This window comes from Carassius carassius, chromosome 1, assembly GCF_963082965.1.
Source record: "Carassius carassius chromosome 1, fCarCar2.1, whole genome shotgun sequence".
Classification (NCBI taxonomy): Eukaryota; Metazoa; Chordata; class Actinopteri; order Cypriniformes; family Cyprinidae; genus Carassius; species Carassius carassius.
This window is the reverse complement of record NC_081755.1, coordinates 2,874,527-2,946,615: the sequence shown is the minus strand read 5'-3', so window position 1 is coordinate 2,946,615 and position 72,089 is coordinate 2,874,527. Positions and strand designations below refer to the sequence as shown.

Genomic DNA, 72,089 nt, shown 5'->3' with positions numbered 1-72,089 from the left:
GAACTATAACAGGAGTGCTCTCTATGTCCAGTGCAATATGATAATACTACTGCATACTATATAAATACATTTGACAATTATTCTGCTTCTGCTATATTTAAATAAAGCCAAATTTCATTAGATGTTGTGAATTACTGAACGGCAATGTTAGTAATATAATATAATTTTAGTTATAAAGACCCATCTATCGACTATGCATTATCTGAAAGTTTTCTTCTGCTCATCAAGGCTGTATTTATTTGATCAAAAATACAGAAAAAACTGTAATATTGTGAAATATTATTGCAATTTCTAATATTGGTTTCCTTTGTTAATATACTGTAAAACAGAATTTATTTCTGTGACGCAGTGGTGGAATTTTCAGCATCATTACTCCAATAATTTTTGATTATTTACAGTTTAATGAACGTTATAGATGTAATTCATGTAGAGTGTCATGGGATGAAGGAAAAAGATGGAGTTTAGCCAAATCATAATAGTGAGAGTAAAATAACTTCTGTCATGTAAAAAAATCTAAGCGACACAGAACATTCAGGTTTAACATTTATGAGTATTTGTGTTTTCGTGGGATTCAAAGCCCATGGCCTTGGTGTTCCTGTGCTGTGCGATATTAGTGTTGCAAAAAATGTGTTATTCACTGACTGATTAAAAAGTTACGTTCTGACAGTGGCATGCTGCACAAGGACATCTGTATCCAGAGGAAACAGGTGAACACTGGAAACTGAGAATGCTTGTATTAAAAACTTCAAGGTTGTGAGAAGAAGCCTAATTATGGTAGCAAATGAAAAGGGAAGCTCACTCCCCAAAATAGACTTTTGAAATCATTTACTCACCCCCAGGTTGTCCTAATAACTCTTTGTGGAAAAGCTTTTTTTCCATACAATGACAGCCTTTAGTGGCCTTGGCCAGAGGTCTATATGACTCGGTTTCAAGTCTTAAACCATACACTTCCAGATTAAAACGTATTTTTTTGTCTATTCTGCCAGAGCTCATTTGTGATTGTGATTATGTAACAAGGACTACTTTATTCATACATTTAAGGTCCCTAGAGCTTGAAAACATGGCCACCGTGTGACCTGTATGCTAGGATACAGGTTTGGACCCACATGAGATTGATTTATTAACTATTCCCATCGATACTCGATCCAGCCAATCAATCTGCAGTTCTTGAGGATGTTGGAGACTATCCCAGCCTTCTTATTAAAACTCTAATAACACTGCAAACACCACCAGCCTGAAAAATCACCTCTCGCGGGTGATTAAGGTGATTAGTCGCTCATTATAAACAGAAATCTGAATGCATACCATATATAAATACACACTTTTTTTTGCTTGTGAAAGCAAAGGCTTGTGTTATAATGATGGTGAGTTTTCCAACATGTGCTCTAATGAAGCGTTTAGGGAATGTTTGTTTTATGACTATGACTAATGAAAGTCAGATGTGTGTTTGTGTGTAAACAGTAGCCATGATGGCTAACGGACATTGGCTAAACGTCTGATGCATAAGGGACACAAAAGTGGAAACACTTCAGGAGTGTCAAAGTCGTCATCGGATTGGTTAAATTCTACAGGATTTCCGTGAGACGTGCGTGTCGCGTTCTTTAACGATTCCACCTGGAAACAAAGATACCATGGTGCCAAACCCCCCACGGAAGAAGAAAGCCAAAGAGTTTAAAAATGTGACGAGGAGCGCTTATCAGGATCAACTAAAAGCTGGATTTATAAAACTATGTGAAATATTGAAAGTTTGCGGCTTAGAGTCTTTATAAGATGTCCAAGAGTTTGACACACCGGTCTGTTATTGTGGCGACATTTCCATGATGAAGACTGAAACAAACTGTGATTCGTTGTTGGACATGTCAAACGGTCTTATGGCAGGACCTCGGCCACTGAAAGCTGCCATGAATTCCAGACCTTTAGCTGTCAGTCTGAAGGTCTGGCTACGCGAGACTACATGGTAACTGACGACGTCGATAACCTGGAAGTAATCAATCACTAAGATGCAAGATATCAGGCCTTTCTGTGCTCTGCTCTAGATCTAGAAGGGACCTTAAGCTCACTTTCCCAAGCCAACAATGACACTTTGTCTCATGTCCTGGACGTGTTAGATGTTGGAGATGATGAGGAACGAAAGCTTTTAATTTCCTGAGGTGCTCTGCATGAGAAAAGCAGTTTCCTTTTGCTACGGAGGAGGGGGAAGTCGCCGATTCTTGGACAGCTCAAGATAAGTGTCCCGTTTTCTGAATGGAGTGAAAGTAAGAGTGCGCTGGCATTGTTGGGAGAGTCATTTATCTTGAGGAGGGACAGAACCCCATTGATTGTTGTCTGGGTGGAGGCAAAGTGAAGTTTAGAGCTGAGCGCTAGCGAGGGGCCTCCGCTGTCACAGGTCAAACGGAGCGGGGTTGAGGAGGAAGTGCATGTGCTGGGGTCACACGGGGTCACACCACCAGGAGTGTCAAACAAAGCAGCGGAACTCCAGAAGCCAGCACTCCCATGAACTTTCACCTGATGCTCTGCTTCCAGCGATGCTACCGATCCCGACTCGCACAAATCTGCTGCATCCAAATGTCCTCAGAGCACCTTGACTCCCTAATGATGGGAAAGTACATGCTTTTGAGTTTTACTGCAAGACAATATTGGGACTTTTTACCACAGCATTCTATAATTGTTCATTCTATGTACACTAAGAATTATGCTTAATGCTTCTATTCAGAGAATGCGTACTGTAATCTCACACATATATTTTGTGCACCCTCTTTTTATGTCCCTTTAAATTACAGGATGTCCACTTTCTTAATGGGGATATCTTTTGGATTGGATCTTTGGATTTCATTTTCTTTCAAACATGAAAATATTTCATTTGACTCATGTCCACTTCTGTCAACTGTTCCTATCTAAAAAAAAGATGGTTTGAAACCAATGGAGTTATGATCAACTTAAGCTTACAATGCTTTTTGGAAAGCTGCCATGCTTCAAAACATATCTAACCAGTGTATACTGTTTTTTTTTTCATTGGAGTTCTTTGGTACAGAGAAGCCAAAATCATTTTGAGATGCATAATGGTTCAACATCATTTTCAAGATATAGTCAATAAACTCTTGCAACTGTTAGTGTTGGGATTTGACTTATAAGTTGGTTTGTGTAATATGTTACTACATAAACCCCCTCCACACTTTGCTCTGAAGTCAGCATCTCAATCCGTAGTCATGAGTCAATATTTGAAGCCTTGCTCTCTCACTATCATCTCCAGCCTCTCAATTAAACGTAACAGGATTTGACACAGATGCCAAACACTCATGATTTGGTTGTCTGCGCCGCTCATGTGATGTGTCAGAGACCGCCTCGACCGTCAACATCATGAAAGGAGCCTTCAGATCCTGGTGAATTTTCCACCATCTAATCGGCAGCGTGGCACAGGCTCCGATAATATAGCCCGGGTCTGGAAAACCACACTTGGGTAAACTGAGGGCTTGTGGAAGAATGCTCCATTGCACTCCAATCCGTAGAGGAAATGTAAAACACATGAGATGTGAAAAGCCAGCAATTACTGTCTGAGGGCGAGTGAGGGTTAAAGAGATGCTCTTTATGACTCCAGCAATGCTGAATATAGTTAAAATGGGGTGTAATAATATTCAATTTAAATATGAAAATTATACATACAATTCTGAATAAAACAGATGCTTATAAAATATACATTTGTACTGAATAAATGCATGTATGAATGTGTATGCTTTGTTTTTAAAGCGATAGCTCACCTAAGAATGAAAATCTGCTTTATCCAGCCTCAGGACATCTAAGATGTAGGTGACTTTTTTCTTGAGTAGAGCCGTAAAGAAGATTTTTAGCTGAAACTGTGGTCCTTGATGAGTCATTAAATGCAAGTCAGTGGCTGCATGACTTGAGAATAGAAAAAAAACCCACAAAATTAAACCCTGTGGCTCCTGATAATATATTTGAGGTCTTATGAAGCGAAACAATCAGCCTGTGCAAGAAACTGATCATTATTTACAGCATTATTACTTGTACTCCAGAGCCAACAGAGTTCACAAACAAACCATTGTTTTGAACAGGTTCTTTTTAGACTGAAGCTTCTGAAAAAGTTTACGGCTCGATCAAGTGACTCAATGAAAACTCACTTTCGGACACCTGACAGTCACACTATACTTTAGACATGAAAAACAAATCCATGTTTCACATCATTATTGGGAGCTTTAATAATATATTGGCATTAATGTAATGTCATTGTGTGATTATTCAACAAAATTGGTTAGTTGAAACATTTCTTTTAAGCAAACTGTCCGCAAGAACCAGTCTGTGGAAAATAATAATGTTCAGTTTCTAGCACAGACTGATTTTTCTCTTCATAAGACCACCGAGGAGCACGGTTTCAGCTAAAAATATTCACTGTTCTATTGGAGAAAAAAAGCCACCTACATCTTGGGCCGTGTCCACACTAATACGTTTTTTTTCTCCGTTTTGGCCTTCCATCCAAACTGAGATTACGTTTTAGTCACGGTTTGAAAACACTCTCCAAAGTGGATAAATTTGACGTCGTTTTCGAAAAACGATGATGCAAGTTTAGTCATGTGACGCATATTATACCATTATATATCCGTGTCTATACTAGGGGTTACACAGACTAATAGACTAATCAACTATTTGACTTCAGTGCTCTGCCATGAAGCTTAATGTCGACTAGTCACCGGTCCTATAGAGGGGGCAACAGGAGAAGAAATATTTTTAAGGACTTCCATATTTATGCTCCGTTTCCAAACGGAAATGACAAATAAATGTATAAAAAATCGGTGAGAAATAAAACCAACCAAAGACAAAAGAATTGGTCCAAATGAGCTGTTATAGGCGCAATAGCCATGTGTGCAGCGCTGTGTTATATGTCATAGCTCCAGACTTATTTGATCATCAATGACATCATCAGTGACTAATCGACTTCGACTCGACTTTCATCACATAAAAGTCGACTTTAAAAAGTTTATACTTGTATTGTGCACATTGTGTGCTATGCAGTTTCACAATATTGGTTTAGATGTGTTCCTCTGTACACTCATATCATAGTCCTGCAAAGATGAAAGCTAATTTACTCGGGTTAGCTATTCGTGGCCAAACATGAGGGCAGTTGCATTTTAGATCGGATAATTGTGGGTGTGCGACCTGGACGTGTCAGTGAATGGGGAGTTATTTCCGTAAATAAATTCATTCTAAAACTGCATGAAAACATCTCTGTTCGGTGTGTATCATCTGCAGTGCTTTTTTTTAGGCTTTACGCATGCACAGAAAGCTAATTTAACGTTTTCTGATGTTTCAGTGTGGATGAGACACTTTTGGAAAACGCTAGTGGGGACAGAGAGTGTTTTAAAACAAAAACGCCTCTTTCCAATGTATCCGGATTAATGTAGACGTAGCCTTGGATGGCCTGAGGGTGAGTAGAGTATGAGTAAATGTTCATTTAGGTGTGAACTATCCCTTGAAGTTTGTTTTGCAGCCAATAACTGCATGATGCACAGTGCAAAACAGACACGGTGTAACTACTTATATCACCTTAGCAACCACATAGCAGGACCCTAGCAACCACTGTTGCATCAGGGTAATGAGTTTTGCACAGCTGAAGACCCTTTGCATTTTCTTCAGAAAAGGTAGATTTAACTTTACCTTTTGCTACTTTCAGAGCGAACGAAACCGTCCAAAACTCAACACACTGCCTCCATTATTCTAGCAATGGCTGAAAAGTGCTTCTCTTAAAAGCTAGCGTTTTAGCATCCAAAAATATTTTAGAACAACAAATTAGAGAGTATTTGAGAAGTATTTGCTGGAGTGGCTCCTCTCAAGGCTGTGATTAATGGGATGGTCATCTTGCTGAAACCTTAATTATGCAGAAAGGAAAAGCACAAACCGTGTTGGCTCTGAGAGGAAGAATTCCTCCAGTGATCTGACAGGAAACACGAATTACACGGCCAACGCCTCTGTGCTCTTCGCCTGAGCTATGAGAGCTTCAGAGTCTGGCTGGAGGTGTGTGTGTGTGTGGTTTGTGAAATGTCCGGGAAGATAATGATAATAACGTTAACACTGGCTTCACAAGTGTTGCAGAGTTAGGACTATGTCTACGGCCCACATTTATCATTCTTTTATTACTAGCACACCATGAATCAACAGTTCACCCACACGTCTAACTCCAGCCAACTCAACTGGCTGTTTTCCTGCGGTTTAGGGCTTAATTAGACCATTTTGAGTAAAGTGTAAATATTGTTGGAGAGTTGTGTATTGGTCTCAGTGCTGGTGTGCAGGGCTAAAGCTGCAGACTCTCTGGACCAATCATAAAGCTTCTTCTTGCAGCGGTGCAGCTAATAACATACATGCTACAAAAAACCTGTAGCAAGCTTGTTAGCCGTGGAGGAAACAGTTACATTTAATGTTTATAATGAAGTTTTCCTATAACAAAAAAGAAGATCGAGTTCGTTTTAATGGAAGTGCATGTACTTAAAGAGTTTTGTTTTTTTTTGAAAACACATTTTAAGTAGCTTTATTCTTGTAGGTCAGATATGTTCACTACCCTGGTGGTATTTGAAAAACATTTATTTCCTGCTAATTATACTACAAATACATTTACATATTTGTGTTCTTAATAAAAATAGTACTTTTAGTATATTAAACTGGTCTACTTAAGTCTGCTAAATTAGAACAACTCTTTTTGTACTTTAATGCACTTTAATTGCGCATAAAGAAGTCCAACTAAGTATATTTGGTGGAACTATTGCAAGTATGCTTCAGGTACACTTTAAATATCTTGCATTTAAAATCTAAAATTATTCAAAGATTATATAACTCTCATCAACAGTGACATTACAACACATTTTAGGCTTAATATTAAGACGTGTGCATTGTGCAATAAAGAAATACTCCAAATATAGTTTAATTTTACACCAGTAAGTCTTGAGCATTGGTAAATATGTTAATATAGTAAGAAATTTAAATGTGTGACTTTTTCACTAGGGTAAATCTGCACAAATCCAATTATATTGTGAGTTTAAAGGCAAAATAATCCAGTGACATAAATCATGACTGAGTCGTGATGCAACGCCTCTGAAGATTGTAATCAGGAGGTGTTTTATTACTTTACAGTGTGTGTGTTCCACTGTTTACTCATGTCGCTATGTTACCAGATCATGATGTCACAGACATGCACATGCTATCAGTCTGAGATAGCAGACCTTCACAGCGCTCACTCTCAGTGATGCCAGAAATCACACTCAGATCTGCCCTTTTATTATACCAGTAGGGCGGGAAAACATTTATTATATATGTACTGAAATTACTTCATCTCATTTTATACACCATTTCTTTAAAATCCTTGAGAATTATCTAGTTATACAGTTTTTAGTGAATATAATAAAGAAATTTTGGCACATAGTGATGTGATTCTGCAACCGAGCCTGGTCCAAACGCAGGATTTAGGCGAGGAAACGGTGATTAATTATTTGTACTGGCTGCCATGCCAAATCATGCACACAAGGTGGGTGTTTCATAAATCAGTTAAGCCAGGCTTAACATTTTCCGTGTTTCCACTGTTATACACTAGGGGGAGCTACTACGCATCTCCTGAACGAGTCCAAAATCACTTGATCAAAAACACAGGCGAGGATAACAAGAAACCAAGCGATCTCATATGTATGCATATGCATATGGAAAATAATGCGATCGTCGACACTGTGTATAAAAATGTGGATCTAGGATGTGGAAAAGGCCTGTGCAAGCTTTGGAGGGAAAAAAAGTCCGTTTTTAGAAGTAGAAGCTCTCTTTATTTTGATGTATTCCTCAAGATGTAAATCTAAACAACAAAGTTACTTTCAGAAGTCTGTCTGTGATGACATTACTCGTGTGTGTCTGTGTGTGTGTGTGTGTGTGTGTGTGCAGCTGATATCAGTGCAGATGAGAGGAGTGTGTGTGACAGAAGTCTCTTTATTCTGCTGGTCAGTCTAATGCTACATGGCTGCCAATGACAGACACAAAGTCAGTAGTCACCTTTGACACACACACACACAAACACACGGCCTGTGTCTGCTCTACAGACACTCTGTTCTCTGGAACACAGGTGGCTCTGGATTCGGACGACCCACTGTGTGCCATTCAAATCAAATGCGCAAATTTAAGTATAGACTGTTTATCAAGATTTTGGATTAAGGTTTCCTGTTTTTCAGAATCTGAGACCAAACTGAACACATTGGCGCCCAGGATTGAACATGACCGTTGTCTATTATTTTACAGCCAGAAGACTAATACTTTGACTAATAATCAAAAATTACGATTTGATATATCTTCATGGAACATGATCTTTACTTAATATCCTAATGATTTTTGGTCATTCAGTATATTTAGGTAGTCAGCTGACCTCATTCTTCAGGCACATAACAGAATCATCCATGCAGTAATTGTCCTATTTGCTTAGTTGAATCCAGGTGGTGACTTGTTTTTTTGGACGGGCAGTGTATATATATATATATACACACAAGTTTGAATAAGAATAATTCAGCTTTATTGAGCATTTACAATAAGGGTAGAACCACTGTATTGTGTCAAGGTCAGCCTTTTGATTCCTGCAGTTATAACTACTTATCTTTTGTAAATCAGTTATTAGTCTGATCCTTTTCCAACTGCTTTCATGCTTCTCTTTCATGCTTTCAAGTATGTGTGTCAAGTATGTCACTTTGAATATTCAAATACTCAAATTCCAGTTTTTTGGACTGCTTTATGTATATATATATATATATGTATATATTAACACTGAGCTCTTGTGTCATATCTGTGATGTAAACTGTGATGAACTCAGAGGAGGGAAAACACCATCTCCTGCCAAAACTGGCTCCATTATCAGCTCATCAGCAGCAGACGGGATGGGACGGGACGGGACGGGATGAATGTGGGAATCATGCGGTATGACAGGTACATACAGGAACCCGGCAGCTGCTTGTTATCGCTCCTCTTCAATAGGATCGATGTGTGTGACCCTGCAAACTCACCTGTGTCTAAATAAGCATATTAGTGTGCTTTCTGTTTTCCCTGCACTACACTGTACGCTTATATACCAGCACACAATCAAACTGTGTACAAATGACTGCTTCCTGCCTCCTCCACGATATCTGACAAGAGATTACAAATGTGTTTCAATAACTGAATCTTATTAACTTGACCGCAATGTTTGTTTTCTCAAGACAGGCAAGTCAGGTTGTGTTGGCTGTGAATGGAACACTGCGCTCTCAAAAAGACCGCTTTCCTTTTTAATAATCTAAAGATTGTTCTGCTATAAGGAACCTTTTGTGCAATAGACAGATTCTGTTGATGTTAAAGGTTCTTGATGTCAGTAAAGAAGCTTTATTTTTAAGAGTGCTTATTGCATGCTGCAGGGGTTGCTTGAAAAAAAAACTATGTGAAACGGCATGTATTACGCAATGGTAAACTTTGCAGTGTTTAATTGTCAAGCAGTGTTTAATTTAGCTAGAGGCATCTCAGAAACAGTATGCCATCTGAAGAAAGAATTGAAATGGAGGAAATGACCCATCAGCTTGTGTCGTGTTGGAACATGTTCAACACCCATCCAGACCAGGTCTGCTCAGCCATCTTCACACTGAGTGAGAAGGACTGAGATCATGTGCTGTATTAAGTGTCAGCAGACACGGAGAGACACGCTTGTGACCGCAGCCGTCTGGAGGAACGCAGGCCAAATCAAACCAGGCCTTCAGGGTCCTGTTACCAGCGCGGGACATTAGACGCGGCAGCTGCTGGGGTACGGGTAACTCTTCAGGGACATTACAGTAGTACACAGGTACACTTGAACCCAATGGCAGGTCAAGATGGAAACTCAACGAGGCTGATTATACATTTAGATTGTATATATAATAAAAAAAAATCTGTGATTACAGCTGGAATCATGTATTTATTGACAATAAATGTCTGAAGTTAACTATCCTCTGTCTGATCGTGTGATCTTTAACCAAACAAACCCATCTTATTCAATGTAGCTTCATGCTATTTCTTTTAAATTTAAGGACGTTTCATGAAAAATGCAACGTTTTGAACAAAAAAATGTTCCAGAAAAGTTGAAGGAAATTGCGTTTTTGATCACTTCCATCAACACATCCAAAGCTTGTACTGTCCTAAGACATGGATCAGCATTTCAGTCTGAAACGTATGTAATGATCTGTGTTTGATAATCGCGTTATTTTACATTTGCATCTGTTTACATATATACGTTCACTTGTTTCTGCTTCTTCTTTGCCGTGCTCAGTTCAGAACTATTTCAGATGTGTAATAGCACCTCGTACCATATACCAGTGAAAACACAGAAGCCGGAAGATTCCCTCAATGGTGGGGAAATCGTTAAAAACCTAGTTTTTTTTTTATGCATGTGACTGCTCTATTTGAACAAATAATTCAGATATTACCTCATAATCAAAATATTAGTCGCTTTGTTTTAAGGTCCAATTCTCACTGTTAACAAACCATTAATTACAAATTCTGCCTCAAGAAACTCCTAGTTTGCTGCTTATTGAGAGCTAGCCAGGTAGTTGTTTAGGGATGTAGAATGTGGTCATGCAGAATATGTACTTTATAAGCACTAATAAAGCAAAATATTCCCAGCATTCAAAGGAAGTTAGGTCAGAATTGCCATTTAACGTCCCGTCACACTTGACAGTTCTGGTGACTGAGTGGACTATGAGTGCATGTGCTATATTAATGGCAGAAATAACACCTGGAGAGGCAGATTTTCAGTCCAAATCCTGGAACAACTGACCACAGAATATACAATGCTAATTGGCTATTAGTAGCTTGCAATAAAGCTGTTTTCTCATTAAAGCCTGAGAACTGGGAGCAGTGTGGATGTGTTTATGGCATATGGGTGTGTCTGGATTGAACTCTACCTCATTGTAAATTGAAATACAGTGGACGTTTGTTATACTGGCAGTCGTGGGTCGCTCCAGAAGAAGCTGTGGAGGTTGAAGGGGTCAATGAAAACAGCGAGTATCAGTCAAGCGCTGTGTTGTGGGTCAGTGCCGTGGCCTTCTTACAGCTTCTCTTCCTCTGGGTTACCCCACAGGCCGCTTTCTCTGCCTAATGTACTTGTGCTGAGGGTTTATTTTGAAGAGTGAGTGACGTATATAGGGGCTCTCAGTCATTTTTCTCTGTCAATATCACTGCCTCCATCTCGTACTTGTTGACAAGCCATGTTCTGGGAATAAAGCTCATTGAGGGACTGGCCAGGATGCATGAGATGCACCAGTACAGTTCTCTCATAATCATCTTGTTTGTTCCAGTGTTTAACGATCTGGGCTGGTAACTGAACCCTTGTAAGGTTTAAAGCTCCAGCAGGGTGGATTCACGAGGTATCACCACTGATTCCTTGGTTTTTCGGTGACCTGTGGCCTGTTACATGGAGTTGACAAAACCCAACAAACCCAACCCAGATTAGACAGGACAGACTCTGGAGCTTTATGAACGATGTCATGAATTTAAATGCATTTACAAGGAAGAAACACAAATAGCAGCTAAACATTCAAAATATTTTTATATGTTAATCAATTTTTATTATATTGAGAATATATATGTAATCATGTAAAACAAACAAGGTTTCGAAGAGCTAGATTTTAAAAACATTACTCTTCCCATCTCCGTGTCAACCAAATAAAACTCAAATAATGTGAAAACGCTAACGTCATGCGAAATGCATATTTTGTGTCTATAGGAATGTGTGCATGCACGTCGTGTTTCTTTACAAAGTGACATCGCCACCTGTAGGACTGGCATGAACGATACAGCGTTTTGGGATCGTTTTGACATCGAAACTTTTCTGTTTTTAGTGCTTTGTTGTCATGTAAATGTACCCTGAGGTTTTACTGAACACAAGACATTGCATTAGTTTGGTTTGACGGTAGCATGAGTAAATAATCAGGAGATGTTTCTTTTCTCTGGTCAAGTTTTGTATTCTTAAAGCAGAACGCGTACAGATGACTGAAATGCTCTTTATTTTCTGTTAGGACAGTTTGTCATTAGTGGCGAGACATAATCCAGAGAAGCGGTCTGCCAACAGAGGCGCTTGTGTTCAGATCAGCTGACAGACTCTGAACACGCTGTCAAATAGCACTCTTTCCAGGGCAGTGATTGTTAACACCCCACAGCGAGACCCGCTGCCCCGGGCAATTAGTCATCCTGACAGCCCTGCTTATCCGTCACCTTCCCCGAGCGTGACACGCTGGTTTCCATGCGCTCACGACCGATCCTAACACTACATGGCGTGTGGAGCAAGCTGCTGTTTAACCCAAACAACCCAATCAATTATGACTGTACAGGTGATGTTTGTGAGTGACATGAGCTCAAGAGACAAATGTTAAAAACAAATGGCATTTCTCTGAGGGTAAAACACATATATATGTGAGTGTGGTCGTCTACTGAAACACTGAAGGAAAGGATTCAACTCTGCAGTGTGATGAACAGTATTGTGACTGCCCTGTTGAAATTAACAAGACATAATCCCAGAATTTGTAATGGTTTTACTGGTTATAATGGGACTTGTATTGGTTTTAATGGACCCTGTGGGTCTCTACTGGTAATTGGTCGTCTCCTATTGGTGGCTTGTTAAAACCAATCAATGCTGATGGAATATGTCTCAAAAAACACAGCAGAAAAAAACATTTTTAAATGGTTAAAAGTTAGTTTGTAATGGTGTTTGTAGTGGATTTTTTTGTGACGGTTCTATTGCTTTTGTTTTATTTTCAGCAGGGTGGTGAAGCTGGATTACAGGGGGTACAGTATATGAATATAACGCAGGGTTTTGTGCTGAAATGGCGTGACATTTCATGAATTCGTCTCACAGCGTTGTAAACTAAAGGAATGTGGATTTCTTTGTCAGATCTGGGCTTTTGTAAAGCTGCGCTGTAGTGTCACTTTGACTGTGTGACCTTCTCAAGTTAGTGCGAGAGATCATCAAAACGGCCATTGTTTCTTCCGCGCTCTGAAGAGCCTATTAGTCTACTTTATAGGTTATCACAACTGTCATTTCACAACTTCTAACGCTCGACATAAAACACCAACTGACACCCAAAGGTATCTCTTAATTTGGTTAGTCTTTATTTTACAGTATGTGTACTTACAGTGTACTTACCAAGACAACTACATGGATTAGGGGTTTAGGTTTAGGGGTAGTACCTAGTTTTATTACCCAGTTATTGTAATTGCTATAATAAGCACATTGTATGTACACGTGGAACAAGGCTGTAAAATAAAATGTACTTACTATAGATATAACAGTAAATGATGCATAATTAGAAGTAACTAACTTTAAACCAAAACACTATTCCTAATCATAACCCTATAAAGTAAGTACAGGTAGTTGATTAATATTACCCAGTCCAGTTACACTTTATTTTAAAGTGCCCTTGTTACAGTGTAATTATACATTTAAGTACGGACTAATTTTGAGAAACAACATGTAGTCACAATATGGTTAGGACTTGGCTTAGGGTTACTTGCATGTAATTACGCTATTTTATAATAGGAAGCATATGTAACATCTGTAACAAGGACACCTTACAATAAAGTGTTACGCTCAGTTCTTATTTGTGTAACTAAACTGTAACGTTATTATTATAAAATCAAGTGTTAACCAGAAAAGCTTTACAGAAAATCCATACAAAAATCCCATGAGACAGTTTAGCTCAGACCAAATGTATGTGTCTTAGTGATGTTATAAGTGTTCATTGGGGAGTGAAGAATGATTTAAGAATTTTTTTTTAATGAGAAACCTGTTTATGATTGTGTCACCATTATTCATAACACCGCAACATTTTACGCATATATTGGATCATTTCTGTGTAAAACTAAACATCCAAGACTCGCATAGACTTACACAGAAGAGAAACGAAGCGTGGTAGATGCAGCGGTTAAAGTAAGATTGTACAGTAGCCAAAGCTGAAGCAACTGATCTTCTGAACAATCAGTGGCTGACGTACCGCTGAGAAGAATCTCCTTCCTCTCAGATCACAGAATAAGATTGACTTGTTGATTCTCCACCGCTTACATAATGATTCTTGTTTACCCAAACTCTGGGTTTTGTCCTCTTGAACTACATCTCTCCCTGATCGCAAGTGGAGACATGTTGGAGACATTTACTCACTGAATAGTCACTTTAACATTTAGCTTAGAGAATCATTTTACTACATTTGCCAGTGATACATTAACATTATTCCAAGGCTGAGGTGAGTAACCTCAAATATACAGCTGTTATTTCAACACTTACGGTGTATTCACACCAAACGTGAATTTAACTATACGCATGAGTAGATTACATACAAAGTCAATGCGAAGATGCAAATAGAAGCGAATTTGTGCCAGGCGACGCGAATGATGCGAAATGTGCTACGTATTTGCCGATAACGCAAGGTATTTGCCTCAATCATGTCTTCCAGACAAGTTCAAAAATTCACTCCTTAAAACATGTGAAAGCATCCCGAACGAGGTTACAAATGGCCACTGTATCAATTCAATTCTAATATTAACACGCCAGAGGCAAGAACAATCCTCTCCTTTACAAACTCTACAGCTCATTTTGTTTTATTAGTAGATGACCGCACTTGAATTAAAGGTAAGTGGGACATGACAAGTACTTAAACTACACAGTGAAGTAAGTCAGAGTCAGTCCACTCTGTGCTCGGGGCCATTCAGAGCTGCTCTGTTCATTCAATAAAGAAAAGCCATTACCATCCTTCCATGTCAAACATTCACTCCAGAGTTGGCCGGGACTTTGGGCTTACAGAAAGCCTCTTTTGATTCCTGCGAGAGTCTGCCTGACCCACGCAGGCCTTCCCTCTTAGAGTTAATAGTGCCTAAAAGGCAGGTGAGGGCTTCTGGGGAAGCCGTGCCAATATGAAGAAGCAAATAGCCCTGAGATGAAATGGGCCATGACACCACGATTCAGAGTATCTATTTTATAGGCCTTAAGAAAGAAAAATCAGTAATCTGCTGTCACTTTCTGGAATGACTGCACATGCCAGTGGTTTGTAGATTATTTTTCTGATTCATTGGTTTTCTGTCCTGAGCTCGGAGTCCATCACAGGCTTCCTTGTCCCAGAGCGAGCCATCACTTATGCTATCACGGGCTTATACCTTTCCGAATATGAGCTACAGAATGAAACATATGGCTCAAATGACTGTAATGTAACGACAATACACCGGTCGACATTTATACATCTTTTCAGAAGTGCCAAGCTTCTGAAAATGACCCCTCGCGAAGGTCACATTTGGTTTTGTTTCAGCCATCCAGCGGTTCTCTGTAAATCCAGGAGCACATTATGTGTATAAATTATTAGTCTGTGAATATTACAGTGTATGCTCCTTGTCCCGGTGTCCTCCCCGGGGCCGTGGCTAAAGTGGAAAAGAGTCTGGTAGCTCATATTTCTGGAGAGTGGCACACAAGCGCAGAGCGTGATGGGTCTTGCAGCTGGAGGACCGGGCCTGAGCTGGAAACTCCATCAAAGGTCCACCGCGAGGTCTCTGGCAAACCGTGGGATGACTCAAAGTATCAGAGGAGTGTAAGATCGAAGAAGCAGCATGAGCAAGTATGGGCTAAACGAATGACTTTTAACAAGATTCGCCAGTTTAGGGTGTTGAAGGAACCCATGAACAACACTTGACTCCAAAAGCAGGTCAAAGAATATTTTAGGCACTGTACATATGCTACAAGTTGTAGGCAGCATAATTATTGAAGAAAGTGTGTTTGTGCCGAGAAGGTGACCAATCCTGCTCCTGGAGCACCAGTGTCCTCAAGAGTTCAGCTCTAAGCAGCGCCAAAACACTTGTCTGGATGTTTCTAGTGATTCTGATTAGCTGGTTCAGGTGTTTTCAATTAGAGCTAAGCTCAGCAGGACAGAAGGTCCCCAGGATCATATTTGGACACCTCTGTCTAAGCCAGTGGTTCCCAACCCTGGTCCTGGAGGCATCCCAACACTGCACGTCTTGTATGTCTCCTTAACCAAACACACCTGATTAAGGTCAATGGCTCATTAGTAGAGACTCCAAGATCTGAAACTGGAGTGTCAGAGAAAGGAGATATGCAAATGTGCAGTGTTGGGGTTCCTCAAGGACCAGGGTTGGGAAACACTGGTTTAGGCCACTTGCTAACTTTAATAATAATAATAATTCTACCTTTATTTTATATAGCATCTTTAAAAGTTGCTTTTTCAAGGTGCAAGAAGCATGACTTCAGTTTTAGAGGTATACAGACACAGAAAAGATATCCACAACTTAATCTCAGAAATACAGTTACAGAAATTCCCCCGGTTGAGAATGTATATAAATCCGAGTATCATCAGCATAGGAGTGGTAGCTGAGGTTAAGGGATCTTAATAGCTGACCAAGAGTATAAATATAAATGCAGGTTTTGGTTGTATTGGTTAGTCCTCCAATATGCATAAGCTCTTTAGTTACAGTAGTGGGCTATTTCTAATGCTATAATATAATTATTACTGTTATCTATGAAAGAAAGGCAGAAAAAATTGTCAAGTGCTTTATAATGGTTTTTTTTATTTTAGATACCCAATTAGTCAAAAAGTACATAACCAATGCCAGCAAGCATGTGAGCTGTTATCAAAGGAGGCTGTTTTTGTCGTTATGTGAACAAATAATATCTAGTTGTTGTGGTTTGTTATTTGCCTAATAAATGACAATAACATTTTTAGATTTACATTTTTTGTTTGACAGATTCCTAAAATATTTCTGTTCTCTCTGTTATGACAGCTGGTCTAATAAATTGTTAAGCACTGTATGTTTCATAGCATTCAGTTGACACATTTGTTTGAAGGACATTGGGCAGAATGTGGAATAGTGTGTTTTTGACAATAGAATTAAAATAAAGATTTTGTTTTAAATCTGAGATTAATCGCAGGAAAATAAAATAATCAACCAACTAATCGATTATCAAATGAATCGTTAGTTGCAGCCCTATTACTAAAGTCATAAAATCCTGTTAACTCAAAGACTGTATTTTTCTATTTCCTCATGTGTCGTCATCTGCTGTGTACTTACATAAAACTTGTTTAGGTACAATGTAATTAATGTTCATGTTGTTGAATTACAAAATACTTAAGGATTAATTACATATGTAACTAGAAGAAGTAGGTTACACTTTATTTTAAGGTGTCCTTGTTACACTGTTGTTAACTTACATTTAAGTACGGAGTACTTGCATAGATTATTGTATGTACATGTATGTAACAAGGACACTGTAAAATAAAGTATTACCCATTTTTACAGTAAATATAAGTACAAAGTGAACATATGAATGTACACAATACAATGTATCAAATTATTAAATGTAAGTACATAGTGGTTAAATACACTTAATAACAAGTATGTCCTGGTTTTCTGTTGTTGTTTTTTTTCTAATGGCTTTGCTCTCTAAAATCAGCATCCCAAACGATTACACAATTCCTGAGCTGCAAAAAGCATCCTATTGTGGCCAGAAGCTCTTACAAATGACAAGTCCCTTTTTTCTAATTACTAAAGCTTTATGAACATAATGTGCTGCTTTTCTTTTGTTTCTCTAAAGAAGACATTAGCATTTGTGTCTGTATTTAGAGATGGTACAATCTGAGCAAATCATTGCACTCGCTAGATTGCAGCTAATATGCATACAGTCCTGCCCTACTTTATAGCAGGCGGAAAAAGTTATGTGGGACGAGCCGTATGTCCGAATTCACAGTATTCATAAAACTCTAGTACCCTAAAGGGTCATTTGTTAAAGACAATAAAACATGATGGACATGGTACTCCTTGATAACATTCATATTACACACATTCATACTATAGAGAATGTACTTTTTGGATGGTCCTAGAGTAATTACTTACTCAAACAAAGTGCCTTCTCAAGCAGTACGTGATTCAGGATGCAGATCTATTAATTGATAAAGGCTTTTTAGTCTTTCTTTTGTAAGTATGAACAGATGAAACTCTATGATTACTCTATGATCTGGATTATTCACTATGGTATTTTCTGTGAGGCTTTAAATGAGTAAAGACGGACAGATAAGAGGCTGTGGGTTGATGGACCTCTTGATATCAACACCAGTGTCCTCCAGGTGTGTGTTGCCCTCTAGTGGAGCATGTGAAATGTACGCACAACAGACTAAATTTAAACAAGAAATATATTCTGAACTTTTCAGAGGATCCACTAAATCAGGAATACCCAATCCTGCTGCTTGAGGTCCAGAGTTTAGCTTCAGCACAGCTGCCAGAAAGCTTCTAGTAATGAAGACCTCGATTAGACAGGTGTGTTTAATTAGGATTGGAGCTAAACTCCAGCAAGGTACTCTCAGCATTAAGCTAGGGCTGAGCTATAACGTTCAGTTTTACGAGTTTGAGAGCAGTGCAGTTCAAATGCACCCAATGTTAAAATCTGCCACCAACTCATCTAATCTCTAACTACATGGAGAATACCCAAAGACTTGTGTCTGCGACCGGGAATTATAGACCTCTGAAAACTTAGAGGCCATCAGATCGTTTATAGAGTGAGCGTAGCAAAGCAGGCCCCGAGAGACTAACATTAAACATAATAAGAAAATGATCTGAGAGCACTTTATTCTGTATTTCCAACTCTCACACCTGAACACCTCAAGACAACACCAAATCCAGAGTGCTTGTGCGCATACAGATTGGGTGGAAAGAAGCCACTAAAGATAAAAAAGAATCAAATATATCTCACACTAGAGGCTTATCAGGATAACAAATATGAATAATAAATTCACCTACTATTAAAAGGCTATTAGCTTTCCTGTAGCTCGATTAGTAGAGCATGGTGCCAGCAACTGCAAGGTCATGGGTTCAATTCCCAAAGGAAGCATAGTGGTAGCAAGTTAAAGTAAAAGCCTCATTTGTTTTGGAAAATAGCGGCACATGCTCTAGAGGATGATGATTATCCGTGTCAATCCCCCTCTTTTTAAAATTCGGTCGTATTACTTTGTAAACACTTCCCTGGGACCAGGAACAACCAAAACTAAGAAACTCCCTCTGTACAGTACTGTATATGTGGACGCCTTCTTGCAGTGTGACTTCAGTCATGTCATGGTGCAGATCCTGACAAATGATTATGTGGACATAGTTTATCAGTGCGTGTTCACTGGGAATCGAACTCATGACCTTGGGGTTATAAGGGCTGTGATCTACATCAACTATCCCTGTAGCACATCGCCAAAGCTTTGGCAGGAGTAATGATCCTGAACTGCAGTATAATAAGCTGGAAGTGGTATCAAACGTTCAGACACCTAATCATGATGTGATGACTACAGCAGCACTTAGAGATATTTGAACTAGCATTACTCACACTTCACAAACTTCAGACATAGTGTGTGTGTTGGCACACAAATGTACTGTAAGTGTAATTCCTCAATCCACTGATTATAATTATATTTTCATTTTTTTTTTTTCATTATGGAAAGCATACTATAATTTCACACAAAGAGTTTTTGCACCCCATGTTTCGGTTTGTTTGAAGTTGAATAGTGATAATGTTAAAAATAGTGAATAAAAAAAAAAAATCTTATATAGTTAGAAAAACAAATTCTGTATGTATTCTTGAAATCTATGCCTTTTACAAAACACCAATTCAGTAGTTTCTAGCTGAAATGAACACGTGTCAGTAAAACCAACAACTTTTATTCCTTTTCAAATAAATTATAATTAAAAGGCAGATTATTCATCGTACACAGATGAAAAATGAGCTCAAAACACTTACCATATCACGATTTGTAAACTAGTGCATTTGTGTCACATAACCAGCTCCATATGTATGGCTTTTCTGACATTGTAAACTTGCTCATTAGCTCACCTAGTACAGCATTAATACTGATGTAAAGCACTCATTTATGAGTCTAATCACCATCATGAATATGATGAATCATGAATCAAGAGCTCAAAGACTAAAAATAGCATGGTTGTTCAACGAGTGTTTTTAGAGAGATTCAGTATCTCAACAAATATACTTGAAGATAATGTCTAAAAATGAAAAATCTGTTACTTTTTTCCCTGTAAACCCAGTGTTTAGCAGAGCATTTGAGCAGTTTTACAAATCACCTTTCTGAACGCCTATAAATGAATCTACAGCGTTCCACCGTGATAAATGTGTGATTTATTGAGAGCATTTCATCGCTATCACATCGATGTGTGAGTAATCTTGGTTTAAAACTGGGTAAATCTTTCATTGTGTCCCAGTGTCTTCTGCACATTCATTCGTTCAGGCCGTGTCCTGTGCTAATGATGATGACATTAACATCTGCTTTTGAGTTCTTTGGCTCAGCTCAAGTTTATTTGAACCTGGGTTTGAGGGCAGAGAGGCATCCAAGTGTTGAAATATTACAGTGTTTTGGCACACACCTCCACCTTCAACAAAGTCGAGGATATTTCGTTTAAATACTTAATTATTCTGTGTAAAATCCCATTCGGGTAGCGAATGTGTGTTTGTGGAAATAGCCTACAATACACTGAATGGGTCAAAATGATTTTCTTTTATGCCACAAATCATTACGAAATTAAGTAAAGATCATGTTCCATGAATTATTCCTTTAAACTGTTAGATGTCTACATCTTTTTTTCTCTCTCAAATTCCATGTACAGTGATATTATGTTGCTACTGGTCTGCAGTCTGACTGAAGCAGGCTGTTCCTGCAAGACTAGGGCAGTGTAATTTGGCCACAGAGACCTGAATCATGTCAAGACACAATTCATCCTGCTCTGCTTAATTACTCCCTACAAAGAAAAAATACAGAGAATGCAGTGATCCAATAAGAAAAGCTGCTTTTTCAATGAAGCCTAGATTTAACACCATTATTGGTGTGCTATCTAAAGCCCTTATTCACATGGGATTAGTATTACCTGGTGACCACCAGTCATTTGTAATAATTGCGGAGGTTGTCTGTGATTTTAATCCCATGCGAATCGGCCATGTCTGTAATTTGTAAAGTAAAAATTCTCCCGCGAATGATCTACCATATTTCGCCGAACACCAAGGTGCTTGGATAATATTAGTCCCATGCGAATTGGCATCTCTGTGACTTTACCTGCATTTGGCGGGTAATATATAGCCTTGACATAATTTTCAGGAGATAAGTCAAATCACAGGCTTCGATTAACCCTAGTGAATGTACCACACTAAATTCAGATGTGGAGGGGTGGGGTACTTTCAAAAACAGGGCCATGGAGCTGCGTTGTTTTGGTTCAAATTGAAACAAAAATATTAGACCACGTCAAGCACTGTATTGCAGAGAGCTGTGTACTATGGCTATTTATCATGTTCAAACACACTGCAGTTATTGTTTTATCTCTACAACACCTTAATGCACTAATACTGAAGAAAACACTGTGAAATAGTAGGAAATGGATGGATTTGTAGTCGTATATTATATCTCAGTTAGCAAATCGTTCACTTTCTCTGATGATTGGTTATTGCAGACTTTGACTCAGGTTTTCTATGGAATCACTTTGGGACCAATCCACCTTCAGATACTTTCAAACACACATACACACACACACACACACACACACACACACACTAGAACACACATACAATAGAACTCACCTCCACCAGCAGGCAGATGGAAAAAAAGTGTATCAAATAGCAATGCAGTGGCAACCGTTGTGCATCTCTCATGCATCTTCAGGTATTGTCATATTTTGCTGGATCTATCTGCTGCTTTAGACATCCTCCTGTCCACCCTCTCATCACTGGGCATCACAGGGATTTTACTTTGCTGGTTTGTCTTTCAGGTCTTTCAGGGTGGCCTGGGGTGAGGAGGTATCCAATGCACATCAACTGGTCCCTGGGGATCAGTTCTTGTATCCCTCCTCTTTTTCATATACACTCACCAGCCACTTTATTAGGTACACCTGTTCAATTGCAAATACAACATTTTTTACTCCAAATGTTGCCTGGTTTAAAGGGTTAGTTCACCCAGATAGCAAATTTAAGTAATTAATAACTTACCCTGATGTTGTTTCAAACCTGTAAGACCTCCGTTTATCTTTGGAACACAGTTTAAGATATTTTAGATTTAGTCCGAGAGCTCTCAGTCCCTCCATTGAAACACAATCAAACCTCTACAAATGTTTCAGAATGCAGCGGCACGACTGGTCTTCAACAAACCCATGTTACACTTCTCTTTATCTCCTCGCACTGGCTGCCAGTTACAGCTTGCATGAGGTTCAACACATTGATGCTTGCATATAGAACAGCCACAGGCCCAGCACCGGCATACCTCCACTCACTACTACAAGTCTACATCCTCTCCAGAAGGCCGAGATCCGCTAGTGAGCAGCGCCTCTGGGCACCATCACAAAGATAACTTTCCAGAACATTTTCTTTCACCGTTCCTGGCTGGTGGAATGATCTTCCCACCCCTAGACGGAATGTTGAATCCCTGACAATTTTTCAAGCAACAGCTGAAAACTTACCTCTTTCGTCACTATCTGACTTCATCCTAAAAAATTAATCAATCATCTTTCTCTGTCTAAATAGAACTTATGTGAACAATGCTTGAAACTGTGTCTGTTTGCCTCTTTAAGATTAATCGCTTGATTTATTCCCTAATTATAAGTTGCTTTGGATAAAAGCACCTGCTAAATGAATAAATGTAAATGTTAATGTATTCTAGCCTTAAGACTCGGCTGCGTTAACCTGTTTCAGAAATTGTATTTGAGAAGCAAAATTGAGTTTCATTCCTGATTTTGATTTCCAAGTGTGCTTCTTTAAATCACAAGCACAAATTCTCAACCCCAAGTGAACAAAGCTCCTCTGCCAGAAATAATGTCTAAATAACTGTCTTGAAACATTCAGTCTAGTGCTCTTTTTTATTCTGTCTGGAGTCAGATCACTTCCTACTTTTTCTGTTCAAACTTGCCAAAGCAACAGTTCTTAAACAGCCCAATAGGCTCACGTATTAAGGGTAATTTATTTTCCTTGGATCCGCTGAGAGTCGGTGTTGGCCGGGTCTTTTGGACATAATTGGACACAGCACTGATTTGCAGAAACTCAATATCTGTCACTGCTCAGCTTGTCAGCGGATGAAGCTATCCATGGTGACAGGTGTGTTTGAGTATGTTCATCAGGACGGTAGCTCACGTACACCTATCACAGCAGACCGCAGGGCGCATTGTGAGGACGAGAGCGAGATCCTGCACCGCTGCCACTGTAATAACAGTCACTCTGTGTCAGTGAGGCCGTGCGAAAACAAATTAGCCGGATGATTAATGAATGAGACGAACAGTTCACAGACTGTCTGCAGAGATGGGACTCCCAGTCAGAAACTGCGGCTGCCCGTGTAAACACTGCTCTCTCAGGGCCTCCATCAATCTGACATGGTGGCCCGTACGACTCCTGCTATCTGTGTGTCCTCATGCCACTCATATTACCAGCACAAGATATAGTAGTGTCCATTCACGTTTAACACACTCCCCCGCTGCATGACTGCTTCTAATGTGAGATTCCTGCTCCTCAACCAGCACCAGCTCAGAACAGAAACACTGCATTTCAAATACTTCATGTTGCCCCTCACCTTCTCTTTTCTTTAAAAACTGGAATCACGTGATGAAGTTGAATTTAGCTCTGGTTACACTGCAAAAAAAAAAAATGGTTTTCTTAGTTTTTATTACATGTATTTTTGAATCAAGATACATTTCTTTAGAACGAACAATTACTTCTGTTTTCTAAAAAGAGTTTTTGCTTAAATTGTGGAAAAAATATCTGCCAATGGGGCAGGAAAATGGCCTCTACACATGGAAGTGGCCCAAAATGGAATTTCGTGAACGCTGTGTCTTGAGGAGTGCTCACCTGCTTTTGCAACAAATTCAAACACTTTGATTACTGTGAATGACGAATGAAGGAAACTACTCAGTCAAGGGCACACAGAAAACATACAGTGTTGCCATCAAAACTGACCTGGAGTTAAACCTGTATTGTTTGGTTGTTGGGAACATATTCTGAATACTTCAGACTTTTGTATTTTCTGGTGGTCTAATGCCACAATACCATGTCTTCAGTTTCACAGTGGTCTATACCTATAGATGACATGATTCTCTGATTGAGATCATTTGAATGTCTATTTTAACTTATGTATGCTTCTTTTCTAGCATTGCATTGATGGTGTGCTCCACTGTTTGTATCATCATAGTAGCTTTTTAAATGCATGAAACATGCTTATATTCTCCGCCTCTGGCTGTACCCATGGGCATGCGGCCTCGATGCAGCAAAGCTTATTAAACTGTACTCAGTCTGGTTCGTAACATGACGGCTAATGTTCCCGCTCAGTCTTGCTGCTCACATTAACAGCGCTCATCCATGAAGATTTGGACAGATTCAGTAAATCTCCTCGCTGGGCCAGAGCACACATTACTCCGATGATAAGTTGTGGTTTTTGTGAATGTTCGACAGTCAACATTGAAGCGCGGTGAGCTCCTGCAGTGCTCGTTCTGCTAAAAAACAAACAGGAAATATTTGAACTCTCCTTTCCCCTCATTCACTTTAGCTCTCTTTAAACAACATTTCTTTTCTGAGTGTGTTCTGTGAACTCACTTGGTAAAATGGGAAGAAGGAAAATAGCCTTAATAGATAGAACAAATAGAAAAAAGTTTAAAAGTCATAACCTCTATCACTGAAACATCAGCTACAGCATTTCTAGAAATTGGTTGGGATTATTAAATTGTTCAACTTTATTTCAACAAATCTCTTTACACCATGAATACTGACACTTTCAGACCACAGCATCATTGAGAATAGCAGGGGTCAAAGCTGACGGTCAGGGCTCTTTTTATCTGAGTGTGTTTTAGCATCAGGCAGCAGAGTGAGGATGTGTTGGCCAGGATCAGGGGCCAGTCTAGCGCCCTGGTGCAAGTTTCAAGCCACCGGGGAGATTTTCCATTCCCATAGTGGAGAGGTGATGTCAGAGCACACGTCTGACTGCTGACTGCTGAGAGAATCCAGTAGACGGACACCCTCTAGAGTGCACACTGTGAAGTGCACTCATTTCATCCGGAAAAAAAATGTGCTCAAAATAACTCCGTCTAAATGCACAACATTGACCAGTGGAAACCACAAAGTTATGTGAATTATGTTAGGTCCACACAATTGGTCCAAGGAAGGTCTCCGATGGTGGATGAAGGTTTCCTGCGCGTTCTGTCTTTTCGATGCACAGAGTTATTTAATTTAAATTAAATAGTAATCTGACTCCATTTTATTATGACCTAGCATTTGAGTTAGTATGCTAACTCAAAAGCTACTGTTATCTATTGTTGACGGTGTAATGCAGTGCACAGCTTGTCAGATTTATGTTCAGTCGGCGTATGGTGAATTAAAGTACTTTAAAGACTGTAAACAACATAAAACTGCAAATGTGCAGATTAATAGTGATTCAAACTCGCTGGGCGAGAGGGGTGGCTACAGAAGGGCGTCTCCAGACCTCTGGGGGCTTGGCCATTTTTACTGCGGCTTCTGTTGGTAATGAAGGCCACTGGGGCCGCGAGGGGTGTGGGGCTTTGGATAACTTACTCTTTTGTGTACACAGAGCAGCACTGTGTGGGTGTTTCTTCAACTATGGGCACTTTTGGGCCCAAAAAAATCTCTCACAAACACACTCTCATTAGTTTATTTAATTTGTCTACTAAGCAAAGTTCAACAGTGAACTTACATTAATCTTATATCAATATTGGCATGTATTTTAATATAGTGACAATATGCAATATGGAGTCCATCCCAGCATCTCTGGACAAAAGCAGGAAAACCCTTTGGATACATGGCCAGTTCATCACAGGATGGCACATAATAACTCATACTGATCATACCACCCACCCCCGAATATCTCCTGTACAGCATATCTACTCTGTTGTTTTCCCAATTACAAAAATACATGTCAAAGAAGAAAACTCTGCTTAAATATATTGTATGCAAAGGTAAATATGCAGGACATTCCTGGTAAAGCATGGCTTAAATCATCTCAGAAAGTCTCGTTCCAGCCAGGATGGGAGTATTTGAGCACATCTGTTGTAAATGATTTAACATAAGAGATGCTAGTGCTGAAAAGCAATGAGCTATGAAGCGTTGCCTTGTCTGCTTTTAGAGCTCATCATTCAATTCAGAGTTGGAAAGCAAAACCGACTTCAGTATCCTAATTCACTCTGCCAGTGAATTACCATGTGCTCAATTATGACGATGATATGAAAAGCTGCTGTAAGATTTTCTAAGACTCTTGGATTTAGAAAATCCTTAAATTAGTACATTTTTTGCTGTGCCTGCTGCAAATATATTTCAATAGTCTCTGAAGCTCTTTGGCCCGTCAAAAGCCATGATCTGTGCCAGTCTGAGCTTTGCTTATTTTAGCTAATCTTACTTTAGTAAATTATAGGGACCTTAAAACATATGCACTGCATTTTACAATTTTAGAATCACTATTAAATGTTTAATGTTTTAGAAGAAATTAAGATTTTATTACCAAAGGATGCAAATAAATTGTTCAGAAATTACAGTAAAGACTTGCAGCAACAGATGTTCAGGCCTTCTTGCATTTATTTAGCAGTTCAGCTAAAGGTTCATGTGCTTTATTTTTTAGTTCTTTTTACTTCTTTGTCAGATTGTTTTTTATGTTAGTCACAAGTGTGAGAATGATCAGAAATATCAGTGTGTGAGGTATTCACAGGTTTTTGGTGGCCATGGAGAAGCCTTATGGTTGTCTCTAGCATTGATTGTGATGTGGCCGCTGTTAATGTACCACAACCTTCCTCTTCCCCAGCTCCTGTTCAGGAAATAACTCACTTTCCCTCCACCTCAGCCCCACAAAATCACACAGTGGGTGCTAGTGAAATACTGCATCTTTATTTGCATTTACATTTGATTTTACAGTATGTGTAAAACATAACAGTGTACTAACCCCAGAAAGTACTGGTAGTATGAACTACATGGGTTAAGGTTAGCTTAAGGGTCAGTACCTAGTTATTATTGTAATTACTAATATAAGTACATAGTATGGAGATGGGGAATCTGACTGAAAAAATAAAATAAAATGCAATCAAATTTTCAAAGCCTTCCAATCAGTCATCCACCAGTATCCACCAATACTCACTAGCTAATGCAAACCTAGCTAATTAGCTTCTTTTCCTCCCTGTTCTATGTTGAACTGTCTTTAATTGAATTAAATCTACAAAACCATAAGCTAAGCAGCTAACAACCAAACCGAAACTGAGCTAATGTCTCAATTCAGACTGACCAGACAGGCCAGTTTGAAATCCATGAATGCTTGTTCCAGCGCCTGGCACGCAAAGCACAGTCCATCTTTCAGAAAAAGACTCCGCAAAGTCAGCAGACATTCAAGAATTTTATATTTTATTGGAGTAGGTTTAAAGGTGTTTTATTGCATATGTAATACAATCCTGTACAAACATAATGAAAGGTAAACTCTAATTTCCAAAGACTGCTTGAAAAGTAAAGGGAGAGTGACATATGCAATATTTCAAGTACTATTTTTTCAGTGTAGAGAACAGCCATTCCTACTTCCATGTTTCAAAATAACGTATGCCAGCAGTCTGCTTGTTATTCTTGGAAGCTGTGACACAGATTCTCTTATCAAAGCTTGCCTTGCACTGACATTTAGTCCTGTTGATGTTGGCACATCTGGGTTTGGGTTCAAGCATAGCTTGGGTTTGAGCGCTGTGCTCTAAGTTTTGCCCTAAATACCTCAAATTCTAATATTTCACATGACTTTTTGTTTGTATTCTGTTTTATTTCCATGATTGTTAACATTAAACCAATCATCCTAACACATTATAATGCTTAAAACAACTTTAGAAACAATTACAGACAAATAATTTAGCATTCATGCAGTAACCAGCAATAAACGTGCATCATCAGTAGGGACCATTTTACCTCTTGACACTTGGTCAGTGGAAGGTGTCATTCCTGATGCCAACACAAGTAATGCAAACCCATGTGTTGTTAGTTGAGGGTGCATGAAGAGTTTGATGACTTTGATGCAGAGTTCTTAACACTTTCCCCACCATTCGTGTAATTTTTCAGCTATCCAAGTTTTCACTGTTATACAGTAAGAGGCACTGTAACACATCTCTGAAATATTATAGAATCTCCAGATTTAAGAACAAGTGAAGAAGCAGCAGAAACAAGCAAAAGAAACATTGCTTACACAACGTTAGTGCACCTTAAAAGGAGTGAAAGAGTTAATCAGACATATTATAGAACAAAGACATGTTAGGAAGATTAACATGCAATGGCAGATAATCAAACACACAAAACATAATACAGACAAGAGAACACACAAGTATAAACATCCCCAAGTAAAAATATTCTGACAAATATTGTATAGAGTGCCACAAGGCTCTGTCTTAGGCCCACTGTTGATATTCATGCTAGAAAATTTTAATCAATATATTGTTTTCTGTAAGTGAGTAAACAAGATGGTTTTCACATAATTTAGAAAGAAAAATTCTAGGCTACAAGCTCCAGTTCTCAAAAGTCCCGGGAACCAATGTTAAGTATGTGTTTTATGGCCTTATTCAAGTGATTTAACATTTTTAGTTTTTCACTAACCACGCATAATATTTTTTTTCTCAAAATACAATCATGTACATACATGCTGCTCACATATTATTACAGCCCAGTTTGTGCTGTTTAGAGTGAGATTAGACTTTACCCATTTAGATATTTATAAGAAACTGAAAAAAGCACAAATGTCAGGGCATGACAAAACTTCTCCAGGCCCCAAAAAAACCCTTAGACTCCAGAGGGTTCTCTTCTAAATGCTTATTCATTTCTTTATTCTATTTCATTATTCTTATTTGTATTAATTTTTTTTTTACAACCAATATGCATTAAAAACACTTATTGTGTGCATAGATGATTGCATTGTGGTACCATAAGGCATCCACCCTGCTGTCATTTTCAGCACTCTGTTTTCCCCATGTACTGAATGTGTCTACTGTGAATACATAAGAATTATAAAATGTTGACATCTTATAGGTTGGCAAGTATTTAAATCAGCATGGTGGTGGCATGTTCCAGCCAAACTCAAAGCAAGTCAGCCACCACAGGAAATATTTTGGTTCTTTCTCCTAGACCTTTCCGATAGTAAAAAAGTTTTAAGTATTGGTGGTCACTGGGTAAGTAAGAGTCTGTCAGATGTTGAAATTAAGACTTGTGTAAGTCTGATTAAAAGTGGTTTAGAGGTCTGCCCAGAGCTGTCTATTCCACACACTTGGTTGTAAATCTCAGGTAGGGAGATGTCATGGTGGCATTCATCTCTGACTGTACCACACACCTTTCAATACCTAATCCTGTCGGAGAGAGTCACACTCACTTTTTCCAGTCACTTCAAATTTACCGGTGTAAGGGATGAAGCATGATTTAGATATTTACAGTGCCTACTCGAAGTAAACCACATTGAGATTAATTACATTACTTCATTAACTACCTGGTAACATGACACAATTTAATCAAGCTATAAGATGACAAATCCTATACTGGATATGCAACAAAACACTGAATAAGGAGGTCTCGGTGGACTCCCTCAGCCCGTTGGGCAGTGAAGGAACAATGGCACTCAGTGTGGTGAAGTGCTTATTTACCAGACCACACCACCAAGAGCAGCCCTGTGTGGTCCGACAGAAGAGATATGAATGTACAGTTCTTGATGGACAAAGTGCATCTAATGGACTTCTGGAGTCATCATCTACTCAGCCTGCTACAGTACAGTTTTCAGATGAGTCAGTTTTCTCTACTTCTATACTTCACTTGTACTCCTCAGAGGAGTCTGAATTAATTCTTCAGAACAGAATTGAAAGGCTTTATCAATGTATACACCTGTTTTTCTTTTTCAAAAGGTTGCAGGTTTGACCACTACCAATGGATGAACCATTCTCTAAAGAGTTGCTCAGGAAACCTTAAGGCCTAGATTGCATTAAATATCCTCTCACTTTGGAAAGTAAGTCTGACGGTCCAACAACCTTGGGAATGCCTGATCCCATGTCCACACTGGAACCACAGGGCAAGATTATTTCATTTCATCGTCCTGCATAGATCCTGTTGTCAGATGTGCCTCTTAGCAAGCTTAAAATAACAAAGAATCTCTGATGCAAGAATGCAGGAATAATTGGTAGTCGAGATAGTTAGTCACGCTTCAACTCCAAGAAAGCTCAACTGGAAAATGATTCATTGAGAGGAAAGCAGAACAATTAGGTCTTGTTTCAGTGTATCTATTATTTAAACAGTGTATGTTTTTCACTTCATTTGCTCCAAGGGACCTTTTATTCATTAGTGTTTTGCTCTGGACTGGTGTCCATTATACTATAGCAGCAAATGAATTCATTGCTTGACCCTGGAGGCTGAACAGAGGGTTTCGTCCCGCACCCTGGAGATTAATTTAGCTTAACATATTCTGACAGGAAAAGCCTACTAGTAGCCAGTGCGGCTTTTACAGGGGTCACAAGTATTCTCAACTGAACACACCCAATCTTTCAGTGGCCCACGCACAGTAATCCTGTCAACACATAAGTTACAACAAGTTCCGCCTCTACGCCCATAAATTGGTTCAGTTTCATTTTTAAATCAATTACAGGAGTAGATCATTTGTGCAAAAGAGCTTGAAAACATCAAATTAATTGTTTTATCCAGCTAGTGGTGGGCGATAACACAGTTAATGAATATTTTTATTCTATGAACACTATGAGTGATACATAGTAGTAAAAAAAAATTACTAAAACAAATGGACAAAACTCAATATTTACACCTTAGATCACATATCAATAAGATGACTGGTGGCAGTTACAATAGTGCATATCGTTCATGATGGACTGACATAAAAGACGCAAAAGGGTGACTGTTTAGCTTGGCCACAAGTCTCACCACGGCCAATCAGACAACGAGGCATGGGTATATAGAGCTGGCATTCATGCACACCGTTTCCTTATTCCTCAACCCTGTGCTGGACTGCGGCCCAGAACCTGTTTGGAGCAAAACCAGCTGCGTGTTCACTGCATGCAAACTAACCATTTAGGTTGGCAAAGAGTTAAATCCTTCTGACTGGAAATTCAGCACAGACGACATGTACGTGATTGAGAAGAATGGCTGCTCCAAGCTCATGCTGTCCATCCCAAAACTGGACACATTTCATGGATAAAGGTCATAGTGGAAAACAGATTAATTGTTCTCCACACAGAACAAGTACAGTCAGCCTGGGGCAATAACTGATCCGTTTGCACACATGGACATTTGCAGATGTGGCCTCTTCGTGATATCCTGCCATTGCTTCACTGTATTAAAATGCCCCCATTTTTAATTGATTAAAGTGTTGTTATACATGACTTACAGCCAATAGCACATTATTGCTTTTATAAAATAGTATTACATAATGCAAATATTAAAAACCACTCAGTTTATGAAGTAACATTGGAGCAGACCTGTCCCTGGCATGTCATTATGACAACATTAGGTACCAGTATAGAAATCCTTGAATGAAATAATGCATTAAACAAACCTGAATTCACTGCATCCACAACCTAATTCTGTTTCTGCTAATCAAAGAGAGCAGTAATTGCGTCTTCAGCAGCACAAACACGTGAGTAAACATTACAACTTGCGTCATTTCTTGAGAACAATATTCGTGTTGAGCCTGAGGCACAGAATAAAAAATAAATATTTATTTAAAATAAACAAACTACAGGCCATTATAGTGGCTGCTTGAATTTCTTGCAATAATTAGGCCATTGGCAGAGACGGTTATAATAGGAAAAAACTAGGTGTTAAGAGGCCTTCAGGCTCCGAGGGGTGACCTGCGGAGGTGGTGGTTCGCTGGAGCTGATAAACAAGTAAACGGCAAACATGACCCCAGACTCGTTGCTTTTAAGAGGGATTTACACCAGCAGATTTCCAGGGCCACCACCAGCACTGACAGTTTAATGTGTTTGAAATGCTGACTGCTTTAGAAACAGCCTTTGGGAAAGACTGCTGCTTATTATTGTTTGCATGCACTGATTCTGTAATCAGCTCGTAGCATTGTGCGAACCGTTATTTTTAATAGCGTGTTAATGTCAGGCCGTCAGACCTGAGGTGTGTGAGTTCAGCCCAGTGCTGAGAAAGCCTGTGTGTAGCACATTAGTGACTGGAAAACACTGACATCACCAGCACCAGCGCTAGCTGCCGTAACACAGACACCTCTGGAGTGACAGGGTTTCTTCCTCTCCGTGTGGCCACACAGCACAGGACAAAGTGTCATTTCATCTGGACTCCACACGGCAGCAAAGAGCACTTTGGGTGTGCGTGTCTGGAAATCAGGCTACGAGGTGGCAACAGAACACCACCTCCCTCTTTCACAGGTCAAAACTGAGGGATTTATGCCTTTGACATTTAACTCATTTATTGTGGACATATCCTCTAGGCATCAGATTACTCTTCGCTAATTTCGTTTAAAAGTCCAAAATAAGACATGAACTACGGAGCCTCTATTGTAGGCTAAATCGTGTGCACGATTTACTAATTCATTCCCTCAATGTACTAAAACATGCACACGATTACTATTGCGTTCTCTCGATTTACTATTTCGTTCACTCGATTTATAAATTGTGCGCACGATTTACTAATACAATTTACGTTCCCTCGGTTTGCTAAATCATGCGCACAATTTAGCATATCGAGGGAACGCAATAGTAATCGTTTGCATGTTATAGAACATTGAGGGAACGAATTAGAAAATCATGCGCACAATTTATTTATTTTTTCTTGCATGTGCGAGACTCCGTAATGAAATGATTCTGTCAATTTAATAAAGAGACTGCCTAATAAAGATAAATCTGTGCTTTTGACCTTTGACTAACACTGCGTGAACGTGGAAGTGTTGTGCAGTACTATTTAGTTTGTGTTTGGTGACTGGATTTCTAAACCCTCCTTCAGGCTCTCAATCTGTGTTTGGGTTCTAGCAGAGCTTCCCATCATTCCCGTCTCCTCACATCTCCCAGCCTGACGTGAGGCCTGGTGCTGCCCTGACAATATTAATTACAGACTAATTAGAGCAAAGAAAACAGAGGTTCATATTCTTATTTTGACTGAAAAGGTACGCTTATTAATCTGGGAGAGGGGCAAGCGTAAGCTGCGAGTAATGAAATAGCACAGATCCTCACAGTCCACGCTGCTGTTCTTGAGGAAGCCCTCGGTGACAGGAGACACATTCCTCCACTTGAGTTTGTGTGTTTTGGAGCCTGTCGGGTCTCAGCCATTGTTAGAGCGTGACCAGGCCACCGGAGTAGGACTTAATTATACAAACATCAACCACATGACGTGATTGACATGCAGAATTCTCCTAAACGCCTGATTCAAAGGTGCGGACTGGTAATTTGTTATGACAGGACTCACTCCAGGCTGTATCAACGTGGTGGCTACTTCTTATTTTATTTCCATGTAGGTCAAATATCTGCCCGAAAGGAAGCAAAATCCTGCTCGGTTTGGTTTCACACTCCAGAATTATGCAAATAAAGAAACCAAGCTTGGTGAGAAGTGATTGGGCCTTTTCACGTAATTGTATTCTCATAATGTATCTGGAATATTATTTCTAGAGGTTTCATTCCAGATGGAACCCAAAAAGGCAATAGCTGTTTCCATTAGCATTCATTTTGCGCAAATTAAAAGAGCAAATTGCAAATACGCCTAATCGAAGCATGTCAATTTCACAAAAACCCACATACAGTATATTTCGCAAAAAAAGTTTGTACGCGCACATGAGGTGGTTTTTCAGGCAATTCGAAAAATGAATATTTGGAATGGAAAGTTGTTGTTTTTTACAGATCACGTGGCATATGTTAGAAATAATATGATCATTCTTTAAAAAAAATAAACATTTGAATTATTGAATTTCAAATATAAGCATCTGTTTCAAGTAACCTCAGCAATCTTCCTTGAGGCATTGGATTTCTGTATGTTGTCTTTGGAGAATCTGTGGTTGGTGGCATAAAATTCAGGATATTTCCCCACTTCATTTATAATTTTTTTGTAGTCCATTTTGTTACGCTACTTTATGTGAAGAGACAACTGAAGTGTGTTGTGACCTGGTATTTCCAGTAGGTGGCAGCACAAAAGAAAATGTAATCACCAAGGGCTAAAATGTATATATATATATATATATGTGTGTGTCAGAATCTATGAAAATGGCACAAAGGACTATGTTTATTTTATTTCAAATATGCTTACATTTTATTCAAGCTGTAAAACTTGAATGTATGGCTAAATGTAACTTGAAGCACAATTTGAGACACAATGTAATTTAATGGAAATCTATGTGTGTAGCACTTTGTGGCGTGTCATAGCGAGGCACCATGGACAGATGCCATCAGTTTGTGTACACTTGATGCACTGGCGGCACTGTGTTTTCCGTCCAGTGTACAACACCCGTAAGTCCACGGTCTCTCGTCTGTTTAACTCTGGTGAGTGTTCTGGAATTTTGTTTTTCCTGATGAAGAGAGTTAAAGAATGTTCAGCTTTGGACGGCTGACTAAAAAGTGACAGTGATGAGTGTTGCATTTTACCCAGTCACAGTGAAGGAGTGGCGGGACTAATACCACATCAACCAACCGTCATTGCTTGTCCTATGACTGAACAACAAAGTAGAATAATTTAAAATTGCTTGTCACCAAGTATTCATGTCTTCACCAGATGGTATTCCTGGGCTAGCACAATAGGAATGTTTTTCATTACACTAGGAGCTACAGCAGTTCTGGAAAATTCCGTATCGTAGCAAAAACAGGATGCCTCCCTCTCTGCTGCAAATCGGTATTGTCAGGATGTTGTTTCACCTGTTGCTACAAATATACCCGTGCTACATACAGTATGACTGCTTTTGTGCTCCAGGGTCACATGTGACAGAATGTTTTGGTTGTGTACTAGCACAGTTGCATGTGCCAGCCCAGCAGCTACCATTGCTAATGAATGGGAAGGCTAATGGATAGCTTTCTCCAGGTACACTCTTAAAAAAATAAAAAAAAAGTGCTGTCATAGAAGAACCCCTTTGTCTAAATGGTTCCGTAAGGGAATCTGTATCATCTGAAGAACTTTTCTGTTTCATAAGAGTTTCTTTGTGGCGCAAGAAGGTTCTTCAGATTATAAAAGGTTAAGAAAGAGATGGTTCTTTAAAGAACCTTTGACTGAATGGTTATTTATGGAACCAAAAATGGTTCTTCTATGGCATTGCTGTGAAACATGGCGTCACGCAACAGAGTGTAGAGACGACTACACCACCCTAGGGCTTACACCCAGGGAAATACCACGCACCCTCAGGTGCTATTCAAGGGAACAGGTTCGGACAGAAGGGACAAACCCCACAGAAAATCAGTGCATACAAATCCAGATGCAAGTGACAAAACAAAAAGAAACTAAAGCAAAAGAAACAAATACACTTCCCTTTTGTTAAGCTTGAGTATCACAGCTCATCAACACATCCACCTGTAGATATAAATGCACAGAACACTCAGGGGAGCAGCAGTCCGGTACTGTGATGGCCCACTGTTAGCTGCATACAGAGGACAATGAAACTGTGGGATCAGATGGTATTCTTCAAAAGAGCCATTGATGAAGCCAGCGTGAGAAACCGCCGTAGATACTTGCTTATGAAACAACAGCTAGTGCTCAGGCTACACCTAAAATACAAATAAAAACACAAATATCCTCTTTAAACAATCTCCCCCCTTTAAAAGAAAGGAAACCCACAAGAAAAGGTATTGCTTACCTCATTCTTAGACCACAGTAAGCTTTACACTACCTGTGCTCATCACTTCGGACACGCACACAAACAATGGGAAAGCAACAGGACATAAACCCCTGGACCTTTACAGTCCACAAGACCAGAACATTGAGCAGAATAACCCTGCCCCACTTAGACTTGCTTCTTATAAAGCCATTAGGCTGCCACTAGAACACAACTCAATGATTCAGCCAGCAGGTGTAATCAATGACAAGGCATCACTCACTCAATGCCAGCGGGCACGTCTTCCCATTAGGAATATGCAAAAGTTAAAATGGAAACTGATTCCAAGGAATCCACAAATCATGATAAAATTCATCTGGCGCCCGTTCTTCGTACGTCGCTAACTCAGTTAGCTGGATTTGAATGTTGACGATTTGGCGTGATCTTGGATCATTTGGTTCTTCGAAGCTCATCCCGGAGCTGCTGTCATAGCAACAGGTCCGTAAGCTTAAACCTGCTCGGGAGCAGCTTATTTCATGTAAACAGGATTAGATCGCTTCTTTTCAACCAGAACTGATACTCAAAATATGTCTGTTACCACCGCTACTTTATTACAAGAGTATCGTAATGATCCAGGGACAATAATTTAAAATAATAATCATTAAAAAAATTATTTAAAAATAGTATAAAAATGCTGTGTAGTCCATAACAGCCTACTATAGACACAGCCAGTTTTACTCACTGAAATATTTATTTGTCATAAAATTATTACTTCATAATTGTATTAGAGTCTTACACACATGCTATAAAGATAATAGAGTCGTGCATTATTTTGAGTGATGACTGCTATTATAAGAGTGGCTTGATGGAGCGCAGGAGATGCAGATAACATGATATTGACCCTTAAGAAACTTTCATTAATGCTGTCACGTAACAAATCTGTCCAAATATAAAATGAAATGTAAAATGTAAAGACTGTACAACTATTATAAATTGCGAATATAAATAATTGGGAATCATGAAAAAAATTCTAAAAAAATAAAAACATGCATCTATTATCTGTTTCATGTATCTATTATAACATTTACGTAGTTTTGTTTGCTTTGCTGTTTCCTTATAAAAGTCCAGAAATTTGTCAAGTTTTTCGTCAGGTGTCGTTTTAAATTATATGACGTCATTACATTGCCGTCTTGCCACCAGCCAATCGCTGCACTGCTGATCATGGTTTCGAGTATCGATACATATCCCCTTTTAAGCCAACACATGAACGCGCAATTATCTCAGATAACTCAATCCAGCGATACCAATCATACACAACAGGTGTGTTTGAAGAACCCAATTAGCCGGATCATGATTAGCACGATGATATCCTCTTGGATGTGTCATTTGATCTCGGATGTAATAAGCGACGTACGAAGAACGGGCCCCTGGTCACATAAGTACCTTTATTTTTAAGAGATTTCACTGGGAAAACCAATCTGGCACAAGAGCTCAAAGCATCTCAGGAGCCCCTTTTCCCCTCTGAATAAGATAAAGAGCCCAAGGGTGGAAGTGCTTGGTCTAACAGAAACAGACTAACTCCAGGGTGCTGAAAACAGTCTGAAGTTTACCAGGAGTGCAGGCGCTGTTATCTAGCAACAGACCACAGTGAAACGGTACAGGAAATCTCTGATTGCTGACTTCTAGTACATGCACTGATGGAATGACGGCTTCAAAAGGCACTATGAAAGAAAACCAGCGCTGTCTGTCTCTTCTTCATCTCAGGAGGCCGGAAGGTACGTGGGTGTCCATTGACTGGACAAAATGTCTCGATTTTCTTGTCGTTCTTTATTTTTATCTCTCTTTATCTTTTCAGATTTGGATACTCTGACTGAATGAGTGTCATTGTGGCTGGATGCAGTCCTTTGAGATGCTAATGTCTCTGCAGACAGATGCCACCAATTACCAGGTAAACAAATGTAAGGATTTAAACAAGAAACCTATATATTTTAGAGACACAGTCTTTAATATTTGGTTTCCTAGTATCTATGACTCGTAAAACCATAGTAAACCAAGGTACATATTTACAGTATAGGCCACAACAGAACCAACATAATATTATGATTATGATATATTATTGGGATCATGTAAAAAGTCAGAAACACCCATTATTACACTTTTACACAAAATATGTCTAATAGTAATTCACTACTGAAAGTGACTTTGAAAATGCAGATTTTACGTAAATTCAAGTTAAATGTCTTTACAGAGGTCCTACTTGCCAGAATCAATGCAGCCTTTAACATGACATGAATAGTATTAATTACATCCTGCAATCCTTGTATTTGTTGCTTGCCGTACATGATCCGGGAACTTCTTTCAACACAAAGCTCAGCAGACCTCTGTGATTGTTCTTGCAAGCTGAGCTGTCTTCTGGGAACCCAGCTTGTGTGTAGATAGATCCAGGCTTCACTGAAGTATCAACATTTTACATTAGCCTGTCCAGTGAAGCTGACTCAGATCTTTTATGAAGCAGTTTTTAGGCATTTAGGGCGTTTGAAATAGTATAGGTCATGTGCAGTGAAATTACACCTTAAAAGCTCCCTGGGTATGATTCCTTTTCACTCACAACTCAAGAAATCCCTGGTAATCAGCCTCATGTGTGGCTAACCTCACTTTATAGGGGCCCGTGATGACAGGCCTCAGCCACTTTCTGGAAACAGTGGGCTCAGTCTTATGAAATAGAGAGCTTTCAAAAACTCAGAATGATGAGAAAACTAATGAGAGCTCCATAATGGACATGAAAGATCACTGGGTCAGCGTTGATCTTACTTGCATGATATTCAATATTTATTGGTGCATGAGAACTGAACTTCTTTTTGGGGTCTCTAACTTACATTCCAGCGTTGTTACCAGTCCTGCTGAAGCTGGTTTTACTGTCTGTTCCATATGTTTGTAAAACATTCACCAACGAACCTTATCTTGGCCAGGAGCCCACACAAATCCACATGACCCCAGGAGAGCTATGAGACATACCAGCCCAACTGCCATTCCTCTAAAGAGCCACAGGAACTCATCTTCCCCGGTGACCTGCCTCTCAGGCGCGACACAGAGGTCAAAACAAAGACCCTGCAGCGTTATCCAAACATGCCGAAAGCGATGTGCAGTTACGGCTGTCATTTCATCAGCCTCGTTATTCTTCCCTCATTCCTAAAAACATAAGGAGTGCAGCTCTTTCATGTTTGTTGGATTAAAGGACAAGACACAACCTCCACAGACAATCAGGTTCCTCAAGAGGGAGATCAGTAAAGCGTGAGATGCTGCAAAACACATCTGGACTCCAATCCCTGTGGGATGGATGTAGGATGGAACGGGTCTAGACGAAGATGAGGGTGGAGATGAGGAAACAGGGCCTCCAGGAACATGATACAGCATCCCACTCAGGAAAAGATCCAGAGCTGGGCTAGATAACCCAGTGGATGTGGCCTAGCTTGTTTTATTAAGGCATCATGTTTAATTCATGAAGCCTCGCTTTAAGAGAACACATGTGGCAAAGGCGCCGTCATATTCCCGAGATCCGCTTTCACAGAATGCAAAGTCCCAAATGAGGACACCTCTTGGTGACCTAAGGGAAATCTAATTCGAAATGCTATTGAGCTCGCAGGACGATGGGTTTGGATTATGTCGATGCCACATTTAATGCCAAGCTTGGGAGGCCAGGAGTTGTGTGTGAATGTAACTTTAGGAAGTCTTTGTTGACTCACTGACAGACTAATATCATTATCACAGATCAGAGTGTTTTATTTGTTTGTATAGCTCCCACTCCACATTGCAGCGTCCTCTAGACATCTCCATGAGCATTTCCCATTCACATCTGGCTTCTCTCTCTCTTTTGGACTTGGACACTCACTTCCTCCCAGTGGTCACATGGTTGCATTTTGATGCTCATGCCTACTTCTGCCTTCGTTTAAAATCACATTCAGTTATTTTGTGTTTCCTTCAATGGTCAGAAGGTGCATCAGCTGTCGCATAATTTCATCCCAGCCCTTTCTGGACATGCCACCTCAGCAGGGAGTCGCCTCTGACACCCTGAGGCCACCTGAAAGTAGAGGAAGTCTCCAAATAAGGATCTGGCCTCAAGGCTTGGTTTCCAGACAGGCAACTGCCATGCGGCCTGTGTGTGGTTTTGATATCCGTTCTGTTGCTCTACAGGAAGCAGAGGTCAACAGCAGGAGGAATCATCTGTTGATCATCTGGGATGCAGAATTGCTGGGCCCCTGTTTTGCCCCAACGTTAAAACATTTCTGCAACAGCACACAAATGCCAAGAGACCAAAGAGGATGTTTTCCATCAGCTGGCTCCCAAATATTGTAAGATGCATGGCGGTAGACACCATTAGGATGTGATTTGAGACCATGGAAGTAACAGTGATCCATGTCCATGGAGACCGCTCAAAGGATATTCATTATTGGAGAGGAAGAGGGGTGCCTGCTAGGATCCCATCAGCAGAGGTATCAACATATCTGCAGTAACGTGTCTGGAGTAATGTACCAAATTCAAACGAGTGAAGATTTTCTTCAAGACAAGCCGCTGTCTAGAATTAAAAGAGAAATGCTACAAGTCTACATATATCTCACCCAAATGTGGTTTTATTTTTTCCTCACATGCGAGAGAGATTAGGGGTGGCACGGGAGATAAGTGGGTTGCACTGTTTCCTCACAAAAGGAGGCCTTTCTGTTTGGAGTGTGCATGTGTTTGGGTTTCCTCTGGGTGCTCTGGTTTCCCCACTATCTAAAAAGACTGAATTGGAGACACTACGTTTTCTGTAGGTGTGATTGTACATGTAAATGTGTGTGAGCCCTGTGATTGACAGGTGGCTCTAGATGGCCCCAGCAATCCCGTGACCTTACAGAGGATGAGCGGTTTGGGGAATGGATAGACGGATGGATGTGATGCAGAGTTGGGTAGATTACTTACAAATTGCAGTCCATTACTGATTCCAAATTACATGACAAAAATTGTAGTTCGTGTTAGTGTAGATCAGTGTTTTGGGACCGTAAACATGACAGAAAGCCCTTGAGATCTTCCTCCAGCTCCCAGGAAGTCTCCGAAAACTCCTTTTTTTTTAAACTGCCCATGTCTCAAGACATTCCCTATCACATCCCTCCTCCCACGCCAGCTCTCTGACTCCACCGTCCTAGACCTCTGAATCACTGCCAAAGCAAACACTTGTCCATGGGCTGCCAGGAGAGTCATACAGTTGATACCCAACCATGTTATAAAAACTGTACTGTAGTGTATATATATCTCCCTTGCTAATTGTACACACGTTAGTTCTAACTAGCAAGATGAAAAGGAAGAAAGCACTTTATGAGATTTTCAATTTTTTTGCAAAACGTTAAACATCACTTTTTATTAAATTTGTTTAGAAATTAGACTTAATTACCTTTCAAAGGACTGCACGAAAGCAATGCAAAATTCCAACAAAATGTAAAATGGTGCTAAAAGTATGGAAGCCCATTTCCAACACTGAATTAAGTTTAAAAAAAGTAATTGCAACTTTTTATCTCGCAAATCTGACTTTTTTCAGAATTGTTAGATGTAAACTTACAATTTTGACTTTTTTTCAAGGCTATATCTCGCAACCGTGAACGTTTAAATTTCTCGCAATTCTGATTTTTTTTCTTGCAATTGCAATTTTACAATAGCTCTTGAAATTCTGCATTTATTTAATTTTTTTAAATTCTTAGATTTTTTATATTTATATCTCACAATTCTGACTTTTTCCTCAGAATTGTAAGATGTAAACTTACAATTTTGACTTTTTTTCGAGTTGATGAGTTCATGAATGTTTTCTGTTTTTTTTTTCTTTTTTTTCTCGCAATTCTGAATTTTTTTTTAAACAAATGATAGCTCAAATGTTATAATGATGATAATAATAGTGAAAATACTGTAACTGCAACATATTAACTGATAAATGCTCTGACCTAAGAATGGTTTGCATTTCCACTCGCCAACTATTCCAGTAAGGTCATTTAGAGACAGAGGTCGGAGTCTACGGTCATTTAAGGTCACATGTAATGCTGTACAGAGAGCTAAACAATTTAGTATAACATCAGTTGTTCAATTAATACATCAAGATTTTCTCAGATGCATTTGAGCATATTTGAGCTAAAAGTGTGATGGTCCAGTGTGCAATGAGAGTTTATTACTGTAAACATGGTGATTCTGTTTCTGTGGCGTTAGATTTGCTGTGGACTGACTGCACCTGCCCTCAGCGCTGCATGCTGTTTTCTGTCACTCACCTCGTAACGCTGACAGCGCTGCGCTATGGGCTGCTAATTGCTCCGTGCTCTGTTCACGCTAATTGTCTATAACTCAATGGCTTGTTGTCATTAATTCCTTGTAAAATGTGTCATAAATGCGGAAGCTTAGGAACAAATGTTATGAGTGTTTGTTTGCCATTTGTAATTCATGGCTTCTGTCTTTCAATAAGGCTTCTGTTAGGGGTTTTGTTTAACCTGCTACCTGTTTGCTGTCCACTGCTTTACATAAAATGCTTACTATAAAGTATTATGAGGATATTTCATGGCATGACCTCAAAAATATTTTTTGATTTAATTTGAAGAGGTTACTTCAAGAAATAATTTATGCCCACCTCAGTCCCAAAGTATCATATACTCTCGTATGGCCGATTATTAAATAAAACTTGTCTCTTCACAATCCGCTGCAAGCTTGTGTTCGTCTGCGTTCGTTTTTGAATGCCATGTCAACATCTCCGTTTCATCACAACTTTACTTTAAAGAGATTTCATGAGAATGTATTGTTCAGGCTAAACATTTTTCTGATTAAATGAGTAAAAACCAAAAAGTATTGCAATGATATAGTGCAAGCTGACGCATTTGGAATCTTCACTCCATCACTGAATGAGAAACTGCTTCTCTTACAGTATTTCATCCTAATGTTTCTCGGTAATGTTCTTCACTTACAAGCAAAAACAAAAAAAAAATGGAAATAATGTCAGCTCTGAAACAGAAGTGCACATTTTATAGCTACAGCGGGATTGTATGATCTGTAAATGTACAGCTCTATGAAGGGAGCTCTGGCAGTGCAGGAGATCTCATGCAGTTAGTTTGACTCCATACAAACAGCGATGACGTACGGCCCATGTCAGCCAGGTCAGAGCTGTGGGTGTTTAGAATGAGCAAAATAATGTGTGCTAATTAACAACAGCCACACTAAACAGATGTCTGATCTCACTAACTGAACGCAAATGTCTGGAATCGCTGTGATTTAATTAGTCAGGTTTATGCTTGCTCAATGAATACTGAGGCTATTGCTCATATTCTGGGTTATTGACTATCCCTAGTGTACTTCAGAGTTAATTCGCTGCTTATTAATAGCCAGTGAGGTAGTTTAGGTATTATAAAATATGGGCATGCTACATAACAGGCATGCTAATAAGCAACTATTTAATAATGAGAGTTGCTCCCTAAAAGTGTTACCAAAAATTATTTCTTGAAACAACTGAACTAAAAATGTCAGCTATGTTTCAAGGGAACTTGTAATAAAATAGCTGAGAAGCAGTAATCTGAGTTTATGAGAGGGGATTGTACACAGCAGTAATTCCTGATACGGGATACGCACAGGGAAAAACTCAACCGCTCTAATGAAAGTCACCATGGTCAGCAAACAATAATGAGTAACTGTAATCTTACACTTCAATCACCCTAAATGCATTCATTTCAGATAACGCTCTTTCTCAAATGCTTCACCTATCAAACTGGCTTGCTGAAATACATTGACTTTATTAGCACACAGCACACCTCTCAAAGCGATATGTGGTCGGCCACACACCATTAATGTGCTTCACGGGCAATTTTATTAAAGAAAACGCAAACAGAGAAGCAGCCACTTTATGGTGGATAATGGAAAACATTGCGGCTGCTAAATTTGAAGGAACTCGGTGTGTTTGGTATCGCTCCATCTGAACTGGCCCTGCTCGAGGTTTGAACTACATACGACTTCAATCTAACATTGCAATTTCACCCTGACTGATTAGACGTAGCAAATTAAATATCTAATAGCTGTGATTAAAAACCACAGTCCGTGTTGTAAAAATGCACTGATGTGGTTTTACAATGACTTTAAATGCACCTCAGCAGGTAAAGAGCATGGCGTCACTGATAATGCGCTACACTTGGCTTTCTGAGCGAATGCCTTTGTTAATTGAGTTTGTATCGCTCACTAACTTAGCAAATCCACAATCAATTCTGTATAAAACAGCAGGTTCATCTAGGACAGCGCGCTCCTTTATCATCTCCATAATGACTTTTAGTCATTCTCCTTGTAAGCCAGATGCAATATAAGGGCTGCGTTTTCCTCATTGCAAGTCAATTGCGAGGAACAGTGTGAAAACCCAGTGAAAACATGTGGTTTGAGCTGACGTCCAGCGCAGTATGTTTCTGGAATGGCTTCCAGCTGTGTGCGAGCCACTAATGGCACCTCAGCTCCTCTCCACTGCTGCTTTAAAAGCAGCCAAGCTTCTTCCACCTTTGAGAAAACCAGCACTTTTATACTCCACTACTGTTGAGAACTCTCAAAATGTTTATAAAAGACTCAAAGCAAAAGCCTGTTGGGTGGGTAATACTGCCTAATGAAGCACTGAAGCACCAATAGAGTAAAGAGGATGAACATAACACTTCAAAATTGTGTTATCATTACATCCTCGAAATTCTATCATTCTGCTAGACCTAGTCCCTTACACATGGATATCTCAATGGGAGCTGTGATTTCAGTTCAGTTCAAATTTATTTATATCACACATTTAAAAACAACCAAAGGTTGGCCAAAGTGCTTAACAATGTCCAGAAAAACTCGCACACAAACCAGACAAATCTAGGGAAAACATCACAATGTCTCAGCTCGAAATAAAAGCCAAGTAATACAGGTGTGTCTTAAAGGTACAGGTTGTAGAACCTGCCACTAGAGGGCGCACTACCAAAACAATAACAATCACGTGGTTTGATGAAGCTAAGAAGGAGCGTGGGATGATGGGATTTATTGTCTTCTACCAAATAGCTGACGGCCATCAATCAGACGGCAAGATAAATCATGGATTTAACGTGAGTTCAACGATTTGCGTGAGTAGATTAGATACAAAGTCAATGCAAAGACGCGATCAGACTATGGATCAGACGCATCGTCTTGCGGGTCTAGAGACGCAATGCCCCGCGTTTGGCGTGTATGCCCCATAATACTAATCTTGTTGATCGTTATAATAGCATACGTTTTCTGTAAAGATACGGATCAAAACAACTCACCTGTCGAGTAAAACACAGATCTCTTTCTAGTTGAAGTGTGTCGTGAAGCTACTTCTGCATTTGTCCACGACACTGTTGTCACGTGGTTTCTTTTAAAATAAAAAAAACAAAAAAAACAATAAAATCTTGAACTCAATCCTTAAGTGGACAGGAAGCCAGTGTAGTGTAGCTAAGACTGGGGTAATGTGCTCATACTTTTTAGTCCCAGTTAAAAGCTGATGTGCTGCATTGTGGACTAACCGTAAGCGTTGAAGAGATGACTGATCCAAACCAACATATAAAGAGTCACAGTAGTCTAGTCTAGATGTTATAAAAGCATGAATAACACTTTCAAACTCCTTACGCAGCAGGTAGGGCTTGACTTTAGCCAACAGTCTCAACTGAAAGAAACTGGCTTTTACAACAGAACTAATGTGTTTTTAAAATTTAAATGCACTGTGAAAAACCACACTGAGATTCTTGGTAAATGGAAGAATATACAAACTTAAATTACCAAGTGCATCTACACAAGCACTTAAATCCCCAGGACGACCAAACACAACAATCTCACTCTTGTTTTCATTAAGACAAAGAAAGTTCTGATCCAGCCATATTTTTAAATTTCTCAGACGATTAAGTCATGATAGAAATCAAGCTTTGTCATTTGTTTTGAAAGGCAAATAAATTTGTACATCATCCGTATAACAGTGGAAGGAAATATTGTGTTTTCAAAATAATATAACCCAGGGGCTGCATAAACAGCGAAAACAACATACTGTAGGGCCTAATACTGACCCTTGGGGGACGCCACAAAAAAAGAGGGGGAGCAGATGAAGAAAATTCACCAAGGTGAACAGACAAACTTCTATCAAATATGACTGAAACCTATTTAAGGGATATGCCTTTAATGCTGGCACACTGTTCTAGTCTAGATAAAAGAACTAGTCTAAATCAAAGACTGCAGTTAAATCCAGAAGGACTAAAACAGCAGAGTCCACAGCTAAAAGAGTACGGTGACAGGGCTTAAAATCAATCATCTTGCATGAACAGAACTATCCAGTTTATAAACTGTACATTTATAACTTCACATTAACCCAAAACCAGGTTCAGAAGAAGGAAGCCTTTGTTTGCTGCTCTTCAGTATCACTTTTTCGTTAATAACATTGCATCATTACACTGTCAAGACGATTGCATACAGTTTCTTATTCATAAAGTAAATATACTTTTGCCATTGTCTATTACTTTTGCTATTCTTCCTAGTTTTGTCCTTTTGCATATTGTTTTATATTTACTGTCTTGTAATTTCTTGTATATTATTTATATTTATTGACTTTGTAATTTATTGTTCTACCCTGTCTTTCGCGTGAGGAGATGGATTTCATTGTATCTAGTACATATGATAATTAAGATCTTGAATCTTGAACCTCAAACTTATTGATAATAATTGTCAAAATGAACAAGCAATAATAATATATATATATTTTTTTACAAATGCATGTCTGAAACTAGAGACACGACTCTCTTTACTCTCAGTTTCTTGAGAAGTACAGTCTGAAGGTGAAGTGCAGATGTGTGTCTCAGAAAGGTGCATTGACTAAAGCGAAGTTACTTTAATAACAGATGTTTTTAGTTCAGTTTGCTGAACAGATTTATCCATCACAGAAACACCGTGATCTCTGGCTCTTGATAACCCTTGACTCTATTCTGACATAGCATGACTCAGTCTAGATGAGCTCCTCCGGCTGTATTCGCTCTCAGCAGCGGAGCTAGAGCGCTCTCATCAGGCCTTCAGCTGTATTACACACACGGCTTTGATTCGATTAGAGTTCACTGAATGTTCTCAGGCTGATCCACTTCTATTAGAACGAAACACAATCTCAGCGTTAGTCCTTAGTAACAGCAGCCTGACATTAAAGAACAATTAAATCAATAAAATAAGCATACTTTAAGTTATTTTAAAATAACTAAAAATATATTTTATTGTTAACTAGTTTATGTGAGAAAATATTTTCCGAATATACTTTATGCGATAGTATACTAATATTATTGTAGCAGTTGTATACTGTTCATGAATTTACTGTTCAAACATTGAATAATATGAATATTTCATGCGAGATGTAAATGCTATTGGCTTAAGGATATTTTTACTGAACATGAACTAAGTACTCTATGTTGTTCACTTAAAGAAAACTTAGAAGTATTCTTGCAGTATAAAAACGAATTATAAACTAAAAGTATAAGTAAAAAGAACTATACAAACAAGTACACTAAAAATGCATTGATATTTCTATACTTACTACATAAACATACTTGCATACGTTTACTTTGCTTGAAAAAGTTATTTCTTAAACCTGAGCATTTAAGTTTCTAAAATTGTATGTAAAACACAAACTGGAGAACTGGATGTTGGAGCCAATATGTGTGAGAAAAAATGTTTAATAAGCTACTCTATTAAAACAGTGAAAACGACAACAAGCCAAGTTTACGTACAATACTTCATTGTACTTTTCTATAGAATATTCTGCATTCTTGTCAGTATGATTCACCTTGACGTAGTCACCACTGATAAGATACTCCTAAATATGTCGAAACTTTGATTTTCACATTTTCAACAAAAATCGTTGCAAAACAGCTTTACAGAAAATTGCTACACAAATAAACATGAATTGACAATCGAATGTAATCCAACTTTACTTACTAAATATAATGTGGAAAACGTTCATTTTCACGACAAAAATGGTTGCAAAACAGAATGTAATCCAAGTTTACTTAAGTACAATTTTGCAAAGTTTATCTCTGTTAATTCTCTTAATTCTGACTGACGAATGTTTACGAGTGCTGGTTGTCTGCGCAGTGTGTGTGTGTGTGTGTGTGTGTGTGTGTGTCCGGTTATATCTGCCTCTGTTGTGTAGCCTTGACACTGAAGCAGAGAAGTGTTTCTCAGCAGTTCCTCCCCTCCGCTCTGCCTTCATCCATCCCTGTCAGTGTTTCTCAATGTGTGCATGATACAGAACAAGGTTACACACATTGTGTTCAACCACAAAGCTGTTCACACGTTTCTCTCCAGATTCTGGTTGATGTTGACAGATAAAGCATGATTTGGTCACATGATTCACTTGTGATGTTGATTTAGTCAGACTGTGGGTCCAGCTCTGGTTCCTGGATGTTCATCTGAATCCACGAGGAGAGCGATCCATCAGAGTAACACGTATATATATATATAACTTTTTTTGTAGTTAATGCTTCAAAACGTGTGCAGAAACTCTTTGTTGTGTGCAGAGACTTCTCCTTGCACTTGGTTCTCATTTCTCTCTTGTTGACTTTGATTGCTTCTGTTGTAAAAGCGTCTGCTAAATGACCAAATGTAATTAGTGAAGCCTTCTCTCTTCAGGCCGCTGGGTTCAGGAGTGTTATCACCGTGGAGGTTGTGAGTTATCGGAGCAGTTTATCAGCGTGTCCTCCAGACACACACAGCTCTGAGTGAGTGTGTATCACATCCCTTCCGGCAGCACACAGATAACCAGCAGTGCCACAAAACCACTCTCCTTCAGCTGCATCGGAGAACATCAGTTATTAACATGACACAGACTGGAGAGGAAAACTGGTAACTCTCCTTTATTTCTATAGAGCTTTATCCAACACGGATTGTGTCAAGTCAGCTTTACAGTGTCAAACAGAAACATTATGTGTCATTAATGCAAACAAAATTCAATTCTGTGGTAAAACAGACCTTCCCTAAAACTCTCCTCAGGATTCACAAACTCTTCGTAAACATCAGACACTTTAAACATTATTATTATTATCGGATTTAAATTGCTCAACCGTTAAATCATAGACAAAGAGAGTGTTTTGTTCAGAATTCTTAACCATGTCAAGAAAAGTTAACACTGTAATCTGTCCTGGTCCATTTCCCTCAGTCTGGACTACTATATGTTTACATGCAGGACACAAGCTACTGTAGAGAAGAGTATCATATTTTGGTGTATACTGCCCTCTTATGGTGTAAAGGTGTAAATATGAGCACTGTAATTTCAACAAGACCTCTTCTGCTTTAACTACAAACTAAAGTGATTTGGGTTTTACTCGTTTAGTAGATTTACTTACCAAAAGAGACCCAAGGGTTAAAATACATAATGGATAATTAAAAAACATTACCCGCCACTGGAGTTTAATTATGTTGTTTACGAACAAATAAAAATAAATGAAACAAACAAATGATCAAAAAAATAATAATGATAGCCATAAATAAATAAAAGAACAAAAAAAAATATCTTTTCGTTTAAAATGAAAGAGTTTGGTGCTGGGAAGGGGGTTGGGCACGTTACACCTGTTGCACTGTCCCAGGACAGCTCCTGGGTGCAGATTCTATTCGGGGGAAAACAGAGTACAGTAACCTAAAATTGCCACGGGGTGACGTCGGTAATCCTCAAACCTAGAAACAAGCAGAAGGATAAATGGATGCTGATAGTCATCGATAGAAAAATGGCAGGTACTCATTTAAAGAATATAATTAGACTTTCTTCTTCTTTCTCTTTTTGTGGTGAATCAGTTTTTTCCCCATGAAAATGTAATTTCCTGGGTAATGGTAATGATTTTTTAAAAATGAATTACATTGCTGCCCTTTGTGTGCATATGCTAATGTCCTGATACCCATAATTGGAGCTTAACAAACAATTAGTGCTCGAAAAAAACAACATTTGATTCACAATTAATAAAATCAGTTTGGAATTGTATATAAACATGTCCAATAAAGTAAGAAAATACTTGTTTTTACCCTTGACTGGAGCATAAAGAAAGAAAGAAAGAAAGAAAAACTGAATTGTGTGATCTAATACACAAACATGGGTTGAATGAATTAATTGCCCGTGTTACTGTCAGATGGAATGACATTCTGTAATATCTTTCAGGATTACCGTAAAAACCATCCCGGTGGCATAGAAAATTTCTTCTCCTTCGGCCACACCTTGCCTTTGCTGACAGGGGCTTCTTGCTCAACATCTGTGTTATCACCGCAGACATTGCACACCCACATCCAGTGTTTAACACCGAGACGGCAAAAAGAGCGAACGCTGCACAAGTGATTAACTAGATTCTTGAAGTGTTCGCACTGCACCTCTAGTCGTTATCACCCGAAGACATGAAACGCCCCACAGTCTTTGCAGGGGCCCCCGGCAGTGGTGGGTGAGGACCTTCTTAAGGTGCTCCTAGCAGACAAAAGGAATGACAGAATAAGTACGCAAGCACTCAAAGACCAGACACTATTTGGGTCCAGGACCAAGCAGCAGTTTTGCAAAGAGCTGTCAGAAAGAAAAGCCTTCAACCATCCTTTGACTTTCGGGAGGACGGTTGAGTTGGCACAATCTGTGGGGCACGATGTCTACCATTGTTTGTTCGAGGGTTTGCAGGAGTACAAATGCTCCCCGTGCGTAACATGCTGGGATGAGAAACGCCATCAAAAGCCCACTTTTGTGATGGATTTATACAGTGTATGCTGCTTCAAATCTCAGCACCCATTCACTGCCATTACAAAGCACTTTTGTGATGTATTTATACAGTGTATGCTGCTTTGAAATCTCAGCACCCATTCACTGCCATTATAAAGCACTTTTGTGATGGATTTATACAGTGTATGTTGCTTCAAATCTCAGCACCTGTTCACTGCCATTATAAAGCACTTTTGTGATGGATTTATACAGTGTATGCTGCTTTGAAATCTCAGCACCTGTTCACTGCAATTAAAAAGCACTTTTGTGTTGGATTTATACAGTGTATGCTGCTTCAAATCTCAGCACCCATTCACTGCCATTAAAAAGCACTTTTGTGTTGGATTTATACAGTGTATGCTGCTTCAAATCTCAGCACCCATTCACTGCCATTACAAAGCACTTTTGTGATGGATTTATACAGTGTATGCTGCTTTGAAATCTCAGCACCTGTTCACTGCCATTATAAAGCACTTTTGTGATGGATTTATACAGTGTATGCTGCTTCAAATCTCAGCACCCATTCACTGCCATTATAAAGCACTTTATGATGGATTTATGCACTGTATGCTGCTTTGAAATCTCAGCACCCATTCACTGCCATTATAAAGCACATTTATGATGGATTAATACAGTGTATGCTGCTTTGAAATCTCAGCACCTGTTCACAGCCATTCTAAAGCACTTTTGTGATGGATTTATTCACTGTATGCTGTTTCGAAATCTCTGCACCCGTTCACTGCCATTATAAATCACTTTTATTATGGATTTATATACTGTATGTTGCTTCAAATCTCAGCACCCATTCACTGCCATTATAAAGCACTTTTATGATGGATTTATACAGTGTATGTTGCTTCAAATCTCAGCACCCATTCACTGCCATTATAAAGCACTTTTGTGATGGATTTATACAGTGTATGTTGCTTCAAATCTCAGCACCTGTTCACTGCCATTATAAAGCACTTTTGTGATGGATTTATACAGTGTATGCTGCTTTGAAATCTCAGCACCTGTTCACTGCAATTAAAAAGCACTTTTGTGTTGGATTTATACAGTGTATGCTGCTTCAAATCTCAGCACCCATTCACTGCCATTAAAAAGCACTTTTGTGTTGGATTTATACAGTGTATGCTGCTTCAAATCTCAGCACCCATTCACTGCCATTACAAAGCACTTTTGTGATGGATTTATACAGTGTATGCTGCTTTGAAATCTCAGCACCTGTTCACTGCCATTATAAAGCACTTTTGTGATGGATTTATACAGTGTATGCTGCTTCAAATCTCAGCACCCATTCACTGCCATTATAAAGCACTTTATGATGGATTTATGCACTGTATGCTGCTTTGAAATCTCAGCACCCATTCACTGCCATTATAAAGCACATTTATGATGGATTAATACAGTGTATGCTGCTTTGAAATCTCAGCACCTGTTCACAGCCATTCTAAAGCACTTTTGTGATGGATTTATTCACTGTATGCTGTTTCGAAATCTCTGCACCCGTTCACTGCCATTATAAATCACTTTTATTATGGATTTATATACTGTATGTTGCTTCAAATCTCAGCACCCATTCACTGCCATTATAAAGCACTTTTATGATGGATTTATACAGTGTATGTTGCTTCAAATCTCAGCACCTGTTCACTGCCATTATAAAGCACTTTTGTGATGGATTTATACAGTGTATGCTGCTTTGAAATCTCAGCACCTGTTCACTGCCATTCTAAAGCACTTTTGTGATGGATTTATTCACTGTATGCTGTTTCGAAATCTCTGCACCCGTTCACTGCCATTATAAAGCACTTTTATGATGGATTTATATACTGTATGTTGCTTCAAATCTCAGCACCTGTTCACTGCCATTATAAAGCACTTTTATGATGGATTTATGCACTGTATGCTGCTTTGAAATCTCAGCACCCATGCACTGCCATTATAAAGCACATTTATGATGGATTTATAAAGTGTATGTTGCTTCAAACCTCAGCATCCATTCACTGCCATTATAAAGCACTTTTGTGTTGGATTTATACAGTGTATGCTGCCTTGAAATCACAGCACCTGTTCACTGCCATTATAAAGCACTTTTATAATGGATTTATACAGTGTATTATACAGTGTATGCTGCTTTGAAATCTCAGCACCTGTTCACTGCCATTATAAAGCACTTTTGTGATGGATTTATACAGTGTATGCTGCTTCAAATCTCAGCACCCATTCACTGCCATTATAAAGCACTTTATGATGGATTTATGCACTGTATGCTGCTTTGAAATCTCAGCACCCATTCACTGCCATTATAAAGCACATTTATGATGGATTAATACAGTGTATGCTGCTTTGAAATCTCAGCACCTGTTCACAGCCATTCTAAAGCACTTTTGTGATGGATTTATTCACTGTATGCTGTTTCGAAATCTCTGCACCCGTTCACTGCCATTATAAATCACTTTTATTATGGATTTATATACTGTATGTTGCTTCAAATCTCAGCACCCATTCACTGCCATTATAAAGCACTTTTATGATGGATTTATACAGTGTATGTTGCTTCAAATCTCAGCACCCATTCACTGCCATTACAAAGCACTTTTGTGATGTATTTAATACAGTGTATGCTGCTTCAAATCTCAGCACCTGTTCACTGCCATTATAAAGCACTTTTGTGATGGATTTATACAGTGTATGTTGCTTCAAATCTCAGCACCTGTTCACTGCCATTATAAAGCACTTTTGTGATGGATTTATACAGTGTATGCTGCTTCAAATCTCAGCACCCATTCACTGCCATTACAAAGCACTTTTGTGATGTATTTATACAGTGTATGCTGCTTTGAAATCTCAGCACCTGTTCACTGCCATTATAAAGCCCTTTTGTGATGGATTTATACAGTGTATGCTGCTTTGAAATCTCAGCACCTGTTCACTGCCATTATAAAGCCCTTTTGTGATGGATTTATACAGTGTATGCTGCTTTGAAATCTCAGCACCCATTCACTGCCATTAAAATGCACTTTTGTGCTGGATTTATACAGTGTATGCTGCTTCAAATCTCAGCACCCATTCACTGCCATTATAAAGCACTTTTGTGTTGGATTTATACAGTGTATGCTGCTTCAAATCTCATCACCCATTCACTGCCATTATAAAGCGCTTTTATGGTGGATTTATGCACTGTATGCTGCTTCAAATCTCAGCACCCATTCACTGCCATTATAAAGCGCTTTTATGATGGATTTATACAGTGTATGCTGCTTCAAATCTCAGCACCCATTCACTGCCATTATAAAGCACTTTTGTGATGGATTTATACAGTGTATGTTGCTTCAAATCTCAGCACCTGTTCACTGCCATTATAAAGCACTTTTGTGATGGATTTATACAGTGTATGCTGCTTTGAAATCTCAGCACCCATTCACTGGCATTATAAAGCACTTTTGTGTTGGATTTATACAGTGTATGCTGCTGCAAATCTCAGCACCCATTCACTGCCATTATAAAGCACTTTTATGATGGATTTATGCACTGTATGCTGTTTCGAAATCTCTGCACCCGTTCACTGCCATTATAAAGCAATTTTATGATGGATTTATATACTGTATGTTGCTTCAAAGCTCAGCACCCATTCACTGCCATTATAAAGCACTTTTATGATGGATTTATACAGTGTATGTTGCTTCAAATCTCAGCACCTGTTCACTGCCATTATAAAGCACTTTTGTGATGGATTTATACAGTGTATGCTGCTTTGAAATCTCAGCACCTGTTCACTGCCATTATAAAGCACGTTTGTGATGGATTTATACAGTGTATGCTGCTTCAAATCTCAGCACCCATTCACTGCCATTACAAAGCACTTTTGTGATGTATTTAATACAGTGTATGCTGCTTCAAATCTCAGCACCTGTTCACTGCCATTATAAAGCACTTTTGTGATGGATTTATACAGTGTATGTTGCTTCAAATCTCAGCACCTGTTCACTGCCATTATAAAGCACTTTTGTGATGGATTTATACAGTGTATGCTGCTTCAAATCTCAGCACCCATTCACTGCCATTACAAAGCACTTTTGTGATGTATTTATACAGTGTATGCTGCTTTGAAATCTCAGCACCTGTTCACTGCCATTATAAAGCCCTTTTGTGATAGATTTATACAGTGTATGCTGCTTTGAAATCTCAGCACCCATTCACTGCCATTAAAAAGCACTTTTGTGTTGGATTTATACAGTGTATGCTGCTTCAAATCTCAGCACCCATTCACTGCCATTATAAAGCACTTTTGTGTTGGATTTATACAGTGTATGCTGCTTCAAATCTCATCACCCATTCACTGCCATTATAAAGCACTTTTATGATGGATTTATACAGTGTATGTTGCTTCAAATCTCAGCACCTGTTCACTGCCATTATAAAGCACTTTTGTGATGGATTTATACAGTGTATGCTGCTTTGAAATCTCAGCACCTGTTCACTGCCATTATAAAGCACGTTTGTGATGGATTTATACAGTGTATGCTGCTTCAAATCTCAGCACCCATTCACTGCCATTACAAAGCACTTTTGTGATGTATTTAATACAGTGTATGCTGCTTCAAATCTCAGCACCTGTTCACTGCCATTATAAAGCACTTTTGTGATGGATTTATACAGTGTATGTTGCTTCAAATCTCAGCACCTGTTCACTGCCATTATAAAGCACTTTTGTGATGGATTTATACAGTGTATGCTGCTTCAAATCTCAGCACCCATTCACTGCCATTACAAAGCACTTTTGTGATGTATTTATACAGTGTATGCTGCTTTGAAATCTCAGCACCTGTTCACTGCCATTATAAAGCCCTTTTGTGATAGATTTATACAGTGTATGCTGCTTTGAAATCTCAGCACCCATTCACTGCCATTAAAAAGCACTTTTGTGTTGGATTTATACAGTGTATGCTGCTTCAAATCTCAGCACCCATTCACTGCCATTATAAAGCACTTTTGTGTTGGATTTATACAGTGTATGCTGCTTCAAATCTCATCACCCATTCACTGCCATTATAAAGCGCTTTTATGATGGATTTATGCACTGTATGCTGCTTCAAATCTCAGCACCCATTCACTGCCATTATAAGGCACTTTTGTATTGGATTTATTCACTGTATGCTGTTTCGAAATCTCTGTACCCGTTCACTGCCATTATAAAGCACTTTTATGATGGATTTATACAGTGTATGCTGCTTCAAATCTCAGCACCCATTCACTGCCATTATAAAGCACTTTTGTGATGGATTTATACAGTGTATGCTGCTTCAAATCTCAGCACCCATTCACTGCCATTATAAAGCACGTTTGTGATGGATTTATACAGTGTATGCTGCTTCAAATCTCAGCACCCATTCACTGCCATTATAAAGCACTTTTGTGATGGATTTATACAGTGTATGTTGCTTCAAATCTCAGCACCTGTTCACTGCCATTATAAAGCACTTTTATGATGGATTTATACAGTGTATGTTGCTTCAAATCTCAGCACCTGTTCACTGCCATTATAAAGCACTTTTGTGATGGATTTATATACTGTATGTTGCTTCAAATCTCAGCACCCATTCACTGCCATTATAAAGCACTTTTATGATGGATTTATACAGTGTATGTTGCTTCAAATCTCAGCACCTGTTCACTGCCATTATAAAGCACGTTTGTGATGGATTTATACAGTGTATGCTGCTTCAAATCTCAGCACCCATTCACTGCCATTACAAAGCACTTTTGTGATGTATTTAATACAGTGTATGCTGCTTCAAATCTCAGCACCTGTTCACTGCCATTATAAAGCACTTTTGTGATGGATTTATACAGTGTATGTTGCTTCAAATCTCAGCACCTGTTCACTGCCATTATAAAGCACTTTTATGATGGATTTATATACTGTATGTTGCTTCAAATCTCAGCACCTGTTCACTGCCATTATAAAGCACTTTTATGATGGATTTATGCACTGTATGCTGCTTTGAAATCTCAGCACCCATGCACTGCCATTATAAAGCACATTTATGATGGATTTATAAAGTGTATGTTGCTTCAAACCTCAGCATCCATTCACTGCCATTATAAAGCACTTTTGTGTTGGATTTATACAGTGTATGCTGCCTTGAAATCACAGCACCTGTTCACTGCCATTATAAAGCACTTTTATAATGGATTTATACAGTGTATTATACAGTGTATGCTGCTTTGAAATCTCAGCACCTGTTCACTGCCATTATAAAGCACTTTTGTGATGGATTTATACAGTGTATGCTGCTTCAAATCTCAGCACCCATTCACTGCCATTATAAAGCACTTTATGATGGATTTATGCACTGTATGCTGCTTTGAAATCTCAGCACCCATTCACTGCCATTATAAAGCACATTTATGATGGATTAATACAGTGTATGCTGCTTTGAAATCTCAGCACCTGTTCACAGCCATTCTAAAGCACTTTTGTGATGGATTTATTCACTGTATGCTGTTTCGAAATCTCTGCACCCGTTCACTGCCATTATAAATCACTTTTATTATGGATTTATATACTGTATGTTGCTTCAAATCTCAGCACCCATTCACTGCCATTATAAAGCACTTTTATGATGGATTTATACAGTGTATGTTGCTTCAAATCTCAGCACCCATTCACTGCCATTACAAAGCACTTTTGTGATGTATTTAATACAGTGTATGCTGCTTCAAATCTCAGCACCTGTTCACTGCCATTATAAAGCACTTTTGTGATGGATTTATACAGTGTATGTTGCTTCAAATCTCAGCACCTGTTCACTGCCATTATAAAGCACTTTTGTGATGGATTTATACAGTGTATGCTGCTTCAAATCTCAGCACCCATTCACTGCCATTACAAAGCACTTTTGTGATGTATTTATACAGTGTATGCTGCTTTGAAATCTCAGCACCTGTTCACTGCCATTATAAAGCCCTTTTGTGATGGATTTATACAGTGTATGCTGCTTTGAAATCTCAGCACCCATTCACTGCCATTAAAATGCACTTTTGTGCTGGATTTATACAGTGTATGCTGCTTCAAATCTCAGCACCCATTCACTGCCATTATAAAGCACTTTTGTGTTGGATTTATACAGTGTATGCTGCTTCAAATCTCATCACCCATTCACTGCCATTATAAAGCGCTTTTATGGTGGATTTATGCACTGTATGCTGCTTCAAATCTCAGCACCCATTCACTGCCATTATAAAGCGCTTTTATGATGGATTTATACAGTGTATGCTGCTTCAAATCTCAGCACCCATTCACTGCCATTATAAAGCACTTTTGTGATGGATTTATACAGTGTATGTTGCTTCAAATCTCAGCACCTGTTCACTGCCATTATAAAGCACTTTTGTGATGGATTTATACAGTGTATGCTGCTTTGAAATCTCAGCACCCATTCACTGGCATTATAAAGCACTTTTGTGTTGGATTTATACAGTGTATGCTGCTGCAAATCTCAGCACCCATTCACTGCCATTATAAAGCACTTTTATGATGGATTTATGCACTGTATGCTGTTTCGAAATCTCTGCACCCGTTCACTGCCATTATAAAGCAATTTTATGATGGATTTATATACTGTATGTTGCTTCAAAGCTCAGCACCCATTCACTGCCATTATAAAGCACTTTTATGATGGATTTATACAGTGTATGTTGCTTCAAATCTCAGCACCTGTTCACTGCCATTATAAAGCACTTTTGTGATGGATTTATACAGTGTATGCTGCTTTGAAATCTCAGCACCTGTTCACTGCCATTATAAAGCACGTTTGTGATGGATTTATACAGTGTATGCTGCTTCAAATCTCAGCACCCATTCACTGCCATTACAAAGCACTTTTGTGATGTATTTAATACAGTGTATGCTGCTTCAAATCTCAGCACCTGTTCACTGCCATTATAAAGCACTTTTGTGATGGATTTATACAGTGTATGTTGCTTCAAATCTCAGCACCTGTTCACTGCCATTATAAAGCACTTTTGTGATGGATTTATACAGTGTATGCTGCTTCAAATCTCAGCACCCATTCACTGCCATTACAAAGCACTTTTGTGATGTATTTATACAGTGTATGCTGCTTTGAAATCTCAGCACCTGTTCACTGCCATTATAAAGCCCTTTTGTGATAGATTTATACAGTGTATGCTGCTTTGAAATCTCAGCACCCATTCACTGCCATTAAAAAGCACTTTTGTGTTGGATTTATACAGTGTATGCTGCTTCAAATCTCAGCACCCATTCACTGCCATTATAAAGCACTTTTGTGTTGGATTTATACAGTGTATGCTGCTTCAAATCTCATCACCCATTCACTGCCATTATAAAGCACTTTTATGATGGATTTATACAGTGTATGTTGCTTCAAATCTCAGCACCTGTTCACTGCCATTATAAAGCACTTTTGTGATGGATTTATACAGTGTATGCTGCTTTGAAATCTCAGCACCTGTTCACTGCCATTATAAAGCACGTTTGTGATGGATTTATACAGTGTATGCTGCTTCAAATCTCAGCACCCATTCACTGCCATTACAAAGCACTTTTGTGATGTATTTAATACAGTGTATGCTGCTTCAAATCTCAGCACCTGTTCACTGCCATTATAAAGCACTTTTGTGATGGATTTATACAGTGTATGTTGCTTCAAATCTCAGCACCTGTTCACTGCCATTATAAAGCACTTTTGTGATGGATTTATACAGTGTATGCTGCTTCAAATCTCAGCACCCATTCACTGCCATTACAAAGCACTTTTGTGATGTATTTATACAGTGTATGCTGCTTTGAAATCTCAGCACCTGTTCACTGCCATTATAAAGCCCTTTTGTGATAGATTTATACAGTGTATGCTGCTTTGAAATCTCAGCACCCATTCACTGCCATTAAAAAGCACTTTTGTGTTGGATTTATACAGTGTATGCTGCTTCAAATCTCAGCACCCATTCACTGCCATTATAAAGCACTTTTGTGTTGGATTTATACAGTGTATGCTGCTTCAAATCTCATCACCCATTCACTGCCATTATAAAGCGCTTTTATGATGGATTTATGCACTGTATGCTGCTTCAAATCTCAGCACCCATTCACTGCCATTATAAGGCACTTTTGTATTGGATTTATTCACTGTATGCTGTTTCGAAATCTCTGTACCCGTTCACTGCCATTATAAAGCACTTTTATGATGGATTTATACAGTGTATGCTGCTTCAAATCTCAGCACCCATTCACTGCCATTATAAAGCACTTTTGTGATGGATTTATACAGTGTATGCTGCTTCAAATCTCAGCACCCATTCACTGCCATTATAAAGCACGTTTGTGATGGATTTATACAGTGTATGCTGCTTCAAATCTCAGCACCCATTCACTGCCATTATAAAGCACTTTTGTGATGGATTTATACAGTGTATGTTGCTTCAAATCTCAGCACCTGTTCACTGCCATTATAAAGCACTTTTATGATGGATTTATACAGTGTATGTTGCTTCAAATCTCAGCACCTGTTCACTGCCATTATAAAGCACTTTTGTGATGGATTTATATACTGTATGTTGCTTCAAATCTCAGCACCCATTCACTGCCATTATAAAGCACTTTTATGATGGATTTATACAGTGTATGTTGCTTCAAATCTCAGCACCTGTTCACTGCCATTATAAAGCACGTTTGTGATGGATTTATACAGTGTATGCTGCTTCAAATCTCAGCACCCATTCACTGCCATTACAAAGCACTTTTGTGATGTATTTAATACAGTGTATGCTGCTTCAAATCTCAGCACCTGTTCACTGCCATTATAAAGCACTTTTGTGATGGATTTATACAGTGTATGTTGCTTCAAATCTCAGCACCTGTTCACTGCCATTATAAAGCACTTTTGTGATGGATTTTTACAGTGTATGTTGCTTCAAATCTCAGCACCCGTTCACTGCCATTATATAGCACTTTTATGATGGATTTATGAACTGTTTGTTGCTTTGAAATCTCAGCACCTGTTCATTGCCATTATAAAGCACTTTTGTTCAGGATTTATGCACTGTATGCTGCTTTGAAATCTCAGCACCTGTTCACTTTTTGTTGCTTTGAAATCTCAGCACCTGTTTACTGCCATTATAAAGCACTTTTGTGAAGGATTTATGCACTGTATGCTGCTTTGAAATCTCAGCACCTGTTCACTGTTTGTTGCTTTGAAATCTCAGCACCTGTTCATTGCCATTATAAAGCACTTTTGTGAAGGATTTATGCACTGTATGCTGCTTTGAAATCCCAGCACCTGTTCACTGTTTGTTGCTTTGAAATCTCAGCACCTGTTCACTGCCATTATAAAGCACTTTTGTGAAGGATTTATGCACTGTATGCTGCTTTGAAATCTCAGCACCTGTTCACTGCCATTATAAAGCCCTTTTGTGATGGATTTATACAGTGTATGCAGCTTCAAATCTCAGCACCCAATCACTGCCATTATAAAGCACTTTTGTGTTGGATTTATACAGTGTATGCTGCCTTGAAATCACAGCACCTGTTCACTGCCATTATAAAGCACTTTTATGATGGATTTATACAGTTTATGCTGCTTTGAAATCTCAGCACCTGTTCACTGCCATTATAAAGCACTTTTATGATGGATTTATACAGTGTATGCTGCTTCAAATCTCAGCACCCATTCACTGCCATTATAAAGCACTTTTATGATGGAATTATGCACTGTATGCTGCTTTGAAATCTCAGCACCCATTCACTGCCATTATAAAGCACATTTATGATGGATTTATAAAGTGTATGTTGCTTCAAATCTCAGCATCCATTCACTGCCATTATAAAGCACTTTTGTGATGGAGTTATACAGTGTATGCTGCCTTGAAATCACAGCACCTGTTCACTGCCATTATAAAGCACTTTTATAATGGATTTATGCACTGTATGCTTCTTCAAATCTCAGCACCCATTCACTGCCATTATAAAGCACGTTTGTGATGGATTTATGCACTGTATGCTGCTTTATAATGGCAGTGAATGGGTGCTGAGATTTCAAAGCACATTTATGATGGATTTATAAATTGTATGTTGCTTCAAATCTCAGCACCCATTCACTGCCATTAAAAAGCACTTTTGTGATGGATTTATTCACTGTATGCTGTTTCGAAATCTCTGCACCCGTTCACTGCCATTATAAAGCACATTTATGATGGATTTATAAAGTGTATGTTGCTTCAAATCTCAGCACCCATTCACTGCCATTATAAAGCACTTTTGTGATGGATTTATACAGTGTATGCTGCTTTGAAATCTCAGCACCTGTTCACTGCCATTCTAAAGCACTTTTGTGATGGATGTATACAGTGTATGCTGCTTTGAAATCACAGCACCTGCTCACTGCCATTATAAAGCACTTTTGTGATGGATCTATACAGTGTATGCTGCTTTGAAGTCACAGCACCTGTTCACTGCCATTATAAAGCACGTTTGTGATGGATTTATACAGTGTATGCTGCTTTGAAATCTCAGCACCTGTTCACTGCCATTATAAAGCACTTTTATGATGGATTTATACAGTGTATGCTGCTTTGAAATCTCAGCACCTATTCTCTGCCATTATAAAGCAATTTTGTAATGGATTTATTCACTGTATGCTGTTTCGAAATCTCTGCACCCATTCACTGCCATTATAAAGCACGTTTGTGATGGATTTATACAGTGTATGCTGCTTCAAATCTCAGCACCCATTCACTGCCATTATAAAGCACTTTTATGATGGATTTATACAGTGTATGCTGCCTTGAAATCTCAGCACATGTTCACTGCCATTATAAAGCACTTTTATGATGGATTTAGACACTGTATGTTGCTTCAAATCTCAGCATCCATTCACTGCCATTATAAAGCACTTTGTGTTGGATTTATACAGTGTATGCTGCCTTGAAATCACAGCACCTGTTCACTGCCATTATAAAGCACTTTTATGATGGATTTATATACTGTATTTTGCTTCAAATCTCAGCACCCGTTCACTGCCATTATATAGCACTTTTATGATGGATTTATACAGTGTATGCTGCCTTGAAATCTCAGCACCTGTTCATTGCCATTATAAAGCACTTTTGTTCAGGATTTATGCACTGTATGCTGCTTTGAAATCTCAGCACCTGTTCACTGTTTGTTGCTTGCAAATCTCAGCACCTGTTCATTGCCATTATAAAGCACTTTTGTGAAGGATTTATGCACTGTATGCTGCCTTGAAATCACAGCACCTGTTCACTGCCATTATAAAGCACTTTTATGATGGCTGTATACAGTGTATGCTGTTTCGAAATCTCTGCACCTGTTCACTGCCATTATAAAGCACGTTTGTGATGGATTTATACAGTGTATGCTGCTTTGAAATCTCAGCACCTGTTCACTGCCATTATAAAGCACTTTTATGATGGATTTATACAGTGTATGCTGCTTTGAAATCTCAGCACCTATTCTCTGCCATTATAAAGCAATTTTGTAATGGATTTATTCACTGTATGCTGTTTCGAAATCTCTGCACCCATTCACTGCCATTATAAAGCACGTTTGTGATGGATTTATACAGTGTATGCTGCTTCAAATCTCAGCACCCATTCACTGCCATTATAAAGCACTTTTATGATGGATTTATACAGTGTATGCTGCCTTGAAATCTCAGCACATGTTCACTGCCATTATAAAGCACTTTTATGATGGATTTAGACACTGTATGTTGCTTCAAATCTCAGCATCCATTCACTGCCATTATAAAGCACTTTGTGTTGGATTTATACAGTGTATGCTGCCTTGAAATCACAGCACCTGTTCACTGCCATTATAAAGCACTTTTATGATGGATTTATATACTGTATTTTGCTTCAAATCTCAGCACCCGTTCACTGCCATTATATAGCACTTTTATGATGGATTTATACAGTGTATGCTGCCTTGAAATCTCAGCACCTGTTCATTGCCATTATAAAGCACTTTTGTTCAGGATTTATGCACTGTATGCTGCTTTGAAATCTCAGCACCTGTTCACTGTTTGTTGCTTGCAAATCTCAGCACCTGTTCATTGCCATTATAAAGCACTTTTGTGAAGGATTTATGCACTGTATGCTGCCTTGAAATCACAGCACCTGTTCACTGCCATTATAAAGCACTTTTATGATGGCTGTATACAGTGTATGCTGCTTTGAAATCTCAGCACCTGTTCACTGCCATTATAAAGCACTTTTATGATGGATTTATACAGTGTATGCTGCTTCAAATCTCAGCACCCATTCACTGCCATTATAAAGCACTTTTATGATGGAATTATGCACTGTATGCTGCTTTGAAATCTCAGCACCCATTCACTGCGATTATAAAGCACATTTATGATGGATTTATAAAGTGTATGTTGCTTCAAATCTCAGCATCCATTCACTGCCATTATAAAGCACTTTTGTGATGGAGTTATACAGTGTATGCTGCTTTGAAATCACAGCACCTGTTCACTGCCATTATAAAGCACTTTTATGGTGGATTTATACAGTGTATGCTGCTTTGAAATCTCAGCACTTTTTCACTACCATTATAAAGCACTTTTATGATGGATTTATGCACTGTATGCTGCTTCAAATCTCAGCACCCATTCACTGCCATTATAAAGCACTTTTATGATGGATTTATGCACTGTATGCTGCTTTGAAATCTCAGCACCCATTCACTGCCATTATAAAGCACATTTATGATGGATTTATACAGTGTATGTTGCTTCAAATCTCAGCACCCATTCACTGCCATTCTAAAGCACTTTTATGATGGATTTATACAGTGTATGCTGCTTTGAAACCTCAGCACCTGTTCACTGCCATTATAAAGCACTTTTGTGATTTTTTTTTTTTTGTGTGAAGTTTTACACTAAATACTCTTTATTTATTTATTTTTCAAATGTATTTACTTATTTATTTTGCACTAGCCTATATGTTCACGCCATAAGAGAAAAATTAAGGAAGTAAATTAAAACATTTAGCTACTGTATTATCCGCAGATGAAGTAGATTTGTCTTTCGTCATCATTATTTTCACTTTTGTATTGAGATTACATGTATTCCACAGTTCAGAAATGGTTTCTGACCACGGTTTTACTTTAGTAAACATAATTTAGCCGTGGTATTTTAGTAGAGTCACATCTCGCTCATCTGACACATCTGACACATTAACAACACACACTAAACACTTTCTGCAGGACTTAAAGCACAAAGTCTTAAATTCATAAAATGCATAGGAAAAAGTGATTTATGATACAAATGTAAAAGGAAGTCTCTAGAAATGTAACGAAATTAAATTAGTTAATTAATTAAATTAGTCAATGAATTATTAAAACGTCCCTTTTGTTAATCTGTAAATTACATTTAGGTGTGTAATTAAATTAAGTATGACTTAAATCATTCCATTACTTAAATTAATTTTCATTAATTTCCGTTTGAGTTCAATTTAAATCCATCTTATTTACATTACAAAAGCCATTTAATATAACTTTTCCTGTTGTCGTATGACCAAGTATGAACAAGAGCGCCACGAGAGCGCCAGCGGCCGAAAGAATATTGCATCCGTAGTGGTTTAGCACTACCATTGAGAATGAATAGGAAACGGTTTAGGGAAATTCGGCTGAGGCTGCAGCTTGAATCCAGTAGGGGGCGGCGTGCAAACCTCATCAGCATTGGTGGTTCAGTGGTAGAATTCTCGCCTGCCACGCGGGAGGCCCGGGTTCGATTCCCGGCCAATGCAGACACACATTTTCACTTTTTAACCCCAAGGCATTTTCTGGTTCTCCATACTATGTGGACCAGCAACCGTTTGGTTACCTACATTCTTCAAAATATCTTCTTTTGTGTTTAACAGAAGAAATAAACTCATACAGGTCTGGAACGACGTGAGAGGAAGTAAAAGATGTTTCAGCTTTTATGTGAACTGTCCCTCTAAAGCTTCTGGAACTCATTACTACACTGAAAAACTGATTGGTTTCCTCAGCACTTTTGTCTTGTTTTCCAGCACACGTTCATAAATCAAGACAGATTTACTGGACAAGTCCTGCATTCTGAGGAATCGATCAAAATCAAGTAAGTTTGTGTTTAAAACAAGAACAAATACCTGCCAAAGTGGTCACTTCATTTTGATGAAACAACAAAAATTAGACTCAATATTTTTAATCAATTTGCTTCCCAATTAAATGCATCTTGATTTAAGGATGTTGATATATTTGTACTGGAAAACAAGACAAAACACTAAATTAGAAAATCTTTTATTTTGCAGTGTAAAACTTTATGGTTAAATAAAATAACTAACTATAATATGTATACATTCTCACATATGACATAACACAAATGCAGTGTGTGTGCATAGCTACAGTATATAAACATAAACCACATAAAAGTGCATGATTAAAATCCCATTTCTGTCAGTTTCTCTTCTGTAACATGATAAAAGCAGATTCGTCCGGCGTATACATCACAGAAATGCTTCATTTGAGTAAAAGCTGAATGAATCACTTGTGGTTTCTGATGTTTCCAGCACTGATCCGTCGTGCTTAAATGTATTTATTTATTTATTTATTTATGTTAGGAGAACCGTGTCTGGTTTTAATATTACATAGTAAATAGTTTAAAATATACTACAAATACTAAATAGTAACCAATTCAAGCTGAAATGCTAAGAAATGCGAGCTGCGTAGTATTCATTCTTGCTCACCACAAACTTTTAAATGGTATTTTAATCAGTTTCCATGTGACATGATTTCTGAAGATCATGTGACACTGATGCTGAAAATACTGCTTTGATCACAGAAAATAAATTACAGTTTAACACAGATCCACATAGAAGATAGCTATATTACATAATAATAATATTTGACAATATTACTGATTCTATTATATTTTTTATCAAATAAATGGCAGCATGGTGAGCAGAAATGCAAAAACATAAAAAATAAATTCTAATACAAATATCTGACTGGAAACATATTCACAATAATGTTGAAAAAATGACAACCAGTCCATGATTTACTGAAAATGACTTTCTTCTTTCAGACTAATCCAATCAGAGTTATATTAAAGTGCTCTACACGGCTCTGGGGGGTAAATAAAGGCCTTCTGAAATTAATAAATGCATTTGGGGAAGAAAAAATTATATATCCATATTTAAAACTTCTTAAACGTTATCTCTAGCTTTCACTGACTGTCGTACACACGTTCACGAGAGAGTGGCGTCTGGCAGATGATGTAGACGTAGTCTTCACATAACCGTTTGCTTTGAAATCTCAGCAACCATTCACTGCCATTATAAAGCACTTTTGTGATGGATTTATGCACTGTATGTTGTTTCGAAATCTCAGCGCCTGTTCACTGCCATTATAAAGCACTTTTGTGATGGATTTATACAGTGTATGCTGCTTTGAAATCTCAGCACCCATTCACTGCCATTATAAAGCACTTTTGTGATGGATTTATGCACTTTTTGTTGTTTCGAAATCTCAGCACCCATTCACTGCCATTATAAAGCACTTTTATGATGGATTTATGCACTGTTTGTTGCTTTGAAATCTCAGCACCTGTTCACTGCCATTATAAAGCACTTTTATGATGGATTTATATTCCATCATAATTTCAGCATTAATTTCCGTCGAGTTCAATTTAAATCCATCTTATTTACATTACAAAAGCCATTTAATATAACTTTTCCTGTTGTCGTATGACCAAGTATGAACAAGAGCGCCACGAGAGCGCTAGCGGCCGAAAGAATATTGCATCCGTAGTGGTTTAGCACTACCATTGAGAATGAATGGGAAACGGTTTAGGGACGTTTGGCTGAAGCTGCAGCTTGAATCCAGTAGGGGGCGGCGTGCACATCTCATCAGCATTGGTGGTTCAGTGGTAGACTTCTCTCCTGCCACTCGGGAGGCCCGGCTTCGATTCCCGGCCAATGCAGACACACATTTTCACTTTTTAACCCCAAGGCATTTTCTGGTTCTCCATACTATGTGGACCAGCAACCGTTTGGTTACCTACATTCTTCAAAATATCTTCTTTTGTGTTTAACAGAAGAAATAAACTCATACAGGTCTGGAACGACGTGAGAGGAAGTAAAAGATGTTTCAGTTTTTATGTGAACACCCATTCACTGCCATTATAAAGCACTTCTATGATGGATTTATACAGTGTATGCTGCTTTGAAATCTCAGCACCCATTCACTGCCATTATAAAGCACTTTTATGATGGATTTATACAGTGTATGCTGCTTTGAAATCTCAGCACCCATTCACTGCCATGATAAAGCACTTTTGTGATGGATTTATACAGTGTATGCTGCTTTGAAATCTCAGCACCCATTCACTGACATTATAAAGCACTTTTATGATGGATTTATACAGTGTATGTTGCTTCAAATCTCAGCACCCATTCACTGCCATTATAAAGCACTTTTGTGATAGATTTATACAGTGTATGCTGCTTCAAATCTCAGCACCCATTCACTGCCATTATAAAGCACTTTTGTGATGGTTTTATACAGTGTATGTTGCTTCAAATCTCAGCATCCATTCACTGCCATTATAAAGCACTTTTGTGAAGGATTTATACAGTGTATGCGGCTTCAAATCTCAGCACCCATTCACTGCCCTTATAAAGCACTTTTATGATGGATTTAGACACTGTATGTTGCTTCAAATCTCAGCACCCATTCACTGCCATTATAAAGCACTTTTATGATGGATTTAGACAGTGTATGCTGCCTTGAAATCTCAGCACCTGTTCACTGCCATTATAAAGCACTTTTATGATGGATTTAGACAGGTTATGTTGCTTCAAATCTCAGCATCCATTCACTGCCATTATAAAGCACGTTTTTGATGGATTTATACCGTGTATGCTGCCTTGAAATCACAGCACCTGTTCACTGCCATTATTAAGCACTTTTATGATGGATTTATACAGTGTATGCTGCTTTGAAATCTCAGCACCTGTTCACTGCCATTATAAAGCACTTTTATGATGGATTTATACAGTGTATGCTGCTTTGAAATTTCAGCACCTGTTCACTGCCATTATAAAACACTTTTATGATGGATTTATACAGTGTATGCTGCTTTGAAATCTCAGCACCTGTTCACTGCCATTATAAAGCACTTTTATGATGGATTTATACAGTGTATGCTGCTTTGAAATCTCAGCACCTGTTCACTGCCATTATAAAGCACTTTTATGATGGATTTATACAGTGTATGCTGCTTTGAAATCTCAGCACCCGTTCACTGCCATTATTAAGCATTTTTATGATGGATTTATACAGTGTATGCTGCTTCAAATCTCAGCACCAGTTAACTGCCATTATAAAGCACTTTTATGATGGATTTATACAGTGTATGCTGCTTTGAAATCTCAGCACCCATTTACTGCCATGATAAAGCACTTTTGTGATGGATTTATGCACTGTATGCTGCTTTGAAATCCCAGCACCCATTCACTGCCATGATAAAGCACTTTTGTGATAGATTTATACAGTGTATTCTGCTTTGAAATCTCTGTACCCATTCACTGCCATTATAAAGCACTTTTATGATGGATTTATACAGTGTATGCTGCCTTGAAATCTCAGCACCTGTTCACTGCCATTATAAAGCACTTTTATGATGGATTTAGACACTGTATGTTGCTTCAAATCTCAGCATCCATTCACTGCCATTATAAAGCACTTTTATGATGGATTTAGACACTGTATGTTGCTTCAAATCTCAGCATCCATTCACTGCCATTATAAAGCACGTTTTTGATGGATTTATACTGTGTATGCTGCCTTGAAATCACAGCACCTGTTCACTGCCATTATAAAGCACTTTTGTGATGGATTTATACAGTGTATGCTGCTTTGAAATCTCAGAACGCATTCATTGCCATTATAAAGCACTTTTATGATGGATTTATACAGTGTATGCTGCTTCAAATCTCAGCACCCGTTCACTGCCATTATAAAGCACTTTTATGATGGATTTATACAGTGTATGCTGCTTTGAAATCTCAGCACCCATTTACTGCCATGATAAAGCACTTTTGTGATGGATTTATGCACTGTATGCTGCTTTGAAATCCCAGCACCCATTCACTGCCATGATAAAGCACTTTTGTGATGGATTTATGCACTGTATGCTGCTTTGAAATCTCTGCACCCGTTCACTGGCATTATAAAGCACTTTTATGATGGATTTATACAGTGTATGCTGCTTTGAAATCTCAGCACCCGTTCACTGCCATTATTAAGCACTTTTATGATGGATTTATACAGTGTATGCTGCTTTGAAATCTCAGAACCCATTCACTGCCATAATAAAGCACTTTTATGATGGATTTATACAGTGTATGCTGCTTTGAAATCTCTGCACCTGTTAACTGCCATGATAAAGCACTTTTGTAATAGATTTATGCAGTGTATGCTGCTTTGAAATCTCAGCACCTGTTCACTGCCATTATAAAGCACTTTTGTGATGGATTTATACAGTGTATGCTGCTTTGAAATCTCAGCACCCGTTCACTGCCATTATAAAGCACTTTTATGATGGATTTATACACTGTATGTTTCTTTGAAATCTCAGCACCTTTTCACTGCCATTATAAAGCACTTTTGAGATGGATTTATACAGTGTATGCTGCTTCAAATCTCAGCACCCATTCACTGCCATTATAAAGCACTTTTGTGTTGGATTTATACAGTGTATGCTGCCTTGAAATCACAGCACCTGTTCACTGCCATTATAAAGCACTTTTATGATGGATTTATACAGTGTATGCTGCTTTGAAATCTCAGCACCTGTTCACTGCCATTATAAAGCACTTTTATGATGGATTTATACAGTGTATGCTGCTTCAAATCTCAGCACCCATTCACTGCCATTATAAAGCACTTTTATGATGGAAGTATGCACTGTATGCTGCTTTGAAATCTCAGCACCCATTCACTTCCATTATAAAGCACATTTATGATGGATTTATAAAGTGTATGTTGCTTCAAATCTCAGCATCCATTCACTGCCATTATAAAGCACTTTTGTGATGGAGTTATATAGTGTATGCTGCCTTGAAATCACAGCACCCATTCACTTCCATTATAAAGCACATTTATGATGGATTTATAAAGTGTATGTTGCTTCAAATCTCAGCATCCATTCACTGCCATTATAAAGCACTTTTGTGATGGAGTTATACAGTGTATGCTGCCTTGAAATCACAGCACCGGTTCACTGCCATTATAAAGCACTTTTATGATGGATTTATACAGTGTATGCTGCTTTGAAATCTCAGCACCTGTTCACTACCATTATAAAGCACTTTTATGATGGATTTATGCACTGTATGCTGCTTCAAATCTCAGCACCCATTCACTGCCATTATAAAGCACTTTTATGATGGATTTATGCACTGTATGCTGCTTTGAAATCTCAGCACCCATTCACTGCCATTATAAAGCACATTTATGATGGATTTATAAATTGTATGTTGCTTCAAATCTCAGCACCCATTCACTGCCATTATAAAGCACTTTTGTGATGGATTTATTCACTGTATGCTGTTTCGAAATCTCTTCACCCGTTCACTGCCATTATAAAGCACTTCTATGATGGATTTATACAGTGTATGTTGCTTCAAATCTCAGCACCCATTCACTGCCATTATAAAGCACTTTTATGATGGATTTATGCACTGTTTGTTGCTTTGAAATCTCAGCACCTGTTCACTGCCATTATAAAGCCCTTTTGTGATGGATTTATACAGTGTATGTTGCTTCAAATCTCAGCACCCATTCACTGCCATTATAAAGCACTTTTATGATGGATTTATACAGTGTATGCTGCTTTGAAACCTCAGCACCTGTTCACTGCCATTATAAAGCACTTTTGTGATGGATTTATACAGTGTATGCTGCTTTGAAACCTCAGCACCTGTTCACTGCCATTACAAAGCACTTTTGTGATGTATTTAATACAGTGTATGCTGCTTTGAAATCTCAGAACCCATTCACTGCCATTATAAAGCACTTTTATGATGGATTTATACAGTGTATGCTGCTTTGAAATCTCAGCACCCGTTCACTGCCATTATTAAGCATTTTTATGATGGATTTATACAGTGTATGCTGCTTCAAATCTCAGCACCAGTTAACTGCCATTATAAAGCACTTTTATGATGGATTTATACAGTGTATGCTGCTTTGAAATCTCAGCACCCATTTACTGCCATGATAAAGCACTTTTGTGATGGATTTATGCACTGTATGCTGCTTTGAAATCCCAGCACCCATTCACTGCCATGATAAAGCACTTTTGTGATAGATTTATACAGTGTATGCTGCTTTGAAATCTCTGTACCCATTCACTGCCATTATAAAGCACTTTTATGATGGATTTATACAGTGTATGCTGCCTTGAAATCTCAGCACCTGTTCACTGCCATTATAAAGCACTTTTATGATGGATTTAGACACTGTATGT

General features: G+C 38.6%; 1 long non-coding RNA gene and 1 other non-coding gene across 2 annotated transcripts; both read left to right on the top strand.

The window, feature by feature from the left end:
* Positions 1-37,267: 37,267 nt before the first annotated feature.
* LOC132139801 (uncharacterized) lies at positions 37,268-42,245 on the top strand. The gene is made up of 3 exons (XR_009433669.1): positions 37,268-37,537; positions 37,618-37,710; positions 41,988-42,245. It is a non-coding gene; the product is annotated as an uncharacterized LOC132139801 (long non-coding RNA).
* A 23,027-nt stretch (positions 42,246-65,272) lies between these two features.
* Positions 65,273-65,343, top strand: trnag-gcc (transfer RNA glycine (anticodon GCC)). The gene has a single exon. It is a non-coding gene; the product is annotated as a tRNA-Gly (tRNA).
* The last annotated feature ends 6,746 nt before the right edge of the window (positions 65,344-72,089 follow it).